This window comes from Pseudoliparis swirei, chromosome 8, assembly GCF_029220125.1.
Source record: "Pseudoliparis swirei isolate HS2019 ecotype Mariana Trench chromosome 8, NWPU_hadal_v1, whole genome shotgun sequence".
Lineage (NCBI taxonomy): Eukaryota > Metazoa > Chordata > Actinopteri > Perciformes > Liparidae > Pseudoliparis > Pseudoliparis swirei.
The window spans coordinates 9,553,221-9,618,749 of NC_079395.1; the positions used below are offsets into that span (position 1 = coordinate 9,553,221).

The 65,529-nt window shown below is 40.7% G+C and overlaps 2 protein-coding genes across 2 annotated transcripts; both read left to right on the top strand.

Moving 5' to 3' along the window:
* Positions 1-10,826: 10,826 nt before the first annotated feature.
* gpr158b (G protein-coupled receptor 158b) lies at positions 10,827-54,801 on the top strand. Its single transcript, XM_056421485.1, has 13 exons — positions 10,827-11,683; positions 17,076-17,181; positions 27,168-27,267; positions 31,324-31,535; positions 33,121-33,189; positions 38,962-39,071; positions 40,419-40,657; positions 44,879-45,017; positions 49,359-49,464; positions 51,251-51,397; positions 51,520-51,763; positions 52,410-52,960; positions 53,777-54,801. The coding sequence occupies exons 1-13, from the start codon at positions 10,827-10,829 to the stop codon at positions 54,737-54,739; spliced, it is 3,843 nt and encodes a 1,280-aa protein (XP_056277460.1). The 3' UTR covers positions 54,740-54,801.
* A 3,819-nt stretch (positions 54,802-58,620) lies between these two features.
* LOC130198478 (annexin A13-like) lies at positions 58,621-65,295 on the top strand. Its single transcript, XM_056421647.1, has 11 exons — positions 58,621-58,733; positions 59,770-59,845; positions 60,132-60,226; positions 60,309-60,479; positions 60,904-60,937; positions 61,272-61,351; positions 61,914-61,982; positions 63,330-63,431; positions 63,511-63,586; positions 63,680-63,792; positions 63,947-65,295. The coding sequence occupies exons 1-11, from the start codon at positions 58,719-58,721 to the stop codon at positions 64,064-64,066; spliced, it is 951 nt and encodes a 316-aa protein (XP_056277622.1). The 5' UTR covers positions 58,621-58,718; the 3' UTR covers positions 64,067-65,295.
* The last annotated feature ends 234 nt before the right edge of the window (positions 65,296-65,529 follow it).

A 65,529-nucleotide genomic window follows, 5' to 3' on the forward strand; every position in this document is an offset into this window, starting at 1 on the left:
TTAATTGGACTTATTACTCAAATTAATTAGGCACCTTAATTAATCAAGCGGTATTTTTTTTTATGTGCCCAATGAAAGTGAATTCCTGGGTGGCTCCGTGGGCTCATTTATTTTTGTTTCAAGCATAACACCAAAATAAGACCATTATATGCGCCGGACTGGAAGCACAAGAGGGACACAGACAACCTCCAGAGGGCAGCAAATACTAAATATTTCATTTATTTTACGATACAGTGACACGTTATTTTGCAAAAGACAATAGGAAGAAAGTAAACTTAACAATCAGTCAGACAGAGATGTTTGTGTGATGTGTGGTCGTGTGAAAACATGTGTTGTTTTCTTCTCCCTCCCTCCCTCCTGACAAGCTGATGTTCACACTTGCATAGAACAAGATAACTTATGAAACCTCCTTTGAGAACACACCCACACACCCACACACCCACACACACACACACACACACACACACACACACACACACACACACACACACACACACACACACACACACACACAGTATAATTCCCGGGGGATAATGTGGATGTGATAGGTGTGTGTGATGTGTGCAGTCAGATGGGGCTTTCAGACATATGAGGATGTAACGTAGACAAGGTTGTCGTATCTCACCTTGATAGATGTCTTGAAAAACTCATGCACTGACACTGATGCGTGTCTTCGGTAGTGGTTGGGATTACATTATTGGGAGTAAGAGCTTTACATGATTGAGGAGAAGACACTATTGTATCTTATCTGTTGCTCATAACAACAGTGAGTTATATAACAACACCCACCTGGAAGTATCGGTAAACCAGAAAGGCACATATTTACTCAATTTGTTATAATGCAACAGCAGACTTAATTAAATCATATAATTAAACCAAGTACAGCCTTATCACGTCAGCTCTGTTTGATGAACACTGCTGCACAGGTGTGTTATTATAATTAGAAACCAGATGTTTCCACAGACAGTCTCTTGGTGTTTTGTGGAGCTGTCATAAAATATGTGCAGTGGGAAGTTGTCAGTGAGGAAGTGGAGTCAGAGGTGACCATATGGAGGAGAGTTGAGTGAATGCAGCTGTCGCATGCTCATGTTGTTATGAACCTCAATGACATGACAGTTGTAAACAGAACGAATCCTGAACTAAACTAATATGACCAAGGGGGATCATATTCTGCATGCAGGTGGTTACTGAGGAACCCTTATGACTTACAGACAGAAAAGGCGAGATAAATATCAATTGCAATACTGGACATTTTTATTTGATCGATTTAACAAAGACCAATTACAGCTCATACATTTGCTTGTATTTGGTTCAGAGGACGCTGGAGAAAACCCATGAATCAATATGTCTTGCATATGTTCCCATTATGTGTTTTCTCTCTGGGTGAAATAATGTCCATGGGATTACACTGTTGTTACACAGTAAACAGGACCAGTGGTGGGTCCTTTCTGTAAATGAGTTCTCCTCACAACAGCTACAAAACTTCAACATGGTGACACAAATGCACCGAGTTGTCCATTTGAGTGAATTTCAGGAGAATGTGTTCGTAATGTTTGGCTTGTGATAGACTGGCAAACTATCTGGCATTTACACAGGCTCTTGCAAAGTGTTTTTTAAATGTTGTTTTTGTACTTATACCCATAACAAAGGAGACATGAGCCTATAGATAGAGAATTTTGCCAACAACATGTGTTACTGATATTTGCGGATGAAATATATTTTATTCACACATGCATTATTCAATTTAATGGTCCTTCTTTAGCAGACTGTACCTATAGGGAAATTAGTTACAGTTTACAGCAGCCCTTTTTCATCTTCATTACAGGCAACTACAGATAACTTGGCGGCCGGAGCACTGGCATTCAACAAAATCATTACTTTAGAATGTGTGTTATTTTCCTACTTTTAATATTGATGGCCTGTTTTTTTTCTCATACAACTACAAAACTTGCATACATCCATACACATGTAAGGAATGATGATGTCCTCAAGATTTTCATTACAACACAAACTTAAAAACAAGTCACTGTAAACTTATTATCTGAGTCCTGGTCACCTTCCCACTGACAGCAACTCTACTTGTGTCATTCTAAATGCAGCTGCATGGTAGCAAAACAGACCCCAGCATGCACCTAGAAAAAAAAACATATAGAAAAAGCTTCAGAGGAAATACTCCTTTGCTCATATAAGCCTTTTTCTTCACTTTACAATGTAAAGAACCTCTGGGAAAACAGAGAGAGGGGGGTGAAATAATGGCTGGTTCAGCGGTCTCTCCACTGTTGCAGTTGTACGGACTCAAGTTGTAAAGCATGCAGATGAAGCAGCAAATGCCTATCAAATATTCATTGGACCAGATGCAGCTTGTAAATGAAGAAGAAATAGAGGGGGCAGGAGCAATCGTTTCCTACAGTCTCATCTTCTTTGCTCTGATGCTTTCTCGGTGCTTGGTACTGTCTCCTTTCCTCCACCTAATTCACCATCTCCACCTACACACCTTTTTTGATGGGACCCTGAGGCTGCATAGTCATTTAAACCAATGAAAGAGTTCTTAGTGATGTATGTGACATAGAGTACTTCCTTGTCAGTATCTGTTCTTTCACCAGATATCCATATAACTTTATGAATATATATCCTTATCATGTCCAAATATCAGTCTGATTTGGAACAGATTGATTCGTGTGCGAGTGTGAATGAGTGTGAGAGGTTTACACTGTAGGTATTATGCTGCAGGGTCAGACCGGCTAACTCATTCATCTCCTGCTGCAGCAGGCAGCATAGGGAGTTCCCTGCGGTCGACACCTTCCACTGCCATGGTAACGGCCTGCGAGTCACCCCGGGCCGGCCGTACACGGCAACTCCCATTTACAGTTTGATGAGCCCCATCAGAGAACGTCAGAGCAGACCGATAAACACCTCCAACTCTACAGCAAAAACTATTCGTTCATGTTAGTTTGTTTGTTTCATGATCAACAGGAGAACACATGACACATCTGAAGTGGGATGTCCAACTTCTCTCATCAGTGTGAATGAGAAAGAGAGGCATGCAGGTGACACACACATGTCTTCTCTCTGACTTCTCTGGTTCACATTTCCATATATTCTTTTGTATGTATGATGTGTAACATACTGAGATTTCTGATCATGGACTTCATACAACTCCTCCAGATCCTGCCTCTTTCATTTCCACACCAACTGAGCTGAGGGGAAATATACTTTGACTTCTGGCTCCTAAACATGCAGCTGCATTTACAATATAGTGATCTGCTGTGTTTACGTCTTTATCTGCTCACATCTGTCACGAAGGACACGATGACAAAACAATGTATCCTTATGCACTGCTGACTGGATAAGTTTCTCAGCAAAATGATCTGGTATTCTCAACAGCAGATTAAGTACCTATTAAGTGTAGGACTCCAATATGCTATATATATATATATATATATATATATATAATTTGTAATATAACTATGGACGTTGTGAGAAACCTATATTCTGTTTACATTCTACTTCTATTTTTTCTAAATGTTCGTCATATTTAATATTCAAAACAAAAATGTTGCTTACTTTGAATTTACAAACTTACAACTGATGGCACTAGTTCAGAGCATGGGTTGAATTTCAAATGGGAGGTGTGGTACAATAAGTGTGTGTTTAAAGATAAATGACTAATTACCTTCAAGGGGCTTTACAATCTGCAGAGCCCTGCACTGGGGATATATTGCAAAATTACAGTACGAACAAACAGGATGAAAAGAGTATGGATAATGTGTTAAAATACTTCATTTTAGTGGGAAACGGGAAGTTAAGTGAAATGAATGCATGGTTTTCGGAAGCAGATGGTACTTTGGGCCTTAAACTCTATACGGAACAGTATATTGTATATTTAGAATTTTAACATGAACGCATGTATGGTTGTCTTTTATTTCTTTCTCCTTCATTCACACTATGTAGTTGTATTCTCCTTTAGATAATCTAAACCTACCAAATGAAATGTACAGGTTGCTCCTCGGTCCTCGTCACTGGCCGCCTCGCTTTTACGGATGCTACTTTCAGCACCGGACAGCTCCGGTCTTTCCTACACTCCGCCCATCTCCGACAGACTGGCAGTGAGAAACAACCACACACACCGGTGGGCGACACTATAAGTGGCCTATTAGGGTTACATTGGGAGGGACGGAACTTCAAGAACAATTTGGTCCGTCTCTCGTCATCCTACTCCTCTCACATGGATTTCTCCGGGAAGGAGTCAAAAAGGACCGTGAGCGCTCATTCACAGCGTCTCGACACATGAGTGGATCGCGGGGCTGACTAGGAGGCAGCGTCTTATTTTAGGAGTTATGAGGCTGAGGGGTGTTTGGATTAGATAGTGCTGTAAAAACGGAGAGGAAAAGTCAGTGTTTTCGCGGATAAAAGATGCACATGACGGGAAGTGGAGAGGCTTCATTGTTTTCGGCTTGATTCGTGGGTATGCCATTCAGGACATTCTCTGGTGAGTGCTTCCTAAAGTGGTTCTAACACCGTGAAGGAGTAGAATAAAGAGAGTAGCTTTGGTGATGCTCACTGCACTTTGCCAAGTACCCACGGTTTCTTCTCTGCGCCTGTAAAACGGAACGATATGGCTCTCCTGGTCGTCCCGCTGCTTCTGCACACGGGGCTCGTTTTGGGATCAAATTACGGTTATGTGGAGTGGTCGGATAATGAGCGGGAAGAGAAGCACCCACCGGTCTTCAGCACTCAAAACATCAACAGAGAGCAGCCCCACCACCCGACCTACTACCCGGTACCAGGCACCGAGCGCGCGGTGGTGGCGCACAAGATTGAGGAGGACCTCCCGAGGGTGGTGACCGCGTTCCTGCACACCGGAGACTCATCGGCGCTGAGGCAGGTCAACTGTTCGCGGAGGTACGAGCTGAGCAGCCTGCGAGGCGGCCTGCACGTCGCCTCCCACTACTCCCTGCACAGCATCCTGGACACTGTAGCGCACGCCACAAACTTCCTGAACATGATCCTGCAGGCCAACAGGTCCCGGGAGCAAACCTCGCGGAGGGACATCCACTGGTACCACGCGCTGGTCCAGAGTATCCTCGAGGGCGACCCCAAAATCCACAGGGCGGTGGTGACATTCCACGCGGACGCGCCGACGCCGGGCCCTAACTTTTTCCTTCAGGCGACCAGAACCGATAAGGAGGTGGTGCTGCAGGACTTGTCCGGCTCTGCGCACCGTCACCTGAGGAGCAGGAGCCCCGAGTCCGACTGGTTTAATGACTTTAGGGACGGTAGGAGACCACACGTGCACAGAAGAGTCCCACAGGTATCGGGCACTAAGAATGGAAGTTACCTGGACAAAAACCAGATCAAGTGGTCAGCACCGTACCTGGAGTGTGAGCACGGGGAGTTTGTGCCCTATTGGCTGCTCACCTTGTCTGCTGGCTTCTATGGACTGAAGAGCAACTCTGCACCAGAGTTCAGGTGAGAGGAGGTGTTTGTGTGTCTGTGAAAGTGTTTCATACATTTCACAACAGCAATTTTTGTCCTCAGAATGCATTAAAATGTGGAATTTCATTTGACACATATTAAGGTATTCAGAACATAACAGTAACAGCCAACCAGAAGTAAGTATTCCACATCATAATGCTCTGAGAGACTTAATGGTAATATGGATCCTCATGATCTACAGCTTTGATGTAAGAAACAGATGGTGTAAAAGAGGCGTCACAGACTTTTCTCATTTAATATGCACACCTGTCAAAGTGCAGCTGTGCATCCCTACCGCTGCAGCCTAGCATCTTGGCAAGCTTTATACGAAGTGCGTTTGTTGGCGGAGAGACACACTTGCATCTGTGTGCTTGTGTTAAGTGTATACAATCACCCAAGGATCTCACATTTCAAAGCTCTGCAAGTGTCTTGAAAAGATCAATTAAATCCTTAACGATGAAGGATCACACACTGCAATATAATGCCACTTTAAATTCCAGGTGCATTAAACCCATACAGCTGTCAAGAGATGTATCCCACACATAAAGATGTCCAATATTATCATAAATCATTTTGTGCACAAAAACCCGCTTTCTTAATTTTTTGGAGCCACTATTCAAGTACACGCACACACCAGCAACTGTTATGTAAAATCCACCCGAATTGAGACTATAGAGAACATAGGTCTCATACACACAAGTGTGGGTGACAACACATTTAAATGTTGCTTTGTGGTTCAGGGGTAGCAGTGTGTAGTGATTTGGACCGTAGGTTGTTAGATATCCACCTTGTTGATGTGTCCCTGAGCAAAGTGCTGCATCACAACCTGCTACAGGGAGTAGCAGGTTTGTGAGTTGTACTGCGATTTCAGTGGTGGTAATTGTGGAGTTACCACATAATCAGTTTGATCAGAATTGGCATGATCTTCCATTTTAGCTTAGTGAGACTCTACTTGAGTTAAGAGTCATATGCAGTACCGGTTGTATTTTGTATCGCAGCCCACATATTTCTGCCTAACATGCCATTTGTCTTCAAAAAAATGAAACCACGACTGTCCAGTAATGAGGATATGTAACTGTTTGATAGAGATGGAAGATCTGCTTGTGTCAGTTAAGTGTCTGTTGATGTTAAGTTTCATTAAAATAATTCTGGGATTTAATTCAGAGTTCATCAATTGACCATTCAAGCTCAGACAATAGGGATTATAAGTGACTGACATTTTACAAGTCATTATGATTTGCGACAGAAAAATACATTTGGATATCCATCCGTTCATTTAATCCCATGTGTACTTCCACTTTATTTTGTAGCAGTTGCCCAGTCACTTGTAAGACTTTTAGCCCACGGCTGCTCATAGTTCAGCTTGAAAATGAATTCCTTGGAAATGATAACTTGGCAAAATACCAAGTCAATGTCAGATTTACTAGCTTTTTCTGGAGCATTTATACCTACACTGTAAACCCGAATAAGTTAGTAGAACTCAAAAAATTTGAGGCAATATATTGCCTCAAATTTTTTGAGTTAATGAACTTTTTAATTTGATTTTGCAGAACTTAAAAAGTTTGATGACTTGCTACTTGTACCTTTTGATTACAGCTTAAATTAAAGTGTTAATTTAGCTCAACTCAATTATTAGTACTTAAAATGTTCAAGTTTTCAAACCACTGGAATAAGTTCACAGAACTTAAAAAAATAAAGTACACAACCACACCATTTCATGTTAACCAAACTCAATGTTTTCGAGTTCACATTAGTCAAATGTTTTGAATTTGTTTACTTAAAAAGATAACTCGAAACTTAATTTTTTTGTGGCAATTTATTGCCTCAATTACATTGAGTTTAACAAACTCAAAATTTAAGTCATGAACAGTATTTTCTTGCACTCACATTTAGCACACTGCAATATAAAAATAAATAATTTGAAAATATACTTTAATAAATTGTAGAGCTTAAACTTAGAGCTGGTGACATAAAACAATATCAATTGCAATACTGGACATTTTATTTGATCGATTTAACAAAGACCAATTACAGCTCATACATTTGCTTGTATTTGGTTCAGAGGCTGGAGAAAACCCATGAATCAATATGTCTTGCATATGTTCCCATTATGTGTTTTCTCTGGGTGAAATAATGTCCATGGGATTACACTGTTGTTACACAGTAAACAGGACCAGTGGTGGGTCCTTTCTGTAAATGAGTTCTCCTCACAACAGCTACAAAACTTCAACATGGTGACACAAATGCACCGAGTTGTCCATTTGAGTGAATTTCAGGAGAATGTGTTCGTAATGTTTGGCTTGTGATAGACTGGCAAACTATCTGGCATTTACACAGGCTCTTGCAAAGTGTTTTTTAAATGTTGTTTTTGTACTTATACCCATAACAAAGGAGACATGAGCCTATAGATAGAGAATTTTGCCAACAACATGTGTTACTGATATTTGCGGATGAAATATATTTTATTCACACATGCATTATTCAATTTAATGGTCCTTCTTTAGCAGACTGTACTTATAGGGAAATTAGTTACAGTTTACAGCAGCCCTTTTTCATCTTCATTACAGGCAACTACAGATAACTTGGCGGCCGGAGCACTGGCATTCAACAAAATCATTACTTTAGAATGTGTGTTATTTTCCTACTTTTAATATTGATGGCCTGTTTTTTTTCTCATACAACTACAAAACTTGCATACATCCATACACATGTAAGGAATGATGACGTCCTCAAGATTTTCATTACAACACAAATTTAAAAACAAGTCACTGTAAACTTATTATCTGAGTCCTGGTCACCTTCCCACTGACAGCAACTCTACTTGTGTCATTCTAAATGCAGCTGCATGGTAGCAAAACAGACCCCAGCATGCACCTAGAAAAAAAAACATATAGAAAAAGCTTCAGAGGAAATACTCCTTTGCTCATATAAGCCTTTTTCTTCACTTTACAATGTAAAGAACCTCTGGGAAAACAGAGAGAGGGGGGTGAAATAATGGCTGGTTCAGCGGTCTCTCCACTGTTGCAGTTGTACGGACTCAAGTTGTAAAGCATGCAGATGAAGCAGCAAATGCCTATCAAATATTCATTGGACCAGATGCAGCTTGTAAATGAAGAAGAAATAGAGGGGGCAGGAGCAATCGTTTCCTACAGTCTCATCTTCTTTGCTCTGATGCTTTCTCGGTGCTTGGTACTGTCTCCTTTCCTCCACCTAATTCACCATCTCCACCGACACACCTTTTTTGATGGGACCCTGAGGCTGCATAGTCATTTAAACCAATGAAAGAGTTCTTAGTGATGTATGTGACATAGAGTACTTCCTTGTCAGTATCTGTTCTTTCACCAGATATCCATATAACTTTATGAATATATATCCTTATCATGTCCAAATATCAGTCTGATTTGGAACAGATTGATTCGTGTGCAGTGTGAATGAGTGTGAGAGGTTTACACTGTAGGTATTATGCTGCAGGGTCAGACCGGCTAACTCATTCATCTCCTGCTGCAGCAGGCAGCATAGGGAGTTCCCTGCGGTCGACACCTTCCACTGCCATGGTAACGGCCTGCGAGTCACCCCCGGGGCCGTACACGGCAACTCCCATTTACAGTTTGATGAGCCCCATCAGAGAACGTCAGAGCAGACCGATAAACACCTCCAACTCTACAGCAAAAACTATTCGTTCATGTTAGTTAGTTTGTTTCATGATCAACAGGAGAACACATGACACATCTGAAGTGGGATGTCCAACTTCTCTCATCAGTGTGAATGAGAAAGAGAAGCATGCAGGTGACACACACATGTCTTCTCTCTGACTTCTCTGGTTCACATTTCCATATATTCTTTTGTATGTATGATGTGTAACATACTGAGATTTCTGATCATGGACTTCATACAACTCCTCCAGATCCTGCCTCTTTCATTTCCACACCAACTGAGCTGAGGGGAAATATACTTTGACTTCTGGCTCCTAAACATGCAGCTGCATTTACAATATAGTGATCTGCTGTGTTTACGTCTTTATCTGCTCACATCTGTCACGAAGGACACGATGACAAAACAATGTATCCTTATGCACTGCTGACTGGATAAGTTTCTCAGCAAAATGATCTGGTATTCTCAACAGCAGATTAAGTACCTATTAAGTGTAGGACTCCAATATGCTATATATATATATATATATATATATATAATTTGTAATATAACTATGGACGTTGTGAGAAACCTATATTCTGTTTACATTCTACTTCTATTTTTCTAAATGTTCGTCATATTTAATATTCAAAACAAAAATGTTGCTTACTTTGAATTTACAAACTTACAACTGATGGCACTAGTTCAGAGCATGGGTTGAATTTCAAATGGGAGGTGTGGTACAATAAGTGTGTGTTTAAAGATAAATGACTAATTACCTTCAAGGGGCTTTACAATCTGCAGAGCCCTGCACTGGGGATATATTGCAAAATTACAGTACGAACAAACAGGATGAAAAGAGTATGGATACTGTGTTAAAATACTTCATTTTAGTGGGAAACGGGAAGTTAAGTGAAATGAATGCATGGTTTTCGGAAGCAGATGGTACTTTGGGCCTTAAACTCTATACGGAACAGTATATTGTATATTTAGAATTTTTACATGAACGCATGTATGGTTGTCTTTTATTTCTTTCTCCTTCATTCACACTATGTAGTTGTATTCTCCTTTAGATAATCTAAACCTACCAAATGAAATGTACAGGTTGCTCCTCGGTCCTCGTCACTGGCCGCCTCGCTTTTACGCATGCTACTTTCAGCACCGGACAGCTCCGGTCTTTCCTACACTCCGCCCATCTCCGACAGACTGGCAGTGAGAAACAACCACACACACCGGTGGGCGACACTATAAGTGGCCTATTAGGGTTACATTGGGAGGGACGGAACTTCAAGAACAATTTGGTCCGTCTCTCGTCATCCTACTCCTCTCACATGGATTTCTCCGGGAAGGAGTCAAAAAGGACCGTGAGCGCTCATTCACAGCGTCGCGACACATGAGTGGATCGCGGGGCTGACTAGGAGGCAGCGTCTTATTTTAGGAGTTATGAGGCTGAGGGGTGTTTGGATTAGATAGTGCTGTAAAAACGGAGAGGAAAAGTCAGTGTTTTCGCGGATAAAAGATGCACATGACGGGAAGTGGAGAGGCTTCATTGTTTTCGGCTTGATTCGTGGGTATGCCATTCAGGACATTCTCTGGTGAGTGCTTCCTAAAGTGGTTCTAACACCGTGAAGGAGTAGAATAAAGAGAGTAGCTTTGGTGATGCTCACTGCACTTTGCCAAGTACCCACGGTTTCTTCTCTGCGCCTGTAAAACGGAACGATATGGCTCTCCTGGTCGTCCCGCTGCTTCTGCACACCGGGCTCGTTTTGGGATCAAATTACGGTTATGTGGAGTGGTCGGATAATGAGCGGGAAGAGAAGCACCCACCGGTCTTCAGCACTCAAAACATCAACAGAGAGCAGCCCCACCACCCGACCTACTACCCGGTACCAGGCACCGAGCGCGCGGTGGTGGCGCACAAGATTGAGGAGGACCTCCCGAGGGTGGTGACCGCGTTCCTGCACACCGGAGACTCATCGGCGCTGAGGCAGGTCAACTGTTCGCGGAGGTACGAGCTGAGCAGCCTGCGAGGCGGCCTGCACGTCGCCTCCCACTACTCCCTGCACAGCATCCTGGACACTGTAGCGCACGCCACAAACTTCCTGAACATGATCCTGCAGGCCAACAGGTCCCGGGAGCAAACCTCGCGGAGGGACATCCACTGGTACCACGCGCTGGTCCAGAGTATCCTCGAGGGCGACCCCAAAATCCACAGGGCGGTGGTGACATTCCACGCGGACGCGCCGACGCCGGGCCCTAACTTTTTCCTTCAGGCGACCAGAACCGATAAGGAGGTGGTGCTGCAGGACTTGTCCGGCTCTGCGCACCGTCACCTGAGGAGCAGGAGCCCCGAGTCCGACTGGTTTAATGACTTTAGGGACGGTAGGAGACCACACGTGCACAGAAGAGTCCCACAGGTATCGGGCACTAAGAATGGAAGTTACCTGCTGGACAAAAACCAGATCAAGTGGTCAGCACCGTACCTGGAGTGTGAGCACGGGGAGTTTGTGCCCTATTGGCTGCTCACCTTGTCTGCTGGCTTCTATGGACTGAAGAGCAACTCTGCACCAGAGTTCAGGTGAGAGGAGGTGTTTGTGTGTCTGTGAAAGTGTTTCATACATTTCACAACAGCAATTTTTGTCCTCAGAATGCATTAAAATGTGGAATTTCATTTGACACATATTAAGGTATTCAGAACATAACAGTAACAGCCAACCAGAAGTAAGTATTCCACATCATAATGCTCTGAGAGACTTAATGGTAATATGGATCCTCATGATCTACAGCTTTGATGTAAGAAACAGATGGTGTAAAGAGGCGTCACAGACTTTTCTCATTTAATATGCACACCTGTCAAAGTGCAGCTGTGCATCCCTACCGCTGCAGCCTAGCATCTTGGCAAGCTTTATACGAAGTGCGTTTGTTGGCGGAGACACACTTGCATCTGTGTGCTTGTGTTAAGTGTATACAATCACCCAAGGATCTCACATTTCAAAGCTCTGCAAGTGTCTTGAAAAGATCAATTAAATCCTTAACGATGAAGGATCACACACTGCAATATAATGCCACTTTAAATTCCAGGTGCATTAAACCCATACAGCTGTCAAGAGATGTATCCCACACATAAAGATGTCCAATATTATCATAAATCATTTTGTGCACAAAAACCCGCTTTCTTAATTTTTTGGAGCCACTATTCAAGTACACGCACACACCAGCAACTGTTATGTAAAATCCACCCGAATTGAGACTATAGAGAACATAGGTCTCATACACACAAGTAAGTGTGGGTGACAACACATTTAAATGTTGCTTTGTGGTTCAGGGGTAGCAGTGTGTAGTGATTTGGACCGTAGGTTGTTAGATATCCACCTTGTTGATGTGTCCCTGAGCAAAGTGCTGCATCACAACCTGCTACAGGGAGTAGCAGGTTTGTGAGTTGTACTGCGATTTCAGTGGTGGTAATTGTGGAGTTACCACATAATCAGTTTGATCAGAATTGGCATGATCTTCCATTTTAGCTTAGTGAGACTCTACTTGAGTTAAGAGTCATATGCAGTACCGGTTGTATTTTGTATCGCAGCCCACATATTTCTGCCTAACATGCCATTTGTCTTCAAAAAAATGAAACCACGACTGTCCAGTAATGAGGATATGTAACTGTTTGATAGAGATGGAAGATCTGCTTGTGTCAGTTAAGTGTCTGTTGATGTTAAGTTTCATTAAAATAATTCTGGGATTTAATTCAGAGTTCATCAATTGACCATTCAAGCTCAGACAATAGGGATTATAAGTGACTGACATTTTACAAGTCATTATGATTTGCGACAGAAAAATACATTTGGATATCCATCCGTTCATTTAATCCCATGTGTACTTCCACTTTATTTTGTAGCAGTTGCCCAGTCACTTGTAAGACTTTTAGCCCACGGCTGCTCATAGTTCAGCTTGAAAATGAATTCCTTGGAAACGATAACTTGGCAAAATACCAAGTCAATGTCAGATTTACTAGCTTTTTCTGGAGCATTTATACCTAACTGGAAGCCAACAGGGAGAACATTCCTTAATATTTTATTGATGAAATAATAACAGCCACTGAGCTTGCATGTCAACAGATCGATCACAGTGCATTATATCTTCTGGTGAAAACAATTTCAAATAGTTGAAAGCCCCAGAAAAATATAGTAAGTCGACATGAGTCATCAAATGGTATGATGTCAGCAATGGTATACCGTTAGGAGGGAACATGATGAAGTGGTTGTTTCAGGCCAGAGTGTGTCTCATACACAGTTGCATTCCGAAATTGAGTAGAAATGTGTACTGCAACAATTTAGCTGGATGCATGCCGTTTTCTTCCTCACTCCTTATTATAAAGTGGGTTGTGGTCTGCTACTTTCTGTGACTCCTGCCACTCATTTCAGTCCTGTGATGACATTTCTAAAAATAGAAAGCTGGTTGGCTCTGAATAAGCTAGTGTAGGTGATGTAGTCAGTAATCCACTACGCCTGCTCTCTACCTCAAAGCAACCTCTTTCTCCTCTTTTGTCCCCTTATCTCTGTCCTTCAAAGGCCAAACTCTAAACTCAGTCTGTGGCCAGCGCAGTTAGTTCTGGTTGTAGCTTTATGTTGTTTTTGCAAACCGAATCAAAATGCACATGACGCAGATTTAAATCAGAATCATGAAGTAAAAATGGAACGTGACTGTCTTCAGACACAACAGAGTTCCCTTTACATTCAGTAGCACTATTAGATGTGATGTGATTTACTTCTTTCAGAATATAGGTTTTCCAGATACTGACATCAGATATCAGGCCCATACAGAGTCAAATAACTGGATTGGATATCATTGACAATGGGCCCGATTGATTGAATTAAAATCTGTGTGTAAGCCTGATTGCACATGTACTTGTATGTCATACGCCACGTGAAAGTTGATAGACTGCATCGCTGATGGAGATAACAATAAACAGCATTTTAAAGTTTTTCAAAAACAATGGCAATAAAAAAATACAATTGAGCTTGGATGTAGTTTTGATTTTTAAAGCTTAAAATGTTTTGTCACCAAGCAACTCGTTTGCCTCCATGCTTGTTCGTTCCACTTCCCAGCAGATGGAAGTAACGGGTGTCAGACCCGGTGGATGGATCCGACACCCGTTACTTCCATCTGCCTGCTGGGAAGTGGAAATGAGAGAGAGGAGAGAGAGAAAGATGATGGTGGAAGAAATGGATCGGAGAATGTTAATCAAAGAAGACAAAGCATGCTATTCATGTGGGTATGTGTGTGTAAACGAGAGAGAGAGAGAGATGCATTGAACTGGGTATGGCTATTCACAGTAGTTAGACTATTAAGTGATTTTAGCTCCACTGTTTAAGTTCTAGGTAGTTTGACTATATTGCTGTATTGCAGTTACATCCCTGAGCAGTATTTAAACATATTAATTTCCCAGTATGGATCTGCGATGGCTAACGGGTGCATGGGCTGGCAGTCTACGAGTCATGAACTGTTCCAATGTCCTGCAGACATGTTTGGGTCTCCAAGCAGAGAGGAAACGTGAGAATCTGTCTCACCTTTGGTGGGAAAACACCACAAGTCTGCAGGGTTGCTGAACAGTAAATACTGTTTTTAAAAGTTTACATTGAAACACAAAACAAGGACAAACTACTTTTTGAACTATTTCCACTGGCCTCAGATATTAAGAAACATAACCAACTCAAACAAAATCTCCAAGAATATGTCTGATATAAAATATGTCTCTTGTTAACAAATCCTATGAAAACACACCAATCAGCAGTGAATTGATTCTTCCTTGCTTCTGTATCCAAAGTCTGATAAAGCTTTGCAGCTCCATCGTGGGTGAGGCTCAGGTGCAGAGAAACAGGCTGGACTCCAGTTTGAAATAGAAGCAAAACGATTTTACTTCAAGAAAAGGAAATATATAACAACTCTGGCTTCCAAAAAAACACGAGGAATCACATGTGAACAAAGATAGAGAGTTGATCATTGAAACAGAGACACTACGAGACAGAGATAAAGACAACAAACCGATAGATAAGGGGAAGACTGGCACAATATATAGCGGGGAAAACAGGTGTATGGCATGAGACACTCACGAGACGAGAGTGGCTGAGGGCAGGTGAAGGGAATGAAACAATCAAGACAGATGAGACACGGAACAGGGCTTTAGAGTTCCTTCATTTCAATAATATAATAATAATGAAAACACACATTACTGTAATATACACTGAATGTGAATGTATCTGTCTGTGGCTGAAAATAGTCCCCAATGACTATTTACTTTGTCTGCTGTTAAATAACAATGCACTGCTGTTTAAGGGAAATTGCACTCAGTTGCCAGTTAATAAATAACACCAAGCTAAAATAATGCAGTCTAAAACAAAAGCACTGCAACGACTACTTCTTTTCTAAATGTTATGGGGAGGTTAAAAAGCAGAAACACTTTTCTGAATTTAACAGTCCAGCACATCCAGTCGAGAGCAACAATAACATTAACTTGGAGTCGTACTTCTGGTGAACTGCAGCGAATGTAAGTTCAATATTCACTTTCATTTTAGTTCTCTTTTGGTCTCCACAAACTCCTGAGTAAAATAACCGGTCCTATAGCTGCTCAACTATGCTCGCCAGTTCGTCGGTATCTTGGTCTTTTTGCTGTTTGGTATTGGGAAGTAGTGTTCGGTAGGTTTATGAGAGCCCCTTCACTGAAAACAGCTTGGCCTCTAATTTCGGCAGCTGGCGCAAATATGAGAACAGCTCCAGAGACAGGTCCAGAGACAGCTCCTTGGGTAACGACCGTTACACACCGCCCCAAATTCATAACCTAACAACAATAACAACGTCCGACATTTTCAGTGAGGACTTGATGAATCATCTTGTGTTAAATCAGTACTGTTGTTCAGCGCATATTATTACAGGATGTTTACAAATGGAGACGTGGGGCTGTAGCTCAGTGGGGTAAGAGGGTCGTCAGTTCGATCCCTGCTCTCCCCATTAGTTGCAAGTCAAAGTGTCCATGAGCAAGTCACTGAACCCCCAGTTGCTCCCCATGTGCATCACTGCAGCCCACTGCTCCTTAATAACTAAGGACGGGTTAAATGCAGAGAATAGATTTCGTTGCCTGTGTACCTGTACTCTGTGCAATGACAATAGATTGAATCCAATCCAATCCAATATATTGAATCCAATGAATCCAATCCAATGTAAAAAAACAGAAAAATGTTATTCTTTTTTATGGGAGTAAACTGTTTTCTTTATACGAGCTAGGGGAAAGCTGGAGATGCCAATTACTATCAGTGTGTCCTTTGAGGACCAAAACAATACAACCTTTATATATCTCTGAGTGAATCGCTAATGTCTGCCATTGGGAAGCATAACGTTGTTGTGCAAGTGTTTATTGAAATTTCAACATTGCTTCTGTTTTCTTTATATTTATGTCCTTCTCTGTTTCACCTCCATCCCTCTTACCTAATTTCCAACTTTCAATCTATGTCATTCATTCCTCTCTATTACCACCCTTCCTCTCACTGCTCCGTCCACCATTGATCTTTCTTCCCCTTAGTGCCACACTTCCTGTTTTTTAAATAATCTTCTTCTCTTTCATTCTGGTTTTCTCTGCCTCCGTCGCCTTCTCCCGCCTCTCCCTCACACAATTTGCTTAACCTCACACTATTGTGTCTTTCCCTCCCCCGTTCTTACTCTAACTCCCATATTACATTTCCCATGTCTCATTATTAATGTTTATTTCATTTAATTTTGCCTCCTTATCATTTCCATCCTCTCCTATCTTCTCTTTCATAACACATTTGTGATTCCACTATATATTCCCTCTATTTTTGCACAGGCTTCTTTCTGTATTGTTTTTTTTAATTATGTGCCTATTGCCTCTAATTCTACTCATCAATCTTTCCCATTCTCCTTTTTTCCTCCCTCTTTCCTACCTTCTTTCTCTCTTGCAGGGGTGTGGTTCGTGTGGATGTGAACCTGCAGGACGTGGACATTGACCAGTGCTCCAACAGTGGCTGGTTCGCTGGGACTCATCGCTGTAATCTCACTAGCATGGAAGTGAGTCTGCTTAGAAATAACTCTATTGTCTATTGTCGCTTGCCTACTTTGTCATGCTGGTGTGCTGGAAGGGAAGTAAATACATTTCACTGTTACATTTAATATATGTTCAACCACCCCTTTGTCTGAAAAATGCAATCAAACGTGCTGGTGTTTATTTGTATAAGGTGTTCCATGTGAACCATCTGCGTTAAGCCTGTTAGCAAGCTAGCATTGGCTTATTAGCACTACATAACAAATACAGTTGAGGTCGATGGGAATATCATTAGTTTTTCTGTTATTTGTTCATAAGACAAAGAATTGAACTTTTACAATTCATCCTAATGGGAACATTAATGCCCATAAAATGTTATGGCAACATTTCTCTATTGTTTACCTCATGGTGGTGCTCGAGTAAAAGCCAGGGGATCATCATCACCAGGAGTCATCATCTGGGAACCATGCATTTTGGTACAATGTTTTTGTGTCATCCACATATATTCATTATATTTTAATGACTCAGGGAAAAGTTTGACGTGATGGTGGAACTATACGAAAGGTCAACATCCTTGAAGTACCATGGATATCAATACAACAATGATCCAATAGTTGTGGAGACATTTCACATACACACAAAGAAAGAAGTAAAGTCACGGAGTCATACATTTAATTTTTATCCTCTGGGGACAAATTCCATGGCAAGCCAATTAATAGTTGAGGGGATGTATAAACAGCGGCGTAATGATTGACGGGCTGACAATATATTGTAGGAGCCACAATGCTCGCATGGCTAAAGAGTGCTGCAATGTGCTTTTCTGTGATGAGGGTTGGTGATGGTAATATGTGTGTGAGTGTCTTCTCCATCGTATAGTGCTTGTACGTGTGTGACTGCTGTGATGGAACTGGCAGCAGCCATTCATCATGTTTGTATCTATTAGAGCTCCTGTGAGCTGTTTATGTGTGTGTCTTTCTCAGTGTGTGGGCTCGGCTGTGCGTTGCCTCGCTCATGTCAGTGCGAATGCATTCGTGTTGCATGAAGCCTCTCTTACTCCACCAGGGCAAAGTAGCTGCTCAGGCTTGTGTGGGATGTCGCTGGTCATATGATGTATAATAAATACAGTGTAATGGATTGCTGCAAGACGTGGTGAATAATTGACCATGCTCTTTATCTGTGTGCCTTAACTGCTCTCTGCTTTACATGGGGGGGGGGGGGGGGGGAAATGCAGAGGAAACATGCCTATATTGCCATGGTTGTCTATCTGTTTCCTCTGCATTGTTCCATTGGCATAATTAACTCTCTCATGGCTGCTGTCTGGTAAAATCTCAATGGCACTGATTATAGAATGATACCTTCTGTTCAGATATGTGTGTGTGTGTGTGTGTGTGTGTGTGTGTGTGTGGAGAAGGTGTACGGGGTGTCTTTCCATTGTAATCACAGTGGTGAGCCGACCCAGCGTTAATAACTTTAATGGACGAGGTGTTTCCTGCGTGTGTGTGCTAGTTTATGTATTTTGGTTGTAACTATGTACAGCGTTGTGTACAGTATGTGCAAACATTTATCCAACTACTCTCTGTGCAAACATTCAAACTGCTTATGAGTTGTAATAATAATAGAAAGTGAATCCAAAGACAATATAATTTAACAACAAGGCATGAATAATGCTAAACTGGTATTTCCCCCTCAATATTCTATGTTTTTATGTATTCCTACTTGATGTAATCAATTGCGTATTGCTGTTATTCTGCCAGTGCAACAACCACATGTTGATGAAGTACTTTTGAGAATTCACCTCGATTTTTCTTGTTCAAATCAAAGTCTCAAAATAGTGCAGTCAAAGCTTTCAGAAAAAACATTGAGTTGAAAGCTAAAATGGTATCCCATCCCAGTGCACAGCACACAATACTATAACAACTTAAATGAAAAGACAAGAACGTTTTTCTTCTGCTTGTCATCACAGACCAAGTAAAAATTGTCCTTTGTCCCAAAGTCGCTATTAAATAGCAGTTCACTTTGAAATCTCGCAAAATCAATTTTTTTGGGAAATGGGCTGTGGAAAGTGTGAGGCTCATTGCTTTCCCCACTGAGAACAAACACACCCTAAGGCAGAGAGAAAGATAATACAGAGACAGACTCTAGTAATGTGAAAAAGCAGAGTATTACCACACTGGTAATGGTAATGGACATGCTCAATGTTAATAAGATGCAGGCCTGATGCATTAATTTGTAACTGGACAACCTTTAGGTTAAGTATTTAGTTTTTCCACTTTGTTTATTCTGCATGATTAATATGTTTGTGTCCTCTGCTTCGTTGTACAGGTTTAATGACACCTGATGAGGTTCCAGAAGGTCTGGAAATGTAACTTGAATGCGACAAATTATTAATCACAAGTTGTTTCAGAGATAGTGAGAATATTATTAGCACTCAAACATGCAAATATTAATTTCTTGGTTTTTGGCCACTTGGCGGCAACTAAACAACCAGGAAAAACATCTTTATCTGGAGTTGTGTTTCTTCTTTCTGTTCGGCTCACTATTAGCTCCACATTCAACCGCTAGCATTAGCTAGAGGTCACACTAAAGTTGACCCGTACCCGTTCTATTACACAGTACTAATTGACTGACTGATTTAGTGAGACACGAATAAAGCAGAAGTTCTAATAAACAGTATAATACTACAACTTTTCCACTGTTGATGCGTGGACCATTTAGATTTACAGGTCACGGTTTATCAGACGTTCTATGTTGGACATCTGACTTCAGGTTGCGTTCCAGTTTAGATTTTCGACTCGGAACTCATAAATTCCCACTTTCTAGTTCAAATGGAACACATTATAATGACATTTCCAACAGATACTGTGGCAAAATGGCTGCAAAGCCACCTTCACTTATAGTCAGTCAAAACCATTGCTAATGAAATTCATTCAGCTATTTCAAAGGGAACTACACACTGTTTGTATCTTGTTTCACTAGTAAAAACAGAATGTAAACACTTTCATTACATAACTCGACAAAAGCAGCTATTTAGGCTTTTCAGACTTCTTGGAAAAACATGTGAAGACTCACAGTCAAAATAACAGGTGCTTTTTCCCAGTTTTTAGATGTTGCATAAAAGATGCTAAAACGCTCTCAAGATTTGAGGGGACATCAGAGTTGGGAGATAATAATCGTTGGGTCCCTTGAGACAGTACACATTGACATTGTTAATATAAACAATAGCAATAACTGAATCTTGAATTTCTTAAGTAGGTATTTAAACCACGTTAGCTGCTCAAAAAACACCAAAGTAACTCTCTATTTATCCATGTTGGTTTAAATTAGCTACAGATGAGCTTCCTTTTGCTCAGCTACATGAGCTTCTTCTTCTTTTACATCTTCTTGGCATTTTATTTTTGGTCTGCCCAGATACAACGAGGCTGTGAAGGAAGGTAAAATGTGTGACCATGAACCAAATACGAGGCTTCATGCATTATGGATAGTCAGTCGTAGAAGAAGCAACTTACATAAGGAGCCAATGATTATATAATTAGACAAGTACTGTGAGAATGAGAATGATTAGTGTGGATGATTTTGGACCAGATCCATCTGAGTATGATTATATGTTTTCTTTTTGTGCTTTTTAAATGTAAGTACGCATCTGTGTGCAGTGTGGTTGCTTATGGATGTGTGTGTGTGTGTGTGTGTGTATATGTGTGTTTTCTCCGCCCGTTCTGTGAAATGTGCTGCTGAGATAAAGAGCTTCTAAAGCACAGCTTTGCTAATGAGTTTAAACTGCTGTGACAGCCTAGGAGGGTTACCCTCTCGGCCGCTCCTCTCACTTTCTCTCCTCAATCGGCGACATTTCTTCTTCTCGAGCTTCCCCAGACTGTCTGTTTCCATGGCTATTCACACTCTCCCAAATATATCTCTCAATCTCTGTTCATCACTCCCCCCTCATCTCTCTTTCGCTCTTTTGCTTTTTTCATTTTGCCATCTTCATTGCCCTTACTGCTCTCTCTCTGTCTCCATTTTCTTGAAGCTAATTAACTCCTCTGAGAAGGGCAGAAAGACAACTCAGAAATGATCCGTCCGTCTGTCTACATATCCTGCTCTGCATTTGCCAGTCTAACACAGTAAATCATCATCATGACCAAGTTATAATTGATAAATATTCTTCACCTTCTTCCAGCGCTTTGAAGGCTGCATGCAGAAAAAGACACAGAAAGCAAAATCTGACAAGGAAAAAGCAGCAATTATTTCCAGCTTTAACTCAGCTACTGTTGACAGTGATGTGAGTCCCTCTATTCTAAAAAAATAATTAACTGGACATACGTGGACCTGCTCTGCCCCACTGCAAGAAACCAGGCTTTACAGTCTCAGGCTGTATGGGGGGGGGGGGGGGAAAAGGGACATAAATAAAATAGTTGTCTCTGCCTTATGTGTGTCATTTTGCAATCCTTATCGTCTCTGGCACATTGCTGAGAAAGAAGAGGAGTTAAGCTTAAAAAGTCAGTATTAATACTGCATATAAGGAGACGGATATCCAACTGAATAAGACAGCAAAAGCCTGTGCAAAATGTCAGCAATAATGGAGGGTTCGGTTGAAGGAATATGCTGGATTTGGTTTTTTTTCTTCAAATATGTCAGTCTGTATTTGTCACGTCTCGGAAGACCTGTTTTTTTACCTGCCTTATCTCTCGTAGGTTACAAAAAAGGTGACTTGAGGAGCAGAGGATACATACAATATCCAGTTCTGCTCTGTCTTCTCCTGTTTCACTCTCCTCTTTCGGTTTTGTTCTCCCAGAGGCTCTCCGTCTCGCTTTGGGGGGTTCGAAGCTCCACAGCTAAATCTGGGTTGAAGTGCTGCAATTCTTTCTGCATCTGTAAACCAATTGCCAATGCATGTGTGTGTTTAAGTATGTTTATTTTTCATCATCAAAGAAACCATAAGTATTAATATTCAAAACTGCATGAAAAAAAAGAAGGTCAAACATCGGTAAATAAACTCTAAAATTCATAAACTTTCTTAAACTCGGCTCTTAAAAAGTGCCCCAAATTTCAATTTAAATGTGCTCCTAAAATTACTAATTTGCGAGTGGCCCTTTAACGGCCGCCTTCTTGTCAACAGTATACCAATAAAAGTACAGTATAATAATAAAAACACCATATAGATTAAACAATGCTCTTATTTTTCTTTTTACATTTTCTGTCAAATCCGGTCTATTTCTTCTTTGATCTTTAATTCGGCTGATGACGCATGCATTGTAGCATCAAGTGGGGAAGGAGAGCAGACGGACGAGGATGCAGAGCAGGACGACAAAGGGAGGGAGGGATGAGGAGTGACAGCAGAGAGAGACAGCCGTCACTCTAATCGGTTGCCTACAGATCAGCGTCCGCCACGGCCAGAAGTGTAAGAGCTTGTCAAGTCGACAAGAGCATTAGATCTTAATTGAATGAGACCTCCCAATTGAGTCCACGTAGGGAACTGGGGACCACCACCCAGATGTGTGGGGGTTATGTGGGGAAACTGAGGGTTCATCTCATTAGTCTCAAATGTCCAAGTGAGGCTTGTTTTCTCTGCCGTCATATGTCCTGTCGCTCCACAGCCAATCCCCGGTGGTATTTTGAAAATGACTCCTCTTTTATTTTGTATCAAAGAGTTCACAATCCCATGATCACCTGGATTCTCTCATTCATGTCTTTTAAGTATGCAGGGAGACCAACAGCCGGTGAATCTACCTCTAGTCACAGCACATGTGACAAGCCACTCATCAATAAGCGGCTATATATCGCTGTATTTGTCTAATTGATGGAGAAATACCAGACAGGCTTAAATCTCCTCTTCTTAGACATCCACTGTTTGAGTGGTTGGTATAGTCTTGTGAAACAGCAGCAGGCAGATCCCATACCCAGGGGACACTCTGATTGTAATGCTTTTAGGGTTTAATGCTTTTCAGTGTATTTATAGATCTCTGAGGGATGCAGAGTGCTCTCTCTCTCTCTCTCTCTCTCTCTCTCTTTCCCTCTCCCTTTTCCTCTCTTGCCAACTCCCATCTTGGTGTTATGTTCACAGCGTTTTATCAAATTGTACGGTGAGAAACCTGAAACAGCAGACTGCAGTCCATACATGAGGGGCCCTCAATGTGAAAGTTACAGATAATTCATTTCCAGGTTCCACGCTTCAGTCTGTATGTGAAGTACGTTTTATACTTTGCTTCATAGTATCATGAGATATAGTTATGAAATGTTGTGCTGCTGGCTCTGCTAAAACCTGTGGTTTTGTACTTGTGAGACAGATTAGCAAGCGCTTACTGGGATTTATAGGGCTGGTTTGTTGTGATTGTGGTTTTAATATTTAATTATTTTTGTAAAGTCGAATTCACAAACCTTTTCAAGGGGAAAGTCATCCTAAAAGACTATCTCTTTTAAACAGATGGGTCTAGTGTGAATTAATCCTGGAGAGAGTGGAGATATTTCCAACGCAGCCGCAATAAACCTCCATTTTATTACAATTGAAACATGTACAGTATAACTTCGACATTAGTTTGTCCTTTGGAATTAAAGAGCAACAGCAGAACCATCACTCCTCAATATTCATCTTTTATACAAGGAAAAGTCTAAAAACTAAAATGAGAGCAGCCTCATAAGACCACAATGAATTTCAGCCAAGGGACTGTTCCTGCTGGCCTAGATCCTTGACTTCACATCTTTCAATCACTTTCCACATTCAATTGCAATTCAAAAAGTGTACAAGGTGTCGACTTTAAATTAGCTTAAATAATAAATTAGCTAATTTATTTGATTGACATCAACCTTTTTTTTCATATAGTGAGCTAAACATCATAAGATCATAAACCCACACACATTGTCTACATTTACAACCCCATCATTAATGTATCTGAGGGTTTCTCTTTCCCCTCCAAATAATAATTACAATTTGTATTAGTCTGTCTTGAACAAGGATCTCGGAGAGGAAGGGGAGCTTAGAGATCGGTCTACAGCCAACAGATCAGATTACATCAAATAAAAACCGTAACCTCAGTCAAATTAATGACCACATGACTGGTTGCTCAATATCCATCTTTGGCACCATGGAGAACATAATTAAAGTCTGAATAATTAAGTTTCATTGATAAAACTACAAATGTTTTTGGGAAAATGAAGGACCAGGCCTTGGCTCTGTAATAAAACATCTTCTTCTCAGGCTGCCCATCTTGCAAAATAAGTATTTTACACTCTCTGTGATTGACAATGCAACCTTGAACTCTGTCAGCCGTGAGAAAAAAGGACTTAGCCGTGGAATTAGAAGCTCCCGCAGCATCTAAAGTACGATTCAATTATAAAATACTTTTTCACTTTCAGCCTACGGTCTGATGAAGGTGATCCATCAAACTGAGACACGTCAAACGACCGTTTCAAAGCCCTTTCACAGTGGCTGACGAAAAGTGAGAGCGGCCATGGCACAGCTAAACCCCCTGCCTTTAGAGACATACTATAAACTCATGTGTTGTAGATATAGTGGAAATACTACTTGTCTCATATACAGTAGGTCTAAATTAGTGGGGCTATTAAAGTAATTATTTTAGACTGGGTTAAAGTTTACTTTAGGACCAAAACTGCTTGGTTGTAATAATGCAGATGGGTTAAATAATTGCAACAATTTGAATGCACAGAGCCCAATAGCAGTCTGAAATAAGCATCATATTTCATCCATGCCCACCTCCCTTTCCCTGGGTATGTTTTTATCTTAATGAGTATCCACTTCCTTTGGAGTAAGCAGAAATTAAGTTCATAACAAATGTTGGTGGTGTATAATAATAATAATAATTCAGACTTCTATAGCGCTTTTTTAAGTACCCAAAGACGCTTTACAGGGAACAAGAGACAAACAGAACAAAACAAAAAGAAAGCAGACAAAACGAACAAACAGGAACAGTAAGACAAAGAAAGGAAAACAAACTGGGGAAGCTGTATGAGTCGTATCGGGGTAAGGGATTAGCAGGTGAAAGCAAGTTGCAAGAGGTGTGTTTTGAGGGCTTGCTTAAATAATGGTCGGGTGGGAGCCTGACGGATGTGGATGGGGAGAGCGTTCCAGAGGGGGGGGGGGGGGTGCAGCTGCCGAGAAGGCCCGGTCACCCCAGGTCCGGCCCTTGTGTGCTTGTATGTTTATTTTGCTTTAGCATGAGTGTGTGTGGTTGTGGTTGGGCAGTTTTCACAATTTTTCCATATAGTATTTGTGATTATTATGTATTCTATGTGCTCTATATGCTCTATCTATGTATCTTTTTTATCTTCTCTGTTTCAAAGTTTGATTCCATTTATGTTTGATCGTTGGAGATGGCTAGCTGTTAGTTTCCCCTGCTCCAGCGTTTATGCAACACAAAGCTTATTGCCTCATGGCTGCCGGTACATATAACTCCATACTTGGCGCACAGACATGAGAACGATATCGATTTTGTCATCTAACACTCAAGAAAGCGAATGAGCTTGTATCCCAAAATGTCAATTCCTTAAGCATGGGCTCTTGTTTTAAAATCAAAAACATATAAAGACTAGTGACATATTCATGAAGTATAAATGTGGTCCAGCAGCTGTCACTGAGAATATATATTGTTGGTATTGAAAGCATGCAATGCAAAGACCTATTTATGAACATTCATGTCAAATTTATCACAGCTTTATTTAAGTACAGGGACGTGTGCATTCACACAAGTGTGCATTCACACAAGTGTGCAAATTCCACATGGTGCCTGTGCGTGAGAGTGCTTTTGGTCCAGATGGTGTCCAAGCCCATGTAGCTCTTGCAGTTGTCAATACAAACTGGAATTATGCAGACACGCTTAAATTCAGAAAACAACCCTTAATTCTTAATTTAGATATTAATTAGTTTCCCTGTAACTTGGCAAAGCTCTGTGATTTCCCCTGACACCAAGCATGTTTATAACTGGAGCGTCTTGTGCTTCACGCTGCAGAGGAGCATGTAAACGCTGTAAGAGACTCAATAACATGATTGAAACAAGTTCATTAACTGGGACCACTACAGGGGCCGGGCGAGGAGCTTAATCATCAGCTGGAAGTGAAAACAAAGGGGACTGTACTTTTGTAATGTCTGATTTAACTACAGTGCTGAGACCCTGCTAAACATTACAATTGTTTGATTTTGGTGAAAGATAAAGGTTGTAAAACACTGTAGATTATGTCTCTCTACAATACAAATGTAAAAGCATTCTCTAATTGTTAACTGTTCTAAAATCCCTGATGGGTCCCGTGTCTCATCCATGTCTTCACAATATTTGCAAATCTCATTCAAAAGGCATTTTGAGGCATAATTTGGAGCAAGAATGACTAAAGATATGAATGAATGTGTGAAGAGAACTTTAAAAACACTGTTTGAGTCTTTGCAGCGACTATAATTTAGACCTTGTGCTTTCTTTTCTTGATGATATAATTGTCTTTATTACTTTAGGGCTGCAACTAACAATTATATTTGATTCGTCTACAGACTATTTTCTCGTATTGGGCAGATACGATTTCAGAAAAGAATGAATCATTCCCAAGAGCCTGAATATATATATATATATTCTGATTTATTGCTGATTATGGAAACTCAAATATCCTATCTCTAAATATTAGAATATCATGAAAAAGTATACTAGTAGGGTATTTCTGAGGAAATATTTCTGAGACAGTCCTGTATATTATAAAATATTTAATTTACTAAAATAAACAATACAATATTAAATTTTTTAATAGTCTTATTACCATGTAGAAGAAATATTTTGCTGCTATGTAATTCTGCTTCTGAAAATCCTAAAAATGAGAGAGAATGTCATCACTTTACTCCCACTTGCCTTTGGACTGAAGAAGCAAAACAAAGCTACATCAGCTTCATCACCCGGTCATCCTCCTCCTCCATCCTGTTGGTTCACTTTCACGTCATTTCCTCTTCAGCTTCTCACTTGCCCCCATGCAACTAACTCCTGTGATATTTTATTTACAACCAATGTCCACCTGTCTTTCTTTCCCCTAGTGCACTCCCATCGTCGGCGAAGGATTTGTGTTGGACAAGTACAAGTGCCAGTGCAGAAGAGGATTCTACCATCCCAGCCGAGTGGTGCTCAATGGCAAAAGTAGGTTTAAAATCCCTCTGTGATATCAAAAAAACATATTCCATTGAGCTGTCAGATTATTACTTTGAATTGTTCAAAAGCAAGCTTTTAGGATTTATGAGGAGAAAAAAGCACAACAAAAGAATTCAATTTTTTTTTCAGCTGACAGCGACACATTTTGTTTGAAACTCTTCTTCTGTCTTTGAATGTGTATCCTGGGGCCTGTGAGGTTATGTAACCTCGAGCTTTAGTCAAAGGATGTGTCCTGCTCTTATGGTGGAGAGGTCTACTAAGTTTCTGTTCTGAGTTCTAGTGGGAGCCACTGTTGGCTTCTGAGTCACAGACCTGTTGGAATACAAGGTGGCTGTGAACTGGAGAACAAAAGTGGAAGGAAAAGAACTTGAATAAAAGGATGAGTCACACTTTAATTCACTTTGCCTGCAACCCTTAGTTACTGTTGCTACACTCAACAGTGGTCCGTCCTCATGCGGCTCATAATGGCAGATTTACGATTTTAAATTTGTAGCAATTTCTTTTAACAAAGGCTCTTTGTTTTTACCCAGAAGTAACGAAAATCAACAATTATGGATGTAGTTAGCTAAAATGATAAATGCCCCCATGAGATGTTGTCAGCTGTAGCTGGCGAGCAAAAGGTTATGCTAACGTTGAAAGGATGTAAAGATATGTAAGAGTATTACAGCTATATTTTATTAATACAATAAAGTATAACTAACAAAATATGATTTGTGGTTTATGCACATTGTTACTTGTCAAAAATACATTGACAACCAACAATTTCATTTCATTTTATTTCATACGGCAACAGTTTGCCCCACTTTTACAAAAAGAAAAGGATTCCCTGATGAGGAATGACCAATGGCTCCACTTGTTTGGACAGAGTTGCTTTGGAGAAATCTGAGGCTTTTGTTTTGCTAAACTATGATTAGAAAATCACTGTTTGAGAAAGGAGTTTAGCGTATGGTCAATTGATAGCGGCTGCCACAATCTGGCTATTGCTTGAATATTTCCATTATTCTTTATTATTTTATGTGACACAAGATTAGGCTGAAAACACAAAAATCTGAACATGTGCACAAAACTTGGTTTTGGACCTGTTCTCCTCTGATTCTTCTACTTTCACCCTTGTGATTTTAAAGTATATCCATAACGTTACCGTAATGGCCCTGCCTTGGTTTTGAATGCCTGTATTGTGACACCTTGACAGTGTCCTTGGGCAAAAAACTTGGCCCTGATGAGTGAGATAATCAAGCAACTGCTGTTGTTTTCATCCCCTGATTCCAACAATGCAGCCCCCCAAGGGTGATGATGTGCAAAGCTGGAGCTTTATTGTAATGCAGCGTGATGAGTCTCTTCAGTCTCTCACAAACCCAATGCAAACCGTAAACCCACTCATTAAAAACGACGGCAGCTCAGATTACGTCGCAGTAGTTTGCGATGCTAATTTCGCTTTTTTGGAACCTGTCTGTTATTCCTAGTGCATCCTAGAAAACAGACCAGACTGGATGTTGTATTGTTCCCTAGCAACAGGCCAGACAGATATCAAAGGGGAGAAAGGACGGAGGGAGAAAAACACAGCCTGCTCAAACAATGAATGATTCTGAAATGTGTAGTAGAACCTCATGAAATATGACATTTCATTAAAATGTCACAATGACACTTTTGCCGGTGATCTTCACTCAGATAGAACAACAGATAAATATATCTGTGTCTAGACGTAGAAGTTGGTCAGCTTAAAATACAATTGACATAATAAAGCAAACGCACGTTAAACTGACAAATGTTGGCACAATTCATTGGCATTAAGTCCTTTTCAACCCTTTTAGATTACATCATTGGTCTACTTGTGCCCCAATTTAACAATATATGCAAGAACGATTTCTCCATATTTTTATATTAGAATCCAAAGACATTCTTCCTGTGAAACCGAATATGAAATGTGCTTATGTTCACGAGGACCAACCAATTTCAAGCAATATTATCATCACATTCATCCATCCATCCATCATCAATAATCCCAGCTGACACCCTGGACAGGCCGCCAGTCCATCGAGGGCATTATCACATTCATGCATCACTGAATGGGCAATTTAGCAACATGGGAGATGAATGTGGATCATCTACATTCTAAGCCCGCCCACTTTGTAACGATCCAATCAAATGCAAAATATTTGATTTAAATCATCCTTGTAATTGTACAAGGAGGATTTTACAAGTTTCACTGTAAAATATTTCTAGTACTTTAACCCCTTGATCTGGAGCTGAATTTAAGTTAACTGTGCACTCTGAGCGAAGTAGGATGTTTTCTTTCTTGAGATAATGATTTTTTTAGTATTTTTTCAAATTTTGTTATTCATCTAGTTTAAGGTACACAAACACGTTGACCACTGCCCCCCAACGGAGAGGTGAGGAATCACCTGGCCCCACAGGTGTAAAGGCGTGTTGAGAATGTACAACTTAATGCGGTTTCTCTTTCTGACTCATCGTTCTTTCCTTTTATCCTCTCTCCATTCCTCATGACAATGATTTGACCCTGAAGAGACAAAGAAAAGAACGGACTGGTTTCCCACTAGAAGCAGAACCGTTTTGCCCTTTAGCTTTTTTATTTATTAGATGTATGTTACTTTATCTGAGAAGAGACAGAACATTCCAAACAACTTCTTGAACAAAACATCTTATCTGTTATAATTTTGAATATGGATACAAATTCGTATTTTTTTGTGAGATAAAGAGTCATGTCTATAACAAGGGGCTCTATCACTCCCCGCATAAATAAAGGACGTAGCGAGCTCCAGGCCCCGTGAAGCGGCAAAGTCCAGCTGGCACGATCGGAGACGCTGGCCGCTGGCCGCTGCTGCTGCGAAGATGAGAGGGCTAGCTGAAAAGTCTCAACATATTTTGGGTTCATTATGAAACAGTGGCAGTGGGCAGCAACATTTCAATGAAACTCACATTGTGAATACCAGAAAAGATTTCATTCTATTCCCCGAAACGCTTCACCTATTTAGGGTCGCAGCGCACTGGAGACAATCCCAGCTGACATCGGGCGAAGGCAGGGTTCACCCTGGACAGGTCAACATTTTTACCACAGGGCACAGATTGCAGAAGGCAATTTAGCCAATTAACCAAACCTGCATGTCTTTGAACCGGGGGAGGAGGCCAGAGAACCCACGTGGCCACAGGTCCTTCCCTTCTTTTCCAAACCCTAAATCACATGAGACTAACTGGAAAAACAAATCCATTTTGTTTGGTTTCTTAAATCTGTGACTGATTGATAATTTGTCGATTATTATGTCTATAAATGTCCAGAAGATTCTCACTTAATTGGTTTAAACATTACCTGAGTACTTTTTGCTGGCTCTCTGCAATCAAGCTCTCCCGAAGCGTAGTGAATGAGGTCTGGGGCTTCAAACATCGTATTTCAAGAAAAGCTGCACTGTGTGTGTGTGTGTGTGTGGTTAAACATTTTGGGATTTGGACTAAAGATGTTTTCATTTTCTTATATTTTTGGATTAGCCTGTTCTTTCTTTGCTTGTAATTAATTCCATTCAGGTTTCAAATGCACTGAACAGAACCCATCAATGCTGATGTGAACACTCTTACATGAGTTGTCTCAAAAAGTAATCTCGGGAAAAACATGATAAACCACATCCAAGTGTGCCACATGCTGGTATAACAACAATTATGCAGACCAAAGTCATGAAGAGAGCGGAGTCGTCCTCTCATTTATTATTCCTTCATATGCCTAATTAAAGGCTGTAGTCTTGTAATCATCACCCCAGAGGCTTTGTGATTTACTGGATTGATGAATTAGATTCCTTCAAATTGATTAACTGAGCATTTAATGAGAAGTCAATGTGTGACGGCTAAACCAAATTTATGTAATTGATAATCCTTAAAAAAAAAAGAGAGTAAATCAGACGTATGTTCTAAATAGTGCAAAGATACGTTCTCGGAAGGCTTTCTTTCATCAGTTAGGAGAGCAGTCCCATGAAGTATGCAAATGAACAACAAGATTTAGTGTTCTGATTGCTAACTAAAGTGCTGTCATGTTCTCAGGTACGGAGCACGGTTTTAAGAGAGACGAGACCTCCGACTTGTCCAGTAAGTGCCTGCCGTGCCGCGAGGGCTGCCTCTACTGCCGGGATGACGCACCCTGCCTGGTGCAGGAGGATGGCGCCCTGCGGCTCGCTGTGGTCTGCTTCCAGGGTCTGTGCATGGTGCTGGACCTGGCCAGCATGGTGGTGGTCTACCACTTCCGGAGGAGGAAGGTGAGCTGGGGAAAAGAGGTCACTGTGGAAATCAAATGCTGTGAATTTAAAGTGTAACTGCACTAAAGGTATCAGCTGTGATTGGAAATGTAAAGGTTATTATTATTGCCTGCCAGAGCAATATGACATTACCAGACAACATATGTCTGATCGCCCTTCTCGATTTCTATTCTATTTCTCCATTATCGCTGTTTAGCTGTTCCATCGCATTCCTTTTTGAAAAATAAATGTGACCGGACGTCAACAAACCACCAGTATTGTGATGCATTGTGGGAATTGTAGGATCCAACTTTTGGAAATGGACTAGGATGTAGGACTAAATTCAGAAAATCTCATCCTCTGGTACTTGGATTTTGGAGAAAACAGGTAAAGCCTACTGAACAGTTGGACTTCAAGTATTTTTCCTTAAATTGAAATGAAAACGGTTACAAAATGTGTAATATTACCATCAGATGAGTTACATTGATAGCCCATAAAGAAATGCTAATATGTAGACGTTTAAACATATAAATGAATACATACAGTATACTTTAGCCTACATTTAAAAAACCGGGCTTAGTTGAGACTACCTGTTTATTGATCTCCTCTTCCGATACATCGCTGTATGTTGGCCGACACACAAAACCCCTCAACACACAACAGAACAAGAATGAATAATCTGGGTTTACTTTTTCTTATTTCAAAGGACTTTAGGGACTTTTGGAGTATTGCAGATAAAAACACGTGATGATTTCAAGTACTGATTTTGAGGTTGATTACCATGGCAACAGTAGTTGGCCTTAATCCAATCCCAGAGAAATAATCCTTTGCTCAGAATAGACATTTCATAGAATAAAGTGAAATAAATATGAGATCCTCAAAGTGTAGAATTAATGCAGCCACAACACCTCCTCAGGCAAAGTTCAGTTGAATCTTTCCCGGTGTGCTATTTATAGACATGTGTGGTGTTTCCTCAGAATCTCCTACATTGCTTCAGTTCACAATAAATATCCCCAGAGCCCTTTGAATTTACATAAAAAAACACTGAAAGTCTTCCAAGAGGTGATGTGGGTAATTAAATCCAACCCAGAAAAGGTGCTATCGTCAATTATCAGGGGAGGGCAAAACATTAGCAAGTATATGTACTTGCTGATGTTTATATATGTATATTTATATATACACACCCACACAGTCAACTCCTCTTTGTGTGTGTTTGTTTGCTTTGAAAGAGACAGTGATTAAGTATTTGCATTTGCCAGCAATGGCAAACAAGCTGGAGCTACAACTCCTCACAGTACTCTGTCAAAACAAACAGCAATACAAGATTTACAGCAACAGGAATTGATGCATTATTTTGACTTGATGCATTATTTTGACTTGATGCATTATTTTGAATTGATGCATTATTTTGACTTGATGCATTATTTTGATTTAGTTCATTATTTTGACTTGGTGCCAATCCACAAACCTGAGGAAACTTTTAACTAATATCTAATGACAGATCAGAATTTGTCAAACTCCCTCAACACACAAAACCTCTATTCTTCCCTGTCAGTGATTCATTAATTGATACTGTGTTCCTTTGTGTCTCTTTCCCCATGAACAGAACATCCGCACATCTGGTCTGGTTCTCCTGGAAGCCATCTTGTTTGGGTCTTTACTGCTCTACTTCCCAGTAAGTCAGTGTTCTGATTTTAATTGGCACCCTCAATTCACTCTGTTTCATTCCTTTTATTACAAGACAATTCCAGTTCACAATACATTATTAGTATGTACATTAACTGTGTCTCCTACCTCTTCAGCTGCAGCTAAATGCTGTTGCTGTACTTATGATCAAAGAAAAACAACGAGTTGGTGTGCATGAGCAGTACGAGTGGGTCTTTTTTGTGCCTGGGCCTTTGCCAGCCTTCCTGTTGCCTGAGCAGGTCCAGGTAGGTGCCAGCGGGCACCTTATAGGTGTGTATTTGCACTTGTGTACACAGCCCACAGTGCACCTGGAGCGCCGCGCCAGAAGCCCATCTTTAGCAGGGAAACAGATGGAAGAAACCAGGCGCCATGTAACAGGGAGATGAGACGTAATCGGGGAATTTGCCCCCTTCAAATACTTGCACAGAATGCCGGCAGTGAGCCGTGCTCCTCAAACACAACGCCTGCTGGCTGGATGCAAGCCATTTTTAAGGAGGGAGAAAAAGATTCTGAGCGCTTGGCCGACTCTTGGGATGAAGGTTTTTGTCCCTATTCTAAAGTTACTGAAGTGTTACCATAATACATATATTTGCATTAGAATAGAATGCCTGATAGTTTTGGTGCAGCAGATGAAGAGCCGCAGGTAATCTAGGTGTGTCGTTCAGTGACCACAGTTGTCGTATATTTCTACTGTTCAGGCAATACTAGTCAGAAATGGTTTATTGCCAATTTGCACATCAAAGGAATTTGACATCAGAATATGAAACACAAATAAATGTGTGGGGAGAGTAGTTGAATGATGAGCTTCCGACACGACACTGGTTGGCCACAATAACAATACACGGAACTATATTGCGCAACATTCAGTTGCTTTCTTTCTATTTTTTTGTATTACTTTTTCTATATGTGTTTGTGGTATTGTTATTATATAAATGTAATGTCATGGTGCTGTTAGATTACTGCTAGACTTTCCCATTAATACAGGTGCTTGCAGGAGAGTAAACAGTGAAAATTAAATGTATTATTTTTAAAGGTTAAACAACAACAAATATGGACTGAATGAATATATATGTGTGTGTGTGTGTGTGTGTGTGTGTGTGTGTACTTGAGAGAGAGGGGAAGAAAAGGTGGAAACAGATGGACAATTACACACAATATTTCTGAGTGAAATATTTTTGAAAGAATCGAAGCTTTAAACAATTCGATACAGCCCTAGTAATTACAGATGTAGCCCCAAGTCCAGCAGGAAAGACGCGCTCTCATTAGCAAAAAGAACGCAAATGTGTTTACTCTGCGATTCTCAGGTTTGAAATACAATGAAAAAGGAAAGCTAGAGAATGTGAACTAAGTTATTTTAAAGCTGGCAATTAACACGTTGGAACTAAAGATGGAAACACTTCAGATTTCCATTCCAAACTTAAAACTCACCAGCCAACAGAAAAGTCTTCCACAGAGAGCAACCGGACCAAAACTCCCAATCATTGATCTCAGCATGCTCTTGGGTAAATGAGTTCTTAATGCCTGTAATGTGTCCACTTACGGGAGTTGCAGCATATGCCTCCTCAGGCCATACCCATTCCTATAAATGTGTGTCTTTCTTTTCAGCTTTTTTTGGACAACAACTTTTTTGATCTATGTTTATATTTTTAAAGCAATGTTGTCATTTGGGAAAATTCAGTATCGGCCAACCCGAGCTGTGATGCTCAAAATGGATTAAATCTTGCATGCATCCACCCACCCATCCACCCATCCCCTCCTTCTTTCACCCCGAGGATTACTCAAGCACCAAAAAAAATCCCTCCCAAAATATCCTGCCACTCTCTTGTGTTCACACACACACACTTACAATCAAGAGTCTCTTCCTCCCTTTGCTCTGCTATCCCCACCACCACCACACACGGCCCTTTCATTTCTAAGCATCTTGCCTTGCCTGTCACTACCTTTTAGCTGTCCGTCCTTCCGCCATGTTTTCCTTTCACTACCAGCCTTTGTGTCTGTCTCCTGTACGTTGTTTTGCCGCTCCGGTTTCTTTGTTGCGGCCACAACCAGCCTCCTCAGCTAAGCCTGGCGCAGCTGCTGCGCTCTGGTGCTCGATGCATTTTTTAACAGTCCATCAAGTTCTAGCACAACTTGTTTTAAAAATACATCTGCTGAATCATTGATGGCAGAGGAATGGGAGGTTGGATGCAAACCAGGAGGGCCACCTTCTTTTCTCTGCGATATAGAAACGTGGCTTTTTATTGTGCAATCCCCTGTGACTAAGTCGTACCGCATGGGTCGGGCTGCAGAATGGCTGTGTTTGTGTCCACCTGTATCTGCGTATGTTTGTGTGTTTGTCTTTATGGGCAGGATGGGGTGGCTTTAAATCTTCACATTTTCCTTTGCTGGTGCGTTTGTGCGGGGATTTGCATTTCTGCATTGATACGTGGGTGTAAGAAACAGCGTGGCCTACTTTTACCTCGTATTTGTGGAGGTGATTTATTGTTTTTATCTTTCATGGAGGCTATACCAGAGAGCTGGAAGGATGGATGTTTGCTGAGGAGGCAAAGAGATGAAGGTGCCAGGTGGGATGCTAATCCTAACCGCAGGTTAATTTAAGTGCTCGGTGAATTGTTGCACCCTTAAGGCTTGGCACCATTTTGTTGGTTAATCTGTTCTTTACATATTTATTTCTTTGTGCCTATGTCTGCTCTATTATTTGATTCAGCCCTAACAGTGGCAACAACCTCATTCAAGTGTCATGTTGCTTCACAGAAGCAGAGGAGAAATTGAACAAAGGTGTTTTGTGTAATTGTCAAATCAGTTGTCATTTTACGTACAAAAAAAGACATCACGCTCAAAGCCGCTCAAATAAATAGTTGTAAATTATCCAGATATCAAAAGACTATATGTACTGTGACAAACACTGCCAGACAAAGTTAGCCAACAGCTGGGGAACATAGTTGAGCATTTGGAGGTAAAAAGTCAGATAATTCCCAAATTAGTTGGTGGAGACCAAAAGAGAAATAAAAGGAGAGTAAATAATGACCTGATATTCATCATGTGATCTGTAAATAAGCCCTTGTTTGCAAAGACGTTCACAATATCGGCTTTACAAGGGGATAAGACGATGGTGTTGTGTGTACAGCTTGTTGTGTTGCACTATAAAGTGGACACAACATCAGTTCATGCAGATTTAAAATAACACCTCAATATTTTAGTTTAATATACTTGCTGCTCTCTTTTGTTGATACAAGGCTGCGCTGTACTGTAATTATGTCTTGACAAACAACAGTGTATCCATCAACCCAGCCCCTCTCTGTGGGTTGACAGGTATACCTGACAGATGAATTTGGTATTGCTGGCACAAAGGTACGAAACATGGCAACCTCTCAAACAAGAGTCTTTGGAAGCTGCACAGAGTCACTGCACCCGATTGTTACGGGCTAAGAAATAGTTTGGCTCATTAAACCTCAAATTGTTCTTGTTTTTTTATACTTCTATTTGTATACAAATCAAAGTATTTGATAAGTGTTAGGAGGTAGAATTTGAAACTGTGGACAGTGAATCTTATTGTTATGCCAAGCTAATCGCTTCCTGGTTTTAGCTCCATAGCTCCATACTTAATACCTTGACTTAAAAAAAATGTTTATCTTTGCCTTAAGTAAATAAGTCCTTTTTCTTAAAAGCGTATTATTGGTATAAATGCTATGTCAAGGCTGTCTTCCACAAAATAACTAATTTTTAAAATATGTCTTTGTCCGAACTATGTAGAAATTAATTATTAGGTTGCAATTTTTTTTGGAAATGAAAACATAAAATGAAATTCTTAACATCATATATCACCTAAGATCCTGAGCTGCAACAGCACTAAAAAGGAACACGTGTTATTACGGTTCTTATGATAAAAAGGACGTGGGCCTCTGCTCTCTCATGACCAGCATACCAATGACGGACTTCATCACCGCAAGGTTTTGATGATGATTGTGGCTGGAAGGAAACTGCTTCGACTCTGTGTGACACGTTCTTAATCAGGAGGTGAGAGAACATTCTATATCGCATCGCTATATTCCTTTATAGCATAGCTCAATTGAGAGTGGACTGACTAAAGGCTGAAATGGGGATGTTATGACAGTTAAATGACACACTGAGCCACATGTTGGTCAAATGGGTTATTCTGTCAGTTGTAAATTATACAAAAAAACATGGAAACAATGTAAGTGTCCATGTTCCCGTGACATCACTTCAATGCATATTCATTATGTGCCCCTTGAAATTCCTGAATAAATGTCAGGTTTGATATTGTTGTTATTTCATCGCTTGTTTTTGCGCCACACCATTTACTTTGCATTTATGTTTAGGTCACATATAGTAAACAATTATACATGTAGTAAATCACATAAAACCCAAGTTGCTGTAACTGCCTTTAAACTGAAATGAGTTTAAGGAGATTTGGGTTTGGTTTATTAAGATAGATACCATGAAGGTTTACCGGATTTTACCTAACCCAACAACTAAACCCGGACACTGAACACTTAACAGAGTATTTATTCAAGTAGGCTATTCTCTATTTTGAATAACAGGCCCCAGAAGATCTTTCAGAATGAAAAGAAATAACAGTGTACTGCTTTAAATTTTTGTATTCAAAATATATTTACTCTTCATGTTAAAACAAAAACACAAATGAGTGTCTTTCAAAACAACAAATAGTAACTTGGTAATATAAAAACAATAAATTAGCAGATTAATTAATTACCTTAATAATAATGTGCAAAAATGGAATTGACACAAATTAAATCATCTCAGCTTTCGTTGGCAAATTCCCCTTTTCCCTTTTCTCTCCCCTTTAACGTTACTTTCCTATAGCTGAACTAGAAGACTAACAGATGTGTAGTATTATATTAAACAATAATTAAATCATCATTCAATCAATCATTACATGTGGAGCACTGCTTTTGCAGTCTGTAATCACAAAGGTAAAACTTAATAACCTGTGTATGCTTTGTGTGAATTGATGCAGAGCACATTTACACAGCAAGAGTGACTCAGCAAGGAGTCGTTCTTTAACATGCTGGAGGTTGTGTATCCGCAGGTGAGAAAAGACAGTTTTCTCTGCTTCTGTGGTAATGAGAATAGAGTCCCTGCACTGGATCTATCGCTTCACCCGGGTCACTGGAGATTTGACATGAACCCCGTGAGGTACACGCTAATGAAATAAAACACAGCTGCAACCGAAGCGCAAATGGAAGATATTTACAGCTTGCCATGAGACTTGTCTCGTCAGCCTGCCACAGCCTCATCTTTAACAGTATAAGTGTGAATAAAGTTCACACCAAGCTGGAAATGGAATGAATTTATGAGCCAGCGGCAAATCACGCAGACCAAAAATGTCGGTACATGTGCTCACTCAGAAGCATGAGAGTCTACGCACTGTTCATACAAATGAACGTGCAAAGACTCAATGCAGTTTCTTTTTAAATACCACCAGTGAGATAGGAATTAACCGTTCAAACTCTCTCTCATTTTTTTCTGTAAGCTGACAATATGAGCAACGTTCAGTTGAGAGACGGCGGAAGCTCTGGAAGCCCAGGATATCTGTGAGGCCAAGTCTGCCTCCAGCTCTGGTTCTCACATGCTGACGACCTGTTTTTAATTTCTGATTCCTTCTAACGCGAGAGGAGTGTGACAAGAGTGTGTATGTGTGTGTGTGTGTGGGGGGGAGGGGGGACAAATATAAATATGTTAATTCAGTGTGAATATTAACTGTTGTGCCACTCTGCAGGTGATGATCATGTACTTCCATCCCAGTGTGTTCCGCTGTATCCTCCTGAGGTGGGTTCGCCTCCTGGGCTTCGCTGTCATGTACGGAACTGTCATCCTCAAGCTGTACAGGTACTGTGCACTGCAATTATCGGAATCAAAAGACTCAGCATATGAGATTAGACATGTTCTGTATGTTGTACCCCTTATTCCCTTCTTCCATCACCTCTCTTCCTATTTCCTTTTCCTTCCTTCTCTCCTCATCTCTGTTTGTCTCTGCTCCTCCTCCTCTTCCTATCGTCTCATCTCCTTGTCTTCTTATCTCCTCTCCTCACTTTTCTTTCCGTATCCTTGACTCCTCATCTTTATTCTTCTCACTTCCTACCTTACGTCGTTCTGTCGCCTCCCTTTTTCTCTAATCACCCCATATTCTCCCCCCTCCTCTCCTGCCCTCTCCAAGTGTCCTCTCTCCTTCTGTCCTCCCATATATCCTCTCTCCTCTCCAGATAATATCTAGCCCTATGAGTCAGCCGTAGTGTTTCCATAATTCAGTCTGCAATCACACACATGCATGCTGTCAATAAGCACATTTGAATTTCCATAAGTACGGTCTTTCTGCATCTGCCTGCTGAAGTATCTATGAAGACACATACTCTCTTCCTCCTCTACAGCTCTAAGCAAGTGTTGCTGAGACGGTAGAAGGGGTCAAAGGCCGCCCAGAGTGCTCCCTTGGCAAAATTACCATTTGGATTTTTTCCCGAGCTGGCTGGGTGTGCCCTGAGGCCAAGCTCTTATAGCCCGGTCTCACTGAATATATATCAGAGATAAGATAGATTTGTCAGTCTGGTCGGGAGAGAGCAGATGAGCACAGTGTAGAGAAGATAGTAAACAGAGAAGGGACTGTTTGTCTAGATGGGGATCTTTATATAACTTCATCTTTGTCCCCCATATAGCTCTCCTTACCACCATCAAATCCCTTTTAAACCATTCTCACTGATGCATTTCTAATTCCCTTTCCAGAGGCAGCATTGTCTTGTATGAAGGCAGTGAAGATGCTGTGCAGCTTACCAATGAAATGCCTCTGTAGTCTAGTATGTGAGCTCCATTAGATGGACCATCTCTAAAAAAAACAATGTTTTTAAAGAAAACTGACACCCATAATAAAATGTGTTGAATTGGGATTGAAAAAGAATATATAAAGAAATCTGTCACCTCATTCTACTCGTATTCCTTTGTTTATTTATCCTGTCAGCACAAGAGCTATTACAACATGATTTGAACAAACTTGAATGAAGTTAGATAACAGCGTCTATTTCTCCCTCATCTTTTGAATTCAAGTGGGCATGTTAGCAGCCGGGGGTGTGAGTTTTCAATCACCATGAAGAGAGTCTCTGACTCACCTCCACGACTCATCATGGTTTCAGCCAGCAGTCTCAAGTCCTCGGGCGAATGTTGTCCTCTTCCTCCTCTCTCGCTCAGGGTGTTAAAGGTGTTTCTGTCCCGCACGGCCCAGCGGACGCCTTACATGACCAGCTGGCGGGTCCTGCGGCTGCTGGTGGTGATCCTGCTGGTGGTGCTGTGGTTCCTGGTGGCTTGGACCTCCTCTGTGTGCCAGAGCCCCGAGCTGAGTCGGGCCACGATCGCTGCCGGCCTCACCCCAGAGGGGCTGCAGTTCAGCATGTGTCTGCTGGATCGATGGGACTACATGATGGCTGTCGGTAAGTGTGTGTGTTTTCTGTGTTTCTGCACTTGCTTGTACCCAATGTGTCGTGATGTCTTTGCAGGATAAGAAACCAGTGAGGACATCTTGCTTCTCCTTACCACTAAACTGTAAGGAGCTTTTAGGGTTAACAGCTTGGGGGCGTAGGCTGCTTGGGTTTAGAGAAGTTGAGTTGAGAAACTTTTGGAAAAGGCTTCAGGCGGGGTCAAGGGGAAAGAAAGGCCTGTTACCTAAAGGCCATTTTGATTGTAAATGCTAGAAATCTTTTGATTTTGCAAAAACAGTTTATCTAAACTTTAGTTTGATTCTGCATTATACAGTACACTGTGTAGATACACATTCCTGATAACTGCTTAAAATGCTCCTGCCTTGTAACTTAAAGGTACCCTGGGGAGTTTTGGAGGGTAGCGATGTTTCTGTCAGTGGGTTTAAAGTCCTCAGGCTCCAAAGCCAGGGTGCTCTCAAGGCAAACAAAGGCACAACGACTGGGTTTTCAATAGTGTCACCATATATGACCCATTTATTTAGAATAGTTTAGTCCTCTCCTATACTTTATAGAAACCGATGGTACCGAAAGCAAATGGATTGCATGAAATAGAGGGGACTGTTTGAAGTCGTTAAACTGCATCTTGGAATTTCCAGCAAGTCTCAGGCACAATGCATCCATTGTTGTTCAAGTGACAAGACATGTCAGACGGAAATAAACAGGTACGGGTTGGGGAATAGTAACAATGTGATAAACGTCTTGAGCAGATTTCTTGTCGGAGATAAATAGAGCCACTTATTTCAGTGAAGCTTGCCTGAAGACATGATTATATTGTAATGGGCCTGTTTACTCAGCACCCCGCCCTCACATTGTGGAACACCTCTGCTCTGGATTTGAGGTTAAATAGATGCAGTTGTGAATTTTGATGATAGTGTGTATTGTTTGATTCACTTTTACCTGAAGGTTTTTCTTTGAAACAGTTGCTGTATATCAAACTCACAATAAGATGGAGTGCACTGCCTCTCAAGCAGAACACCTCCAGAGGGAAGGAGGTGCCACAAAGTCCCTCATTTATTTTGTACAGCCCTTCACCACTAGCATGTCTCTCAGGACATTCCGGAGGACAATCCTATCTAGTTATATAGACAATGATCTATCACAGAATAAAATGGTATAATGTATTGCAGGATATTAGATATAGATATATGAGAGCAAATCCAAGCACAATAACAGTCTAGTCACCACAATATGTCGGCTTTATTATCTAAACTGAAGTCAATGTGCATCAGTTGTATTTTAGCTGCAACTTCACCTGGATTTCTCATACTCGGTTCCGCTCTCTCTATTTTATCCCAGACCTTCATTTTGTGCTCACAGCACTTCAAGTTTCCCTTTCCTATTCTTTCCCATTCATCCATAAATCATGATTTACATACCGACCTCGACTTACCGCATATAAAATGTATAAAGTGAATCTCGTGTCTGACTTAGAAAAACAACACAGGCTTATTAACATTTGCTTTCACTTAACCTTTAAATAAATTGCAACATCCTCACCCACAAAATCTGAATTTATCAGCAATTTCAAGCTGAGAATTCAAGAAATACCAACAGTCGTGGAAATAGCAATTGCTAAAATTATAGAAAACGTAACAAATGTTCCGTTGAGATTTGGAAAATGAAGCCACGATACAGATGAACAGATTGATATGCACTGTCCCTTATCAAATAAACCAAAGTAAATGTATCTTCTCTGCATATGACAAAACACACAGTTATGGTCCATGGCACACACAAAACACTGTGGGACGTCACTATTTTAATGCAACTCTTCAACTTTCTTTTTTTTAACAAAAGGTCTCACAAGAAAAGCCTGAAATAAATTAGACTCCCTCTCTGCTCTCCCAAAACAATAAGACAATAAGAAAAACAACTGGCCCCAAATAATCATTTTCACACAGTGCCTAAAATGACCAGAATCTACAACACTGTCAAGCTAACAAGCAATAAGAGCGATTGCATCGGTGAGAGGTTTCTTTCCCTTGTGTATCTGGTGGGTCCCGAGAGGCCCCTGTGTGTGCTTCCTAATGACAGACTCTTGAAGCAGGAGAGACTAATCCAGTTTGGAAAGAGGAAAAGATGAATCCCTGAGAGAAGCTTGGGCTGCCTCTGAAAACTGATAGACAGAGAGAGAGGGAGAGAGAGAGAGACGGAAGTGGCAGGGAATAAGAAGAGTGGAGTCTGTGATGTCTGACACTTGGAGGGATGTGGGAAACGATGCAGAGAGAGAGAGAGTTTTTCTGCCCGCTGGGGGAGGGGGAGAGGAAGAATTTAAGAGGAAGAGAAGAAGACGGGGGAGCTTGGCGAAGGGACACTCAGGAGAGACGACTGAGCAGCGCAGCATCTTCAGGGGAAGTGCCTGTGTGTTCCTGCTGTGACAGCTTTCTTCAAACGCAACACTTTAAACGAAACACGTAGAGCACAACAATCCCTCCGTTCGGGTCAGTGTGTATTTGTGTGTGTGTTCAAGACAAGAGATGAAATGAGAGATCCTCGCTGTTGAACACACTGGTGTGCTGAGGCCACACTGGAGGACCCTGCAAAGCTGCGTTGGAGGATTTTAACAATGCCGTTTAACAATGCACGAACAATTCAGAGAAGCTTATGAAAAAATATATAATTCCTTGTTTTGTGTTTTCATTTGTTTTGTTGAAATGCTGACAAGTGAACTCATGTTTGTCTGGAAATGAATAAGTCATCCTATTCTGTCTCAAAATGCGTTGCGAAATGGAGCTTAAGCGAAACAATATTGATAATGACAACAATAAGCAATTCATTTGCACGCCGCTCTCCATGCGTCATGATTCAGAGGCTAAGTACCCAGTAATTAGAGATGATTTATAGACTCGGCCTGTTCATGAATATTAATGTTCCGTAATCACCGTAAGGAATTTAAGGACTCATATGCCAAAACACTATTGGCACAGTTTGTTGTTCTCCTTTATGTAAGCAAACAAAACAACAAGCTCATGTCGCTTACATCAGAGGAAAAGTAATGTTTGTAAATAGGTTGTAAATATATATATTTTTAACGCAAGAAATAATCCTAGGATTATTCTTTCAGCCGCCCTAAATATGTGTACATATAATGTCCAGTATATTTAAAATTATGTTGATAATCCTGAAGGTGGCTAATTTCCTAAATAAATGTACTGTGAAATTGCACGTTGTGTGAACATCATGAGATCGGACAATAGCAGGAAGTCATCAACACATTGTCAAGGAAACATTGGAAAAACACAGGGGGCTGAATTAATAACTGCTCAATTTGGAGTTGCATAGACCTTCAACGCAGCGTCGGGGATCCACTTTATACCCTGATAGCTGCAGACCGATAACAGCATTGCTGTGTACCATTGCAGTGATTCTGCATCCTACCTTCCAGAGCAACGGTGCTGCTGTTATTTAACATGCCACTATAGACAGAGAGTAAATCAACGATGAAAGGATTAGTTTAGCATTTTGAAAGATACATTTTTGGAAAGTTCTCTCTTGAGAGTGAGATGATAAGGAGCTGGAGCCGGGAGATGATCAAACCTAGAAACTTGGGGAAACGGCTAGCCTGGCTGTATCTATTGGAAAAATCTGACCATTAAACATGTGTCTAATGTGCTTAATCAATACACAAACAGAAATGTTAATAATTCATCTCTAAAAAGTTATATTTAAGAGTGGGTTTAAGTGTGTTTTTGTCACAGTCTGGTACCTTCATGCGTGAACAGAGCCCTTCAGTGTACTGAAGGTCATTTTTTTGTTAGCAGATACAACATTTTAATCAGTGAGCTTTAGAGACTTTGGAGGGCATGTTTTGTAACTTTGGAGAGAGGTAGCCATCCTTAAGAGACGCTTAGCTAAGCTAATCGCCTTCCAGCTCCAGCTTTTGTATTTAACTCAGAGACATGTAAGTGTTATTGTGCTCATCTCACCCTCAGAGAGAAAGAAAATGTGTGTGTTTCCCAAAAAGTGTAACTATAACTGTAAAGCTTTTTGGGACGGAAGTTTCCAATCTAAACGGAGGTAATTTATATTTTAAAATACTTTTGCGGGGGATACAAAGAGTTAATTAACGACACTAGATGAAACACCGAAAATGATGCAATTAAAGACGACACAAACTTAAAATCAGTCTTCTGATCCTCTTGTGACCTTTTGTTTGTTTCCTTGATGTCCCAGCGGAGTTCCTGTTCCTGCTGTGGGGGGTGTACCTCTGCTGCGCCGTCCGCACCGTCCCCTCGGCTTTCCACGAGCCGCGCTACATGGCCGTGGCCATCTACAATGAGCTGCTCATGTCGGCCGTCTTCCACATCATCAGGTAGGTGAGGGAACAGGTGGGCGTGAAGAACTGTACGCTTGGCCAAACGTGAATGGCAATCATCATGTCTTCACAGAAAAGTAAGAAGGGAAGAACAATTCTCTTAGTTTTCTTGATGAATATCTTCGCGACAGTAATGAGGAAATAGCGTGAACAATGACAACTTTACCCCTCTATGCAACCGCTGCTTCCTCCTAACGATAGAGATTGTTGAGTGTTCGAGTGGCGCATTACAAGTGTTCAACATGTCTGGTGAAAAGTTCTCCCGCTCCCTTCCTCAGGGAAATGAACGGCGTCAGCAGAGCAAGTTGAAAGGGGGTGAATAAAAAATGACACAGCATTTAGATCTACTGTGCCAGAGCCTAAGTAAACCCTCCATGCCCCTAAAGGATTGTTTGTCACAGGTGGCAGGTAGCAAAATATACTAATATATATTTATATATATTAGTATATTTTGTATATACTTGGAATATTAATTGTAAACATTTTTTTCATTTCAGTAATAGTCATATATTTCCTTCACATGGGCAAGAATAATCAGTATCATAGTCTAAAACATCACTAATCAACATTTTATATGATTCAATATTAACAAAGGATTAATACTGTAACCATGTATAGGCTAATGTCTTAAACTCACACAGAGCTATCACCCACAGTTATATGGCGCCTTTTAATTTCTTTAATTTTTGGTTTTAGTTTTATGGCCCAGAACATTTTTGACTCCATCTCACTCTCCAAAGGTTCTGATAAGCCAGTATGCGACCTGCCAAGCACCAAATGGAGCATTTAGCAGCTAAAGCCCGAGATATGTAGGTCAGCAGCAGTGGAGTCCAAAACAGAGCTGGAAGAAGAGATAATATCAAAAACACGACTCAAAATTTCATTTCATTTATTTATTTATTTGGCCGTACACATCATTTAACCCAGGGGTAAATGTGTCAGTCGTAGCTATAAGGCTACATTTTAACCGTAGTCCCTGTGGCCAGATATGACAAGCCTTTGTAAAATGGTTGCTAATGTAGCTCCATATCTGCTAGAAGTGTAATAAGGCAGCTGTTGGCTCACACATTATCCATTACAACTTTGATAAATGATCATGTTTTGTTCTCAGCTTGTTTTGCCCTCGTGGCAAAAATGAAGAATCTGTGGCCAATGTTTTCGTTTAGTTCCTCCTGTGTCATTGCGCACACAAAACAATTCAGCAACAGATTAGCGACACAGTTGTACAAGTTTGTCTCCAGCTGAAGCTCAACGCCTCCACATGTTGTGCTGTGGATGCACATGTAATCCGGCATTGGAAGACATCGCCGTGTTGAATGCTTAGCAAAGCATCCTGCAGGCTGGTTTGATGAATGTTATTTTCCTAACTTCAGGCAGCCTTTTCATGTTTGTGTTGCATTAAAATCATCATGTGGATGGTTTGTGAAAACCTACATTATTTCCCTCTGAGTCTGACTCGCCTACAACGATGCATTCCTGTGTGTCTCCGAGGAGCTTATTTACAGACAAGCTGTTTTTTTTTATGTGCCAAATATCGGTTTTTAATATCTGAGTTGAGAAAAACAGGACTGTTCAAAGAATGGTGGAAGTAGTAGTACCTGCATATTTTCAAAAGACTCGAAAAGCAAAGAATACTTTGTCTATCCTGTTGCAGTCGGAATAAAACCGGTCATGTGTTTTTTACATTACGTCTGCAGGAGCCGGGGGCAAAAGATTCCATTTGTCACACTTTCACTGATAAAACTGTTGGTGATTGAATATTCTTTCGTTTATGCAGCGCTCTATTGTGCTCAGTGGGAAAAAAAGGAAAAGATCACGTCCTTTTAATCTGTTGAGAAACTGAAAAGTCCAATGGGTCCTCCGTCACCAGTGGTGTGAAAATGTTATAAATCAAGCTGTTCTTGCTTTCTGGGGAATAGACTTTTTTTCAGAGATAAGGCTGGACTTGAGTGGAATGTGTGTGTGCGTGTGTGTGTGTGTGTGTGTGCATGCTTTTGGATATCTAATTTGAATTCTGAGTGTGAATGTGATTTCTGGGCGTGATGACAAAGGACCAACAACCTCTGAACCACCTTGGTGGATCCCTGACCAACTTTGTGGAAACAATTGTCTCACGAAATGTGTGCACAAATACACGCACATCCGCGCACACACACACACACACTCACACACACGCACACGCACACACACACACAGAAGCACAGAGGTATCTTTTCACAGACTTTGTGCAAAGTACACTTAACTCAGCTTGATGGTGCCTCATCATTGTATTGATGTATCTGTCATGGAGTCTGGAGTTGATTAGTTGTGGAACATTGGGGCCAAAATGCAGCCCATTGTTGGAGCCTATTTAGGCTTTTGTGTTGTTTTAATATTCTCGATTAATAACTGGAGGGATGACCTGTGGTGGTACTTGTGGATACAACACAAACTATGATGAAAAACTGCCACAATAATGTAGATGATGTCATGTTTTAAAAGAAGCAACCACAAGTTACCACGTTGCTGCTGTGAGCTTTGACTTGGACAGCTCTATACACATTGTTTTATGTGTTTTACTTCTTAAAACATTTTGACAAATTGCTTCTGAATACAGCATGACAATAAAGATAACAGCAAAAGATGCAGATGAAATGAGGTTCAACAGCGAACAGATGATTAATAACGATTGAAAGAATGTCATCAATTTAATAAAAAAAATGTTTTCATAGGGGACTTATACGTCATCCTCTGCCTACAAGAGGAGTTCAATCATACTGACAGGCGGTAAACAAAAGGCAAATACAAGCAGCCATGCCAAGCTTTAAAAAAGCAGTAAAATCAATTTTAAAGTCATCAGTCAGCCGGTGAAGGGGAGCAATGATGTAGAAAATCACATCAGTCTAGATTCTACATAAAGTCAGTGTTTGGGTGTCGGCCATAATCTTGGATACTATTTGAGGAGATGCTCAAAGGCTATGTTAGGGCACTATGCGTCCCATATTTTCTCTGTGCAGGGTCCAGGAGTACAGGTCAGGCATGCCATTATGGGCCAGAGGCCAGATGTGTGTAGCTTAAGCAGAAGACAAGAACCAAATAAGAGAAATCTTTTGAGATTTCGAGAATGTCTGACAGATTTGACATGCTACCTACCCAGATAGAACAATTACTTATGTTGAGACCAGCTGTGTAAATCTATAGGGAAATGTTACAGCCTCTGTTTTATATGAAGCTGAAAAACTATGAAGACAGATTCTTGCTGCAGGAGGTCAAATAAAAAAAGGCAGGCATTGTTAATAACACTATTATAGATCATAATCTTATAGATTTTAAAGATCTTGTTTTTTACAATGTATTATATGTCTATATTAATCCTACAAACAGTACATTGTGATGGTATTTTCCCATTACATCACACAGTATGTAGACTCTTTTATATTTACATAATGTACATAATCATCCAGTTCATGTTTACCCATTCAATATGTATTTATTTGCACTGTTTTTATTGTTAACAATATCCAGAAAGTTAACTTGAATATAAATATTTCTTTCTTATTTTATTGTTGGTCCCTTGCTTTGTTTAAACTGTATATTTATACCTATTTTGTAAGTACTTGTGTACATAACAGTCCCGTCTGTGCTTTACATTTAATCCTCCAGCTTTGTTGTCCTTGTAATTAGTGGTTATTTATATTTATGTGTAATAAAAGAGAGATATAAAAAAAAGAACAAAAGAAAAACAGATTCTCATCATAGTTGAACGGTTGACATCTCTCAAGCTGGCCAAAGATCAAAGAGTGGAAGAGAAAAGACATAACGTTATCTAGTTTTAGTGTTTAAAAAGTAAGTGGAGAATAATAAGTACAATATGGCATCTATTTTATAATGGTTAATCTTTCACTCCTAAAATGATTATATACACACTTGTACCTTTGCCTTATTTCCATTGGTTACATTTGTCTATATTTGAAGCAAATGTGTTGTGGTTGCTATTCATCTCATGTTGGTTGGCTAATTCCAGGTCAAAGACTCCTTCCAAAAGGATTTCATGAAACGGCAATGAAGGGAATGAGGTTGAAATCACGTCGAGAACAAAGGAGTTCAAACAGTGGGGATCACTGCTGAGCTCTGGACCGTATATGGCTGCCTTAAAATGGTTTTGCTTTTATGTCTCTGAACAGTTTTTGAAGTGACGCTTGCTTCTGGGTTGTAGCAGCCTACATTTTTGTTTTCAAGAATCACGAAAGGCTGCTTTTAATGTCTGTGCTTGTGTGTGTGAAGATATCTCAGCGAGTACTCGATTCAACTGGCTTTGAGAAAGTGAACAGAATTCCTCCTGCTGACGTCTCTCTGCAGGTTCACTCTGGTGCCGGGGCTTCACCCCGACTGGATGCTCATGTTGTTCTTTGCTCACACTCATCTGACCGTCACCGTGACTCTGGGCCTGCTTCTCGTTCCAAAGGTAACACCCCATGAACCACGTCAGGTATTAGTTTACTGGGCTGTGGGTCCGTGGTTGGAGGTCACAGTCTATAGGCAGCAAATAATTGAGCTACTGTCTATCCATTGTGTGTACTTCTACACCTTTACATCTCAAAGTGACACATTTAACTTTTTACTCCACTGCATTTATCTGGCATATATAGTTGTTAGTTACTTTATATTTTGAGATGCATACAAAAACACATGATAAGCCTTAAAAAGACTCAAAGTTGAGATTTAATCAGTGGTTCTCAACCATTTGATTTTGGGATTTCTAACAACTCCAGTTTCTGGTTTGAATCCCTTGTAATGTTTCAGATATTTCTGAGTTGCCTTTAGTTTTGCAACTAAGACCAACTATGATATAGAAAGAGTTATAAACTACTCTAACAACCCCTCTAATGTATCGTGCAACCCTTTGGAGGGGCCAGCTACAGGAGGTTTGAAACCACTGGACAAAACTACTGTTTTTGAACTATAGCTCCACCTCAACCAGCTGCAACAGTAAAATACTACTTACAGCCTAATTGGGTAGAATGTATGAGTCAATGCAGGAGTACTTTTACTTTAAATACCGTAAATATATTTTGCTGATAATACTTTTGTACAAATTCCCTAATTTGGAATGCAGAGCTTTTCATAACACGTCTCTACTTAAAATGCATCATTACATACTATTATGTTATTATGTTATGTTACTATAATACATACTGAATACAGGCATGTATTTAATCCTGTTGAGTTTAGGTATTTCTATGTTTTGATTGGAGAAACAAATTGTCATGGATTTTGTATTTAGTACAAACATGTTCATAATGGCTTCTGCTGTAGGGAGCTTGTGTATACAATAGTCTATTAATCATCTGAAGTTCATTTGATATTAGCGATCTGCAACACACACAAACACACAGATGCAAACAGGCACATTTGCCGCCATTAAACTCATTCAAATTGCATTAGTCGTTACTGTAATTTAGCTAAGCACTTCCGTGGGTGTCTTTATGTGCAATCTCTCAAGTCTGATGGAAAACATTTAATTATCCCGCTGTGTAAGAAATGCAATACACCTTCAGCACTCTCTGTTCCTTCATTGTTTCTAAATTAGGCGCCTCCGAGTTGTAAGTCAGCTGAGTACACAAGGATAATGAGGCACAATGGGAGGAAGTTAAACTTACACTGCTTCTGTTTCTGAATCTCGGCTAAATATTAGATTTCTTTGTTTCCCAGATTTTTTATTTAAGCACAGATGAATATGTTTGGAGATGAAAAATCTAAAACAAACAGACAATTGAATGTGTTATTTTAATCAAGGAGGAGATTAGTGGCAGCCAACAGAAGGAGATCAACTTGCATTAAGATCACTTAAATTGGAGTTATACATGCATTTTGTTCGTGATAATTATTGATTGCTGCAATGAAGAACACATTAAATACACAATCGAGAAAAACACAAATCTCATATAGTTTTTTTTTCTGTATTCTGCTGTTAATATCTTTGGGCTGTCAATTCTTCAAGTTTAGGAAGTTAACTTTTTTCGATAAATAATATCTATATCAGTGAATATGTTTGCTTCAGGGAAATGCATTTCACCTCCAATAACCCTTTTAGCCAACAGATTATGTCATACAATACATCTAATCAGACACATCCTATAGGCCTGAGTAATATTGTTGGAGGAACTACATTTCCAATTTGACATTTTGTTCTCACCCTTCCAGCAGGCTCAGTGATGCCATTCTTTAAACTTACTCTCCATCTGTCTTAGTTCCTGTCCAAAGGGACTCAGGCCAGGGATGACATTGCCACCGAGGCCTATGAGGAGGAGCTGGACATGGGGAGGTCTGGCTCTTACCTCAACAACAGCATTACCTCGGCCTGGAGTGAGCACAGCTTGGACCCTGAGGATATACGGGTAAAGTAGCATTTAGGATCATTTGTGTTAACCTGGAAGTTGGTCATGAAAATCAAAACCAAACAGCAGCAATGTAATTATTTAAAAGAGACCAACACTCACAGTCTCACTCCTGTTTTCAGGAGGAGTTGAAGAAGCTGTATGCCCAGCTGGAAGTCTACAAACATAAGAAGATGCTCGCCAACAACCCTCATCTCCAAAAGAAACGCAACTCTAAGAAAGGTCTGGGTCGCTCCCTGATGAAACGGATAACAGAGATCCCAGAAAGCATGCACATACACCGGCAGTGCAGTCGTGAGGACGGCAGCGAACACGGCAGCAACCGCAGCACCTTGAGGAGAAACCCGCTTGAACCCAGTCATCACGGTGAGAGCACGCCTCCACCTGTTCAGCCTGGACCCTGAAACTGAAGCAGCTGAATGGAATCCAGCCATCTTTGATGTTATCTTATCTTATCCTTCACATCTGTGCCGGTGGCGACATTATTAATGTGACAATGGCCTATAGTATGTGAACATAATGATAAACATACCATTGTTTAGCGTACTAACACTTGCAAAATTACAGGTATGTGTCAACAAACCATAATAGAGAAATACACAACATATTATAACATTTTGACCATGCTGACCAGGAATGGCTACACACAATTGAATGGCAATCCATCCAATAGTTGTTGGAATATATCACTCTGGACCAAAGTGGCAGAATGACTGACCAATGGGGAGACATCACCATCCATAGAAACACACGCTATTATGAACCCCATTGCTTTTCTTGGAGGACACGCCCTGCATAGGATTGGTCAGGCATCCATGCTTGCGTGAGTTACCGGCGGTAACCCAATTAGTTGAGGTCCTATGCCCTGACCAATGGTCTTCCCTGGCCATAAGCAATCCAGGTCAATGCCCAACATGTCTGAAAGTTAGAGGTGTGGCTGCGAAAGAATTATTGTCATATCAGTAAATGTCTTCCACTTTGATGCCATTTTATTGTTTTAATCTTTCCTCAGGCAAACCTTGGGATGACTCCCTGAAGAACAAAGACATATGCTTGAAGAAATCCCTCAGCTATGACCATATTGGTGACCAGGATGAAGAGACTGCGAGTCAGACCGGCACGACTGCAGGAGACCATATGACTCCTGTTGGAGGCGGTGGGGAAGCATCTCTTCTGAGTTCTCTGATTGGACGGAAACACACCAAGAAGCAGCTGGAACCATCGGCTACCCCACTGGAACCGGCTGAGTCCACTGAGCCTGTTCCACTGTGCTGGAAATCAGCCAGCGCTCACAACTTGACGCACGAGAAGAAACCTGTCCACCTGCGGACCTCCATCATGCAGAAGTCTCTGAGTGTGATTGCGAGTGCCAAAGAGAAGATGCCGGGGCTGACCAACAAGACGCAAAGCGTGGAGGACACCAGCAGGAAGGGTCTGAAGGGTCAGGAGGAGAGGGTGCTGTCTGAGGTGGATGAGACCCCGGAGCATTACTCCAAGATGATCATCAGTCAGTCAGTGGAGTACTCCAAGACACCCATGAAGATGGGAATCATGAAACAACAGGTACTGTTATCAGTTATATTCCAAATGGATTGATGCATTCACAAGTTATGTAGCTCCAGCGATGAAAAGTTGACTTATGTTATCAATTAATCCATCCCTGAAAAGTGGGCAATGAGAGATTGAGTTGGGGCTTGTTTCTTTAATTAGTTTCTCTCCCCAACAAAGAGGAGTACATATTGAGAAAACAGGCGAGACATTTGACCAGGCTTAGAACAGGCTGACAAATATTCTGACTTTTTTAGTTTATGTGGCATTGCCATTTGTGTGAGTTAACATATTCCTATTTACACAAAGCAGCATTATTAGCATGCATTGGGTTAAGTCCAATTCTCACACTCCTTTTTGCTCGGCTTTGGTCTTAACACATGTCTAGGGGAAGTATCCAGCCTTTCAGCGATGTTCACCAGCTAGATGCTGACTTTGTCTGCTGTGTAAAGCTGTGGAGGTAGACAGTCAGTGCAGCAGACTTTCTTCACCGAAAACTGCTGCCTGCATGACCACAGACCCTTTTACACCCAGACGTCTCTGTTGGAACGGTTCCGGAGTTTGAAGTGGTGCATGGCATCACATGCAGCAGCTGTAGTCAACATTAAATTACATCTCCATGACAATGAAGCAAATGTATTCTCTGACAAAGTCCTTGAAATGCAATTGAAAGCCCTGGAGAAAGTTAGTTTTGTGTCTTCATAGCTTTCCATTGGTCAGGCAAAACAAGCATTTTGAAGACATTAGCTAAAGCATGGACATTTTAGCTCTCTAATAATGTAATTAACAGCATACTTACTGGGTGGATATTTTATTGTTTGACTTTAACAGGTAAGTGGCAGCCAGCCATCCATTTGCTCCGAGACGGGGAGGAACCTCGACGACGTGTCCGAGGTTTGTCCCTGGGAGCTGGAGGAAGCGCAGACTCCCCCTGAACCCAAGACCCAGAAACATGTTTCCATTGCTCCTGGAGAAACCACCACAGACCGGAGAGGCAGCACCAGCTCTGGAATCAGCAAAGGTAGCCGCTCCCACCAGAGGCAGAAAACAGGGCAGTCCCCTTCCAACAGACGCCACTCCAAAGATAAAGGCGGAGAAAGGGAGGAAAGCCGGGAAACACGGAAACCTCGACCACCCAGGTCACCTCTCCCTCTAAAGCCAGACGTCTGTCCCTGGGACTTCGATGAGCAACCGATGCTGGGAGGAGATTCAGGTTCCCTTTCCCCGGACAGGATCAGGCACAAGAAAAGTGTCACGCCCACTGATGGGAAACCCAAGCTTCTCCACTCAGACCACTCCAAGTCCACAGGGAGCCTTTTGCAGCCTCCCTCCATGATGGTCGAGATCTGCCCATGGGATTACACCAGCCCACTCTCACCTAAGCAGGAGAAGTCTTGCAACAGCCCCACCCTTCACAAAAAGAAACGAAAAGGCTCCTGCTCGTCCAACCACAAGGCCGAGAGGGAGAAAAGCAGAGAAAGACGGAGCTCATCCAGCAAGCCGGTATCAGAGAGGAGACGCGTTAGCCAGTCGTCAGAGTGCAGCGGGCCAGTTTCTGAGCGGCGGAGGAGCTCGACCAGAGACCCAGAAGTGATGGAGGTCAGGAGGGCGGCGGTTTTGTCCCGGGAGGCCGAGCTCTCACACACCAGCCTTCCTCAGACGAAACAATTTACAGAGAAGAAGAAAGAGAGCTCTTTGAGTACAAGTTACAAACCTGCAGTTGTCAGCACGGCAAAGGTGGCGGATGTTTGCCCCTGGAACTGTCAGGAGCAGGACTCTGGGGAGAGAGTATGATGACTGCTGAGATGATTATATTCTTTTTTTCACAGACAGAGGACAGAGCCACCGAACGACAAAGATGTTACATTGCAAGTGAAAAAAGATTGTGAGCAGAAGAACATGTATCCATTGATCTGTCCAACGATAACTATTTTCCGAATAGCAAACATCTCGTTGTTACATTGCAGTGAATGCAACTTTGAAGTCACTTTCGAGGATTTTTTTGTCTAGACTTTTGCCTGCACATTCATCAAACTTACATTGTGTGTATGTTTTATCACATTGAGTACATCAAGCCAATTTGAAATTGTGTCACATCCGTATTCTTCACCAGCAGGTCAGACAATCATTTGTCACAAACATAGTAAATGTTTCGCCTAATGAGCTCATTGTTTCTCGCTACGCTGAGGATGTTTTACGTTACGCAATAAGCCAGTGGAGATTGTTGCATCAGATGTTGATGATGAAAACAAGCAGGCAGCAAAGAAGAAAGAAGAAGAACATGGGATATGAGCTCTGAGAAGCAGGACCAAAGCCCCAGACACAGCGATGATGCCTTAGCTTTAGGCCAAATATTTAATTCATGGCATGAAAATGATCTGTTTGATTAGTGAAACATGGGAATAACAAAGGATCGTAGTACAGCTGGATTTTAAAATGAGACAAACTATATCTTTTAGTAAAATACACAGTAGGTATTTTTCTAGAAAAGCAATTGCATGTGGCAAACTATCAAGCATCCAATAAGTAAATGTCGATTGGTGAACTTGTACTAGGACAGAGCCCTTTTTATGTTGTTGTTTATGGTATGTGACTCTTTACATACCACACAAGGCTTTTCAAATGATGTTCATTGCTATCAATAATGTACATACATACTTCAAAAGGCTTGCCGTTACAGTTGCGCAGCACTAAAATATCCATGAGGCTCTCCCTTCTGTTGATATTTATTTACAGTTTACTCGCTATTCACGCCCTGGATGTTTCTTCTCAAAAGAGGCTGTAGTATTTCTACATATCTAAAATAATGTGAGGAAGTCTTTCAGGGACCAAAACCAAGACTGACAAGGGGAGAAGATGTGAATAATGCATTTTTCCCCTGTGACTTAGTTGCCCATTTTCCATCTGCTTGAAGTCACCTTCGTCTCTAAAAACACAACAACCGATGACCAAATCTCTTTTTTCTCACTTTATCGCAAACAGCTGATGAGTCATTTTACATTTCAACGCCATCTCCAACAACAAAACAGCACATTTCTGTCCTGTAATAAGCCACCCACTAAATTGCACCATACAGAAATACAGTCACACACGATAGTCGATTCAGCTTCATCACAGTTGTGTGTGCATGACATTCACCAGAAAGCATAAAAATCAATTGCATATATTAAGAAATATGTAAAAAGGAATGGTGAGCACATAGGGTTTACAGATATAGATGTCAGACATTGTCATGTATCAAAAACTTTAAGATAACCTCATCAAGCATCCATAAAGTAAATAGCTCAATGAACATGAATGAACATGAATAAACACAACTCTCTAACTTTCACAAGGTTATTTTATCAGGTGGTTTTAGGCTGTATGAAATGGAATGCTGCCACTTGCCCACGTAATGTACTTTGTGCTTGTTATACTGTAAAGTGTTGCTCCAAAAAGTTGCAAAATGTTGTAGCGTCCACATGAAAGTATTTATATTGTACATTCATTGTGTTGCATGTACAGTCAGTTCTCAATTCCGGATTAAATCTTTCTATAAAACCCCAATTAGCTTTTCATACTTTGGTCTTTTAAATATTGTTTGTGAAAGGTTTCTAAGAATAATAATATCTTGAACTCCTGCCAGTGTCTATCCAAATTAAAACACGTTGCCCAACTCCTCTCTTGCGTGCTGTGGTTGAATCGCCTGAAGAAGATAACAGTCTTCGCGTCATCCGGTTGGTGAGCTGGTGGTGGTACATGCAGTACATTGATCAATCATCCAGATCATAGAGTATACACAACAAGGTTATCATCCTATGTTTTTAATACTTCTTTCAAAATACCATATGTCCTCACTGTAGCTACTGAAATGGATAAGAGGAATGTATATTTCCATAAAACTAAAACAATTCAAATCGCAACCAAGTTTTCAAATTTTTTAAAGGTTGAATAACTGTTCATTACAAAGCAACACATCCTCTATTCTTTCAACCTTAAAATACCTGTTTTTGTGTGCCACGTCTCAAAAGCAGATACATTAATTCTAGTTCTCTGTTGATTGTGCAACACTGCCCCCGTGAGGACAACACGAGGGACTCTTTATGTCTGGATTAGTCAGTGGTGGATGGGAACTCTTTACTCAGGTACTTGTAAAGTACTTGTATTTATACAACGTAATTTCATCTTGTGGACATTTTGCTGAACATAATTTGAATTGAGAAACGTTTTTGAATGCAGGATGTTCTCTTGTAAAAGTAAAATATCGGAATACTTCTGCAACCTCTCACATTATAAGCATGATAAATACCTAACAGGTGATCATGCAGCCATAAGACTGGGAGTTAACCATTGTGTTGACGAATTGCATATAATCAGAATTTAGTGTTTGAGAATAAATGAGGGTTATATTTCAGTGATTGAGTGCAAGAAATTGTCCTTTAAAAAAAGATACATCATCACACTTTAAAAATACTTAATTACAAGTCATGCTTTCACAAAGCTATTATTGATGTGTTATGGTGTAAGCAGCATTATATTGTTGAGATTGAGTGAATCTTAAAACATAACTTTCTTCGGTTATCTGTACATGGAGCCCTCCCTTGTCATTATCCAGAGTATTTGGAGTCTTGTTTCCTGTTTTATTTTGAAGTCCCTGTCTCTCGTTTCCTCTGTTTCCTGCACTTCCTTCCCCGTGATTGTCTGTCTGTCCCTGATTATTTCCTCCTGTGTGATTGCTAGCCCCGCCCTCATTGTTTACACCTGTGTCTCGTTACCCTGTTTATTTAGTCAGTGTCTACTGCTTGTTCGTTGTCAGATCGTTTGTGGTTTCTGTCCTGTCGTCAGAGTGATTGTTTGCTCGGAAATAAACCTGTTTAACCTAAACCTGAATCTAATTCTGTGTGCTGCTTTTGGGTTCACTGTTGTCCTCACCATAACATCCCTTTCTGGGCCACATACGCACCTGCAGCTTCGAACCCGGCCAAGGTGCTGACTCATCTCCTTTCTTCTGACTTCTGTTTTAACTACAAATATTATAGTCCTACTTTTTCTAAATAGCCAGGTCACTGAAGCAATGCGTTACTTCCACACCTTATCTAGAAAATAAATGTAGTTCGGTCAAAAGTAATCTTCTGAAAAGTATGAGTAAAGATTTGAAGTAGCATTACATGTTATTAATAGTCAAATCTTTGTTAAACGTTGCCAGAACTGTAATTATGACGTCATTTGTGTTCCTGAGTCGTTTTGCATTCTGCTTGGTTGGTTCTTGTTTTTCCTTATCGCACTACCGATGGCCAAATATCTTTTTTCTCACTTTATTGCAAACAGGAGATGAGTCATTTTACATTTCAACGCCATCTCCAACAACAAAATACCACATTTATGGTATTGTAATAAGGTTTGCATTCTGCTTCCTGTGTTTGCTTATCATGCACTGTAATGACCAATTGAACTATCAATGCATCCAGCGACTGCTGCTGCCATGAGCTTTACACAGCAGCTGCTCCTCAGTACTTATACACATAGGCTACCTAAGTACGCTACTTGAGTACTAGTAACCAAGAATAATGTAATGAATTAGAACTAGTCCCACAACTAGTTGATGTTTACCTCACCGAGTCCAGGACATGAGAACATCCCCCCGCCCTAAACGGCAGTGACGTCATCCCTGCACCGGACAGGGCTGCGTCCTTTCGGGAAAATCCGACCGGACTTGACACGCATCACTTCAACTCCAGCGCAGCTCAACCATCGGGACACACAGCTCTCCTTGTCACTTCACAGCCGGAACAACATGGGCAACGTGCAGGTAGGAACACTGGATTACAGTTTTGTAATTTACTAAGTAAACTCTTAATCGGTGCTTTAGAAACTGCGATGGGGGACTTCACTTTATCGCTCGCTACTTTTACAGCTGTGAAAGATCGGGTTTTCAATGATGCAATAATGACAACAAATACAAGTCATACAGTCATAAATGAACCAGATTAACAACATAATCACGGACATCCTTTAGAAGACCACTTTGATAATGTTCTCCAGGAGACGAAAACAAGACTTCTCGTCTGTAAACAGTCAGAACTTCTGGTGGCTCTGGGGCAGCAGCAGCAGCAGCAGGGAGGCATTTTTCAGAAACGCTGATCAATAAGGCCGCATTGTGTGAAAGGAGGGTGGGCGAGGAGGAGAGGAGATGAGACTGCACACTGCAGCTGCCCCATGACTCAGCGATCGCACGCAGGCTGCACCCTTTTGCTGCGGGAGAAACCGGCCTGAATATAATTAAACCTCCACAAGATCACTGTAATCTGATGGAGTGCAGGGCAGACACTTATATATATATATAAATATGTATATATATATATAAATATATATATATACATAAATAAATATATATATTAATATATATATATAATATATATTAATGCATATACATATTTATACATACATATATTTATATGTATATATATTGACATATATATATTTATTTATATATATATATATATATTATAGGGTCGACTGTGGGTCAGTGGTTAGCGGGTATGTCTTTCAGTCAGGGGTTGGTAGTTCAATCCCCAGCCTTGTCGATGTGTCCATGTATGAATGTAAAATGATTGTAAGTCGCTTTCGATAAAAGCGTCAGCTAAATAAAATGTAATAGTAATATATAAATATAATTCTGCATTTACTATCAAATATTTTGTTTTTTATTTTATAAATAGTTCAGGACTCTCTCAAAGTATGTGTTGAGATCATGATTAGATTTATTTATTTGTTTATTTTACATACATGCATGCATTTTCTAATGATGATCTAATATGTTTCTAATGACATTTATTATTCTCTAGCCTACCATCGTCCCATATGAGGACTTCGATGTCACAGCTGATGTCAAGACCATCAGAAAAGCATGTAAAGGTTTCGGTAAGTGAACGGAGCTTTGGCTCATTCCTCTAGTTGTGTAATTGGTTCTGTTTGTTCTTGTTGAGTCATGTAGTATCTCTATGTGTGTGTAATTATCACCTAATTAGACGGCCTGTCTTAAGTCTTGCTTAATGTGTCTAGTAATAGTGAAATATAATGGTTAAGTACTTATTGTATTTGAGTGCACCCTAATGCCAACCCTTGAGTGTGTGTGTGTGTGTGCGTGCGTGTATATGTGTGTGTGTGTGTGTGTTTGGTGTGTGTGTGTGTGCTGTATTTTCTCTAGGCACAGACGAAGAGGTCATTATTCAGATTTTGGCCAATCGCTCCTCAGCTCAGCGTGTGGAGATCAAACAGGCCTACTTTGAGAAGTATGATGACGTAAGTACCTGCCTCCACGTCTTCTCTCTCTTTCGTAGATACACTCACACACATACATGCAGTTGATTCTGTCTTTTTTCAGGAGTTAGAGGAGGTCCTGAAGAAGGAGCTGGCAGGTAGCTTTGAAAATGCCACCTTAGCCATGTTGGAGCATCCTCACATTTTCTACACCAAGGAGCTGAGGAAGGCCATGAAGGGGGCGGGCACGGACGAAGATGTACTGGTGGAGATCCTGTGCACATCCACCAATGAGGTCTGTCAATATGGGATCCTATTCATTAATACTTTCTACGCAGTCCCCGCCAGTTGAGCTTCTATTCAAAGAAATCATGATGATACGGGCTCCACTTCGGCTTATAATTAATAACAGTATAATATTTGTATCCTGATGCTCGACAGCACTTTCCCAGAAGGTAAGTTATCAATAAAAAACAGTAGCATAAGCTGTGTGGAGATTACCTCCTTACACAAGGTTTTTGTTATCGTTTAGATTTATTTGTTTGTTCGTCAGCAGAATTTAGAACAAAACTACTGGCCCTGTTTTCATGAAATGCAAAGTAAGGGTGTGGCTTGGGCCGAGAAAGAATCCATTCAACTGTGTGGCGGATCTGAATCACGAGGCGGACACGCAAATGTCTTCACTGTTAACGGTGTCATGTTTCTTTTTCTTCTAACAGGACATCTTGGGCTTCAAGCACACTTATGCACAGGGTGAGTTGTCTTCCATAGTGAGTCATGTAGACTATAAACAGTTAACAATATAACACTGAAAATGCTCATAACTCAACCAGCATGTGGGACAGATACACATTTTATATTTGTCATAATGTGTGGGTGTTTCAGTGCAGGAGTGAATCATGGTGTAATGAGCCATGTTTTCTTCTTCTTGCTCGCTATGAATTCAGTCTGATTGTTTCCCTGTCAGGGTCACATTGGACTCGAGGCTAAATATGTTGCAGCACTCTGCTTTTAGGACTTGAGTCCATATATTGTACATTTTCTGATGGTGTAAAGAATATCACTCTATTTGCCTCTCACCTTACAGTGCATGAGCGTGAACTAGAGGCGGACATTGAGGGTGACACCAGTGGAGACGTGAGGAACCTGCTGATGTCACTGCTGCAGGTCAAGAATCCTCATTCTTTTAGCTTAATTTAACCGTGAACGACTCTTCTACCATCGATACTTCCAACGGGAGTTGCACTACACAACAAAAATATGAGCCCCCACATTTTCAAGGACATTAGTTGCAAGTCTTGAATCTGGAAGGAAGCCATCCACAGAAGAAGAATACTCTGATAATGGCTCTCAGCATTGTTGTCCTTGCTGTGTTTCGCCCACGGACACATTCATCACATCATCGGCATGCTCGGCCTCTGTGCCAACGTTTTCAGCACTCCAAGTTCCCGCTTTCCCTCGCTCTTCCTTCCCCACGGAAAGAAAAAGACAAACACAGTGTGACTCATGTTCGACAGCCACTTCGATCCGAAGAGGCTTTCCACTATTTCCAATTGGTGTGGAGCAGATGACTGTTATCCCGTTAAATGCCTGAGATTATTTTGTAATCCATCTTCTTGACCTTTCCTCACTCTATACGTGCATAACCTCCCTTATTCATCCACTTAAACCGTTCTTTCCCTTCATATCTCTGTAACCCTCCTCTTCTCATGTCCCTTTGTATCTGCAGGCGAGCAGAGAAGAAGGCTATGAAGTGGATGAGAGTTTAGCCGAACAGGATGCCACATCTTTGTTTGAGGTACGTTCCCAAGTGCTGCATGATCCATTTCAATTTGAGTTTCCTTTTTATAATACCAGTATTTCCACGGGTAATGTCATCCTGGATTTAGATGTTTGAGCATACGAGCCAAGGATGACTGGCACATCTCACTAGTACAGATCTTATTAAATCAAAGCTTGTTTTTGTGATGATTCTGTCGTGTGGTTTTTGTTACAGAACAGGAATGTGGGATCTTTGTGGGAATTCACAACCATGGTGTGATGCTTCATCTCAAATTTCATGTGAACACCGCACAAATATGAATGTGTGCAGAGACAGTGATGTATCACTTGAATGACCCCGAGTCAGTTCTTTAAGGGATGGCAATGTTACTCCACCACTTTGGTCCAGACAGAAATAACTCCATGGATTGACGTGCAGACATCCATGGTCCCCAGAGGATGAATCTATCTGACTTTGGTGATCTGCTGATTTTTTTTATCTGCTACCATCACGTCAACGTGCTGAATTATCATCTATTTCGGTTTGTGACCAACTAGAGTTTGATAGCAATGAGTCCTGAAACACGGAAATGAGTCGGCACTTTTGTACTTCCCGTTAAAAGGTGGTTTCTAACCAGGAGCTCAATGAGACTTCAAAACATCATTCATTATTTACTTATGCAACCGTGGAGCACTTCCACTGCCAATTGCATCTGTAATTAAAAAATCACAACGGTGGTGTTTATTTGGGAATATTATTTTGCAGAACAAAACGTGTACATTACATAATAATAATCATTTATTTTATATAGCGCTTCTCTAGACACTCGAAGTCGCTTTACAGTTCAGAGTCCAGTAGTCATACACACACACAGTCATCCCGGTGGTGGTAAGCTACATCAGTAGCCACAGCTGCCCTGGGGCAGACTGACGGAAGCGTGGCAGCCAATCAGCGCCTACGGCCCCTCCGACCACCACCAACATTCATTCACATCCATACGAACCGGGGTGAGGCTGCGGTGCATGTCTTTATAATGGTGGGGGAAACCGGAGTACCCGGAGGAAACCCACGCAGGCACGAGGAGAACATGCAAACTCCACACAGAAAGGACCTAGGACGGGACGACCGGGATTCGAACCCAGGGCCTTCTTGCTGTGAGGCGACAGTGCTAACCACTGAGCCACCGTGCTGCCACATAAGACTTTTTCTGTTGCAATAATCATAAATACAAATGAAAAACCTTGTTTTGAGGGAACCAGTGTGATTCTAAGGCCTGGGGATGGGCGCCAAAAGTATGACCTACTGTCGGATGTAAAAAAAAAAAAAGGAATTCTCCTTTATACCCACTAAGTGTCGCATGATTTCCTACTTTTTGACTGGCAGGCAGGAGAAGGCAGATGTGGCACAGATGAGTCCACCTTCACCTTCATCCTGACGCACAGAAACTACATGCAGCTTCAGGCCACCTTTAAGAGCTATGAGTCGGTAAGGAAAAAATGGTTTTAAAAAAGCTTCTCATCATTGTTAATATTATAAGTTATGATGTTAACTCATTGTCCTACAGCTTTCAGGAACAGACATTTTGGACACCATTGACTCTGAAGCAACAGGAACTCTCAAGGACTGCTACACAACTCTGGGTATGTTAGACTGTAATTCTCAACAGCCATGAAATATCAAGTCAAATATCAGTTCTTTTAATAACGTCTGCTGCCTTTGTGTCGGTTTTAAAGTCAGGTGTGCTAAGAACCCGCAGCTGTATTTTGCCCGACGCCTGAATGCCGCCATGAAGGGACTAGGCACTGATGAAGACACACTCATTCGGATGATTGTCGGCCGCTCCGAGGCAAGTCAGATGTCTTATAATTTATTTCCAGTTTCCGGAAAGAAGAAAAAAAAACGTTGGGCTTAAATGTGCCCTAAAAGTTAACGCTCAATCCCAAAATATCGATCAAAAAGTGTTTTTCTTGTGACTGAAGTGTTATGTTGTTGACCCACAGATCGACCTGGAGACCATAAAGGACATGTACCTGGAGAAATACGATGTCACCCTGAAAGAGGCTCTGGATTCCGAGTGTGGTGGAGACTTCAAACGCCTCCTCATTGAGATCCTGCACTGAAGCTTCTCACCTTCCTCCTACAGGCCTCATTTAACCAATGTGAAACAGTGTTTCCTCTCTCATTCTTCCTCCTCTTATTTATACTCTTACTCATTCCCTTTGTGGACGTCTTTCTGACAGTCAGTTCTCATTGCAGCATGGACCAAAAACCAACTCATTCGTATATTATACATTGTTTTACTAATGATAAATTAGCATTCAGTCTTTAAACACACTGTTCTTCCAAGGACAAAACACTCAGTGGGTCTTCTTTCACAGTTGTATTCAGACATACAACGAATGTTATTCATTTTAACAGTACTATGGCAGCATTGTTGAACGTATGTGGAACTTGTGCAGCTGATCATGTTCATATATTAATCCAAATGAATATTGTTAGTCCAGTTCTTTAATCACAATCAACAGCTTGACATTATTGTTATGTTTTAGCTGTCATTCACCATTTCAAGGGTAAAACATTAACAGGCTGCTGCTGCTCAACATAAATTATATGTTATATTTTACACCGTACTCATTTCTTTTTATCATCATCCATTACTTAACTTAAATACCATTTGCCTCAAAGATGCTTTCAAAAGATAATAGCGATGCAATTTACTTTTTGCTGCAACATTTAACACTTAAGTGCAGAATTATGACGATTGATCCCTGATATCTGTTTACACTACAGAAATAATCATACATGAACAAATTACTACCCTGATATCAAAAGCTTACACTCTTTTTAAGTATGCACTTTTTGTTTTTTTGTAACCACGTCCCTAAATGCCATGTGGGATTTTTAACTGTTTGTAATCTTATTTTTAGTCACAGCTAACATGCTGCCTCTCACTTTACACACTTTTTCTGGTGCTTAAATAATGTACTCCATTCAGATGTATTACATTTATAATCCTACATAATATTAGTGTAAAACTTTAAGATAAATGTACATTTAATATTATTAGATTAGAGATAATAAAATTAAAAAGAGATGTGTTTTGCTCTATAACCCCTGAAATACAACTGTTAATGGACACAGTCTGCATTCGTGTATGGAATTATAGTATAACTACTTTTATTTAAACCCAAGATTACAGTAATGTATATGACTGATATATATAGTTGTATTGTCATATAACAAAGGAAAGCAGTACATTCTGTAAGAAGTCATTGTTAACCTGTTGTAATGGCATATAAAATGTGGCATACATATGCAGTAATAATAAATTTAAACTCCACCAAAAAAAGATGTTTCTCTCTCTATCCTGTAGAGGGCAGTGTTTCACAACCAGCGGTATTAGTTGTGCATTTCAGGAAGAAATTACAGTTGATGAAATCATAGGGAAATCTATTGTTTTATTGTTGAGTATAGTTGCAAAATCTATTGTATGCTACTGTTTAATTTTAAAATGTTTGTATTATTCTAACAAACCTTTTCCTCTGATGTTCAAAAACATATTGTGTTGCCTACCGTTTCATAA

Excerpts from the sequence above, each read along its gene's own strand:
- gpr158b (XM_056421485.1), top strand. The coding sequence starts at position 10,827 with ATGGCTCTCCTGGTCGTCCCGCTGCTTCTGCACACCGGGCTCGTTTTG. Across the intron at positions 40,658-44,878 it reads GGACTACATGATGGCTGTCG|CGGAGTTCCTGTTCCTGCTG; the intron begins GTAAGTGTGTGT and ends TTGATGTCCCAG. Across the intron at positions 52,961-53,776 it reads TGGGAATCATGAAACAACAG|GTAAGTGGCAGCCAGCCATC; the intron begins GTACTGTTATCA and ends TGACTTTAACAG.
- LOC130198478 (XM_056421647.1), top strand. Across the intron at positions 61,352-61,913 it reads TGCTGATGTCACTGCTGCAG|GCGAGCAGAGAAGAAGGCTA; the intron begins GTCAAGAATCCT and ends TTGTATCTGCAG. Across the intron at positions 63,432-63,510 it reads CCTTTAAGAGCTATGAGTCG|CTTTCAGGAACAGACATTTT; the intron begins GTAAGGAAAAAA and ends ATTGTCCTACAG.